General features: G+C 31.9%; 2 protein-coding genes across 2 annotated transcripts; both read left to right on the top strand.

Annotated features, from left to right (window-relative positions):
* The first annotated feature begins 34,033 nt into the window (after positions 1-34,033).
* Positions 34,034-36,803, top strand: LOC127705573 (transcription intermediary factor 1-alpha-like). Its single transcript, XM_052209901.1, has 3 exons — positions 34,034-34,641; positions 35,441-35,561; positions 36,792-36,803. Exons 1-3 carry the CDS (start codon positions 34,034-34,036, stop codon positions 36,801-36,803), a joined length of 741 nt encoding a protein of 246 aa, XP_052065861.1.
* Positions 36,804-61,347: 24,544 nt separating this feature from the next.
* On the top strand, positions 61,348-65,451 carry LOC127704999 (uncharacterized). The gene is made up of 2 exons (XM_052209245.1): positions 61,348-61,450; positions 63,713-65,451. The coding sequence occupies exon 2, from the start codon at positions 63,724-63,726 to the stop codon at positions 65,413-65,415; it is 1,692 nt and encodes a 563-aa protein (XP_052065205.1). The 5' UTR covers positions 61,348-61,450; positions 63,713-63,723; the 3' UTR covers positions 65,416-65,451.
* The last annotated feature ends 6,638 nt before the right edge of the window (positions 65,452-72,089 follow it).

Genomic DNA, 72,089 nt, shown 5'->3' with positions numbered 1-72,089 from the left:
TTTTCTATCGTGGATCAAGGGCTTTTGCTAAGGCTTTTGAAAAAAGGGTTAAGGGGTATACGTACTAAAGATAAACAATGTTACAGTATACAAAACACCACATAGAAAACGAAATAAAGTTAGATGTGGTGTGATTGCCAATTAGACAACTATTCACCAGAGTTTAAATACAATGGTTGTAAGCAATTATAGGCACATGAAACTAATAACTAAACAATTTTCGCAAAACAAATATTACACACATGAAACAATGACAACCATTGAATTACAGGCTCCAGACTTGGGACAGGCACATAAAGAATGTGCACGTGGCGGAGTTAAAAATTTCTGTAAGCGCTAAACCCTAACCCTACCATGGGTGAATAGTGTAACAGCTCAACACGAGAATGAACTGTAATAAACAGCTGCGCCATAAGCGCATGATACGCCAGTCGCTTTTTCAAAGAATGAAGTTCAATAACTTCTCAATGTTATATCAGAAATTTATGAAAAACTAAAGGGAGGTTATCTTAATAGTTATAAACCGGTCACCAAAGCACTTTGAAGATATTATCCGACACTGGAAAAATCACCCATTTATTATGAATAATATCCCATGATTCGGAAATGTAAAATCTAAAATTTATAAAAATTAAAAGGGAGCTTGTGTCAAGAGATATAAACAATTCACCAAAGTTTCATGAGAACTGCTGAAAGCATTTTTGAGTTTTTGTCCGAAAACAGGAAAATCCCCCTTTTGAAGGAATAAAACCCCATATCTCGGATACGTAAAATCTAAAATTATGAAAAAAAAGGGAGTTCACGTCAATAGATATAAACACTTCACCAAAGTTTCATGCAAATTGGTTAAAACATTTTTGAGTTATTTTCCGACATGTCGACGACGTACGGATAGACGGACAGACGGTCGGACGGACAGACGGTATACCATAATACGTCCCGTAAACAGTTATGTTATTTTGCGAGGTATATCAGAGAATGGAATTTATCAAAGTGAATATTAAAACGTGTTTTCATAAAAATGAGTGTCTGCTATATCAGGTGATGAATACGGTTTTTCATTTTCTTGACCGTCATTTTCATAAAGATTAGTTTCTGGATTATCAAGTGAGTAATTCAGCTTTATATTTTCTTCCCTGATATTTTCTCTATTATCCGGAAAGAAAATCAGTTTTACTTTTTCTTGGCCGTCATTTTTTTTCATAAAAATTTAAGTACCTATGCCTTATTTTTAGCAAGGATTTTTAGTATTCGTATTGTTATCTGATAAAGTCATGCTGATTGTAGTGTGCACAGTTTTCTCTGCTTTCAAAATGTTTCTGTTTGAACCCGTCCTGTTTTTTTTTACTACAGTTTGTCCTTACCGGTTTCTTGTTCGTTGTCATGGCTTTTGTGCGGCATCCGGAGTGACCAGATCCTTTATTTTGTATTTAACTGTTTTAAATTTTGCATTTTTTATATGTTGAGAATGAGCAAATCAGGTAACTGAAATGTATTGCATTGATTGACGAAGATCTGATTATAAACAGAAATATCCTTGCACTGATGAATATAGATATTACTACTGCTATGTATTGTTGACAATTCAAATACAATTCAAATTGTCAAGAAATTTTTTGAATAGACTATTTACCTGAGTACGGTAATACTTTTTTCTAGAGAAATCTAAACAAATGTGAACAAATAACATTACTTTTATATTAACTAGTTCAAAATTAATTAATTTTTAAAATAATCAATTTCAATGAATAGAATATTTAATACTTTTCTCCTAAAATGAGACCTATATGACGATGGTTAAATGCACCTTGTCTCTTTGTCCTTTCATCCGTCTGTTTCGTTCGTCCAAAACATATTTCTGTCATATTTTGCTTAACTTCTACCGAACAGAATGACTTCATATTTGCTGACCATTATGAATTCTTTCTGCATATTTGACAGGTATGATTTTAGACGTGAGAGACTCTTGTTGCCTGTTTTTCGATATTTCGAAATACGAATAGATATAGTATAAGCACGACAAAGCTTGCATTCTTATTTATTAATGCAATAGGAAAAATTTGAAAACTTCCTTTCATGCAAGCTTTCATAAATGTACAAAAACGAAATCTATCGTAAGGTCATTAACATTTATGTGAAGTAATCCCCGCCTTCTAAAGACAAAGTTTTTTTTATTTGAAACCTAAAGCGTTAAACGTTGGGTTTTCCCTGTTAATGACTTATCTGTTTTTTCCAATGTTGAAAAGATAATGCAACACATGGTTCATCATATACAGGAAGTTAAATCTTGTTTTGTTCAAGTACTTTACTTCCTCACTGTGATTATTTATTTATTGAAATGCAATTTCCATGTACCAAATTATTTTTCCTGTTTAATGTCAAATTTATAGGGTAATTTTAAATGTAAAAATGACGGAAAGTCACAATTGTCATTCAAATGATATTTTACACAATTTATTTGAAACTGGTATTGTTGTAAACATAATTTTCGTTATAAATAAGGGTTGCTAGTTCACAGTCTGGTATCTGTATCATTCCAGAATCGGACAGGGTTATTCCGTATTCGGTTTGATAACTCTCTCTCTCTTTTCTTGTCAATGCGAGTAGCAGATGTTATTTTTATTGAGAGCCAAATATTACAACAAAAACTATTTTATTTGTGTTTATTTGTGTCCTTAACATATAAAAGTCCCCCAAGGATACATAATGGTTGAGGACCCGGGCAATTTGGAAAATTTAGAAAATTTCTTTCTTTCGGGGGGGGGGGGGGATGTTGTATATATAATTTTCGTTATAAATAAGGGTTGCTAGTTCACAGTCTGGTATCTGTATCATTCCAGAATCGGAAAGGGTTATTCCGTATTCGGTTTGATAACTCTCTCTCTCTTTTCTTGTCAATGCGGGTAGCATATGTTATTTTTATTGAGAGCCAAATACTACAACAAAAACTATTTTATTTGTGTTTATTTGTGTCCTTAACATATAAAAGTCCCCCAAGGATACAGAAATAATAGATTAAGTCCTGCACGTGCGCATTTCTAATGCCCAAAATGTCGCCATGCTGAACGAGTTTATCAAAAACAATTCTGCCTCTAAAAGAATGATTACAACGCTATGCTATACGCACCAAAGAGTCAGAAATGTCTGCTTTATTTCCTTTCCTGAGGAGTCTGGGGTTGTGTAGTTGATGTGGTCTATTGTACTTTGTGGTATTTTCGCTATTCCTGTTATAACTTTTTTGTATCAAATTGGAAAGGAGTTAGAAAGTCATCCAGAAATATTTTTGTATCTTTAATTACATATATATATATATATATATTACTATACCTTTATGTGGCAAGATGATATTTTTTTCAAAATTTAATGATTATCTATCTATTAGGTATACAATTGAACAGTCTTACAATAATAATAATCCGCCGTTTCAGAATGTGAATGATTTAGGTACTCTAGATCTCATTGTTACTACATAAAAAAAAAAAAAAAAAAAAAAAAAATGAAAGAACGTTACGTCATTTGTTTAACATCTGTCTATTGCTTATCCTGTATGTGTTTTGTTAGTGCCTTTGATATGATTCCTTATTGAAATGTACCCTTCATCTTATCTTATTAATATAAAAAAAAGAAATAATAACTATCAATAAAACTTCAAATTAAGATGTGATTTTTATTGCTAATCATAACTTTTCCATATATACTTGTTTGCTCTGCATATATTCTTAATTAGCTGAAAAGAACTTGATATAGATACATGGTGACCTTCTGCTGTTGTCTGTTCTATGGTCGGGTTGTTGTCTCTTTGACACATTCCCCATTTCCATTCTCAATTTTATGTATGTGATAAACAGCAGTAGTATCAAATAAGTAACTCAACAACACTATATACCAGAAATGATATCTAGAGAGCATAAACATCTTAACTTTGAGTCCTAGGAACTGACATTGGTGTGGTGGATTCAAGACACACAAAAGACAGCAGATTACAATATGAAATGATACAATGAACAAAATCCTACTGTACACAGCTTGCATAATAAGCTATAAAAGTCACGAGATCACAAAATACGACGAAATAAAAAAGGAAAATAAACAACCAACATATTCAAGCTAATTATTTAAACAACAAATAGCTGTGGCAGGCAGGATCCAAAAACAACCAAATTGGAATACTAAAAAACTAAAAAAACTAACATAAAGATTGTGGCATGTTTAAATATGTTTGTGAAAACTAAATCCTTTTAACACAGAACATTATAACAAACTGTTAATATATGTTGGAAAAAGTTTGAAAATCCTCGTGATTCAATCTCATAATCAATCATATGCATTGTCTCATCTTGTCAGCCCTTAGCCCCCCCCCCCCCCCCCCCAAAAAAAAAAAAAAAAAAAACAAAAACAAAAAATAATTTGACGAAAGACACAAATAACCGATTTAAGAGTTTTCTCAGTTACTGAAAGCTTGTTCAAAAACCTATTGTCAAATAAGCCAATCCTCCTTTCATTTCTAGACGATATGTAATTGCAAACGTTCGACGTTCTTACATTAACAAACTAGTGTGTTTTATATAAAACATCAATGCTAATTCAGTGAATGCAAATACATGTAGTTATAAATTTTAGATCAATTACAACTCTCCGAGGAAAGTTTTAAATTGGCTTCGATTTAGAAAAAAGTATGTTTTCTAATATTTGTTGGTGCGTTGACTGCTTTCACATATTTTGCATTGTTTAGTTTAAAAAAAAGTTGTCTTTGGAGTGTTCTCTGCAAAATATGTGTTTTTATAATTTTGTGCACATGAATGAGCACCTAAGTCGATGTTGATATTCTGAGTATGACAAAATGTTTAACTTTTCAAAGCAAAACTGCATACAGATACGTTAGCAAAAGGGAGATAAGTCAAATGTAATTTTGACTAAAAATGACACTTTAACTAAAAAAAATCCACTTGAACTCCTTTTTGAAAAGAAATCACTAACATTCCATATTGTTTTATCTATATTCACATCATATCAATCAATAAAACGAAACATAACATAACATCACCATTTCGTCGACTTAGAAGTTGTCAGTGTATTATTTTGTTTTGAATTCTGTCTTTTTCTTATTACTTTCTCTCCTTTTCAGAAGTATTTCTTTTAAAAAAAAATTCTTTCGATTTTTTCTGGTAATTTTTATTCCGGGATAGAGTATCAGTTTTCGAGAAGAGCTACATACAGAGGCTGTGACGAGACAAATCTCAATTATGTCCAGAAAGTCCATTGACGTCACAATAGTGTCAAATTCACGTGAAAGGCTGTCGTCGGATACTTTTTAATAGTGTACTTTAGTAACCCAGCTTACATATCTTCCGAGAACAATCGTTGCAGTCTACACCAAATTATCCGCTGTATCAATCTTCGAGTGCTGTTATCTAAAGACCAAGTCAATAGACTTCTTGTATAAGCTGCACATGGTTCATGGTGGTGTTGTTGTAAGTCCATTATCAGATCTTCCATTTTGGTAGATAAAACAAGCGTTGTACGACAATAGCGGTATCGGTTTTGCTCCTTGTTAAAGGCCGTACGGTGACCTATAGTTATTTACCTCTATGTCAGTTGTTTTCCATTCGTTTGTAGTGTTTGAGCTTTTAATTTTGCCATTTGATAAGGGACTTTCCGATTTGAATTTTCCTTGGAACTCGTTTTTTTTTGGTTATTTTACTTTTTGGTCTCTTGTGGAGAGTTGTTTCATTCGCAATCAGACCACATCTTCTAATCTATGTATAGACCGGTTTTTGCATGATCTGTTGTCTAGTAATATTGAATTAGAGAAATATTTTATCATAATATACGATGCCACACAAGTAGATGTCGAAGCTGAAAAGACATTTACGTACTGGTTACAATTTGTGATTCTAGATAAAAGCACATCATCATACTCTGTATCTGATTCCGATTGGTCGTCGCTGTCACACTGTTCTAAGGCTGTTGACATTTATAAAGTTGTTTCGATTTGATTTACATCGGTACCGAAGCTTTCTGTTGAATTGAGGTTGTTCCTAATGTTTAATAGTTCTTTGTGGTATAGCATGATTTGTCTAAATTGTTCATCTTGGATGACGATAAAGCAGTGAACAGTTGTGCTTCTTGAGTTATGGTCCTCCCTCTTTTATGTATAACTATCGAACGAAAAATATGCATTAATGTACAATTCAAAATAGAATAGAAAAAAAAACAAAACAAAACAAAACAAAAACAAAAACAAAACCAACAAATAAGTTAAAATGAGTTTAATTTGATTCCGAAAAAAAAATAATTGCTACAATTTGGTCTAAATATATTTTTGTGATATCTTGTGTAAAGTCATTACATATTGAAATCGTAAATATATTTCAGAAAAGTTAATTTAGATCCTCTATCGAAGGAAATTGTATAAGTGTGCGTTGAGTATAACCATGCAACATGCAATTTTGAAGTAAACAAATAAATTTTACGATACCATGTTAATTTTCAAATGAATACAAATTATATAAAAAAAGGTAAAATTGAAATTCATAGTTCCATTGAACATTTCCTACAATTTCTTATCGTATTTAATCTTTTCCTTTCGTACATTTTTCAAGATAGAAATAATATGACAAGGGGATATTCTAAAAGGATAAGTTCAGCAAAAATAAACATCACATTGTCTAAATATCAATATGAAAATCTTGGAAATGAAAGGTATAAATGGAGTTAAATCAAGATGCAAAGGAAAATAAAGAAATAAATAAAAAAAAAATGAATACATAAATAAATAATTTATTGATAAATGAATGAATAAAGAAAGCAAGAAAGAATGAATGAAAGAAAGAAAAGAAAAAAGAAAGAAAGAAAGAAAAAAGAAAGAAATAAATAAAGAAATAAAGAAATAAAGAAATAAAGAAATGAAAAACATTTTTCGGAGCAACATGTTAAAATTTGCATCTTTTCAAGTGCACTATAGCATGTATAGAAAACGTTTTACTTCTCAGACAAATTTGGATCGATATGTTGATTCTGGTTTGTATGAAATATAATGGTTAATGTTCTCTATTTATATATATGGATGTTGCTGTAAATGAAACCGATTGACGTCTCGATGAGTTCGTTACTGTGTCCGTTGTTGTAAGACGAGTTAGTTAATCAGTCTGAAACTCAACACGAGGTTTAATTTATTAAAACTATGACATATGTTTTATATTAATAACATATGTTTGCGAAAGCGCATTGCTCGTAATATAACACGTTTTGTCTTTTGATATATGGATAAAATATTATTATGCATGCACTTTCCCCATTACGCAGATATTTATATCAAAAGACCAAAGAAGGCCTAGCTATCACACATTTGTTTTTCAATCATGAGTTTATAGTAAAAAAAGGAATTTGCATATTTGCATATTTTATACCAAAGCGACCGAAGGCGTCGAATGTAAGTGACATTTACACAATACATTTACGAGTGTGTAACTTTTTCCAGAAATGGAAATAAAAGAACAAAAAGTATCACTACAAGCTGATGTAAAATAAAACAGAAAGAAATAAAAAAAAAAACCAAACTCAATTCACAGTGATGCCATTGTCATGAAGTAGAAGTTCCTTCATAATATAAGTTCCAAGTGGAAGGAATATTTTGTAGTATTAATTCCACTGGAACAAATATTGCAGTATTTGTTTCCAATGGAAATAAAAGGTATATTATGGATATTCCAATGTGAACATACATTATGGCATTGTTTATAACAAAATTTTCAGCCAAACTTCTATAAGGCGGAACAAACATACGTTGATGCCTTGAAAATGAATCAAAAACTCACACATCATCGTATGTTCAAGCCAACTCCTAGAACCAACTCGAGCGTATTGTTTTGCTAGATGTCGATCACGCGTACAACTGTACATTTAAAACATAACTACAGAGTAATATAATTGTGAACAAACTGGATAGAGACTATCAAATATCTGCTACATGCAGCAATTACCATAAAGAAGATAAAAAAAAAAAAAAAAACAATAACAAAAGAAAGGAACTGACATGACTGGCGTGGTTACTCACACTTACATTATGGGCTTAAACTATTTTTTTTTAAATCTTAACATTCCTATTTTTATTTACAAGTAATAAAAACCAGGAATGAGTATTTATTGATGTATTGTATTACTTAAATCACCCTAAATTAGTTTTCGTCGGCAAAAATACTATTGTTTTGAAAAACAGTATATACACAAAAGTATATTAGTTAAGAACGAAATGTTCTATTATATGTATAAAAAAAAACACAACTCATATTTCTTATTCCATAAGAGAAGATATATAGTCTATATCGCAAGGAATGTAAATAAAAAATAATGGAAAATACCGTTTACCTATTTTTAACATGTTTATCTGTGTATTTTGTTCACACATTGTTGTCAATATGATAAAATTGTATGCGACTGTTATACAAGTGAGACGTTTAGTTAGCTATAAAACTAGGTTTAATTCACCATTTTCTATATAAGGAAAAGCCTGTACCAAGTCAGGAATATGACAGTTGTTTTCCTTTCGTTTGCTGTGTTTAAGCTTTTGATTTTGCAATTTAATAAGGGACTTTCCGATTTAAATATTACTTGGAGTTCGGTATTTTTGTTATGCATGTTATTTTACTTTTTGGCTATTGATTCACACATTTTTTTTGGTTTCGTTTTCAGTGGGCAAATGCCGTTGGTGTGTATTTAGGGGAGTTTAATCTCATGCTTACTACGAAACAAACACTAAATATTAAGAAATACTGCTGAATACAGTATTTAATATCTCCCTTCTAATGGAATTTAAACTATTAATCTGAACTCTTAAATACATTCATTTAGAGATTGAAGATTGTTTTTTTACCTTATAAAATAAATTCTGTGCAACATATACGAAATTTTGAATATATCAATTATTCAGCGGAAGTATATCTTATAACATTACATTATTTTAGATATGTATGGTGTCAGAAACAGCACTTGAGATTTCTATAGATATCAAGCAAGTACTTCAAATATCATTAAGCAACATAGTTAAATGAAAGTATGATTTTCAAAGGATTTTAACGTAAGATGAATAATACTGTATTTCTACATGGAGCGACAGATGAATAATAATGCGTTATACATGTTATATGTACATGCTCCGTGTTGAAGACCGTACTGTGACCTATAATGGTTTACTTTTATAAATTTTGACTTGGATGGAGAGTTGTCTCATTGGCACTCCTACCACATCTTCTTATATCTATGTATTATATTAATTATATACGTGTGTCCGTTCACCTATGTGAATTTTGACTTTCTTTTTTCTTATTCCGAATAACAACTATCCGTCGTATCTAAGGTTATGCCTATGATAAATTGTTCTTATACATGTTATAAGTAACTAGATTTCAACATTAACAATCCTGATAATTATTTTGCTCATCTTATTCTTTAATCACTTTTTAAATATCTTGCTCTAAACACTTGATATTTGTATTTATAAACGTGTTTATCGTCAAAACAAGTCACATGATAACACGATATCTTTAGCTGTAACCTTTATATACCTTACTTATGGGCGGATTACAAAACTATTTTTTTTTCACTCTATTGACAGAAAGTATAAAATATGACAGTTTTCAATATTCTTATTAGTAACTTAATTTCAAAATCAATAATCCTGATAATTCTTTTATTAATCGTATTCATACATCCTTTTTAAATATAGCGCCATTACCACTTAATATTTGTATCTATAAACTTGGCTATCGTCATAACTAGTCACATGATAACTTATAATTTTATCTGTAACCTTTATTAATCTACCTGGTGGGCGGATTACAAAACAAAAAAAAAAAGAAAAAAAAAAAAACACACTCATTTTACTGTATTGACGGAGTAAAATTTAAAGTAGGTATACTGTATAATAATATCCATTTCTATTGAAAGAAAACGGTGTAATATTATCAAGGTTATTTTGGTTATTTCTTTTGAAAAACAAGGTGTTTCAAATTCTAACACAAGGGAGGTACATTAATACTAATCTAAATTAAAGTCAAATCAATGTATTCATGCTTACTTTGGATTAAACGTTCGTTATAGTTTACATAATATTTGAACATCTTAGTAAAGCGTAGTCTTTTAGAAACTCGTATATATCGTATTTGTTTAATCATACAACATCGCAAACAAACCTACAGTTTTTCATCATATAAGACTTCATCGGAGATAAAATCACTGAGTGATTAAGTGTTTTTTAAGATAGAAATACATCAAGTGAACAATTAAAATTCGAGTTTGACTAATACATATAATACATGTAATAGTTCGATTTCATTTTCAAATTAATGTTTGAGTTAGAATTGATAGATTATAAGTTAAAATTCAAGTATATATTTCCATTTCGATATTACAAACAGATAAATTAGGTTGATATCAATTCAAAAGCAATTTAACAACAAAAATACCCAAAAGTCTTCTATGTTTCAACATACATTCTAGACTGGTACCTTTACAATGTGTGAAGCTCTAAATTTTCCGATTTGCAAAAAAAAAAAAAAATGGGAATTCATATAACAGAGACCAACAAAGTTCTGTAATCTACACCGAATTTTTGAAAAGGGCAAAAAAAATTAACTGATTAAAATACGAAAAAGACAACCCTTCAGCCTACCTCCTCCTCCAAATAAAAACAAAAACAACAATGACACAGTTCCTCTTATAGGACAGGCACACAGGTTGGGCATAGTAGTATTTTCCTGTTGTCCCAACACGTTCCCTTTTAAATACTTATCAGTGGATTAACAGAAGGTACATAAAAAGGCATTAAATAAACACCAGCATAGGAATAGAAATTTTTCAGGCTATACTTATGGTGTAAAAAATACTAATACACTGGTACAATACAGATATAATAACTAACCATTTCTAAACGATTGCTCGCAGTTGCTATAAGCAAGCTCTATTGTACAATATTTACTAATATTGGATAATGACATCCCACACTGTAATATCGGTGGCTTGACTTCAAAGTAGAATGTATACATTCATCATGTTCATGTCAAAAGAATTACAGGCATGCATGATCTTGTTCAAAGCCCGGTATAACTGTTAAACGTTTCAAGGCAGAAAACGAACAGATCATTTAGATATTGCCTTAAAATGTGAATTAAGTGATTAACATTTTTGTAATTGTCAGTAGTTTAAACAGAAAACCAGTTATCAGTCGTGTTTTGTTCTTCATGGATTATCTCAATGTTTTGAAGAGTCGCTATATTCTCCTGGTTTGTCAAACAGAATCGCCAGATATTATTTTGTCTGGTCCTGTTGAATCACCTTATCGGTGTTCCCACGGTTTGTATCACTATTCTCATGTCTTCTTAAAATTGCATTTCACGGCTTTGTGACGTCAGATACGTAACCCGGCCTCAATAACTTTGTAATGTAAAACGTGTTTTTATTTCAACTTTTCACCGTTGGTTAAGTTTCAGGGTTAAAACATTTACGAGACCGATAATTTGTTTTAATTTGGGGATGTCTTAGGGTTAGATGAGGGTCCAATGCCAACCCGATATCGTGTGATGCCTTATCACTTGACATACCTAATCAACGAATTTAATAGGAGCAACACGGTGGGGTTCGTGTTGTTTAGTCTTAAGTTTTCTATGTAGTTTTTTGTATACTGTTGCATGTCTTTTATTCTTTTTCGAGTTTTTATTCAGTAAAGGCGTTGTCAGTTTATTTTCGACTAATGAGTTTGAATGTCCCTTCGATATCTTTAGACAAACTTTATTTTAGTGTTATTTAAATTCCTAAGAGACGATTTTCAATATTGTTTGTGCAATAAACCTTTTAAAAGATAGCAGAACTTTGATACGATGTATTTATAGTTCTGTCGCCGATGTCATAACTTAAAACCATATTGCTCTAGTTGCATTTTACAGCTACTGCAGATACACATCAAGATGTGAATCCAATCGAAGAAAGAAAAAAACTAAAACTTTAAGGTAGTTGGAAAGACTTTTAAGGAGAAAAAAGAAAAGAAAGTAGAAATGTCTAAATCTGGAATTTATCACGAAAATGGATTTTTCAAAAAATGTGCTTATACTTCTTGTAAAGAGTGAAATCATGAACTTCAAAAATTAAAATTAATTAATTTGATGACATGTGCAAATAATTCAACAACAATAGTAGACCAATGTTTGAACAGAGTAATGCAGCAGAAACATAGCTATGTACATGTAATTTTGTGAAAATGAAATTGTAAAATTTATTTAGTTGCATGTCCCTTTATCTAGATCTATTGGTCCCATTTGACATTAAACATAAAAATGTTATTAATAGATTAAAAAAGTTCTGTCCTTTCGTTTATTAGTGCGAATCTTGCTTTTCAGTTTGTCTTCAGAAAATTATTTAGGTTTCGAATTTGTAGTTACGCCTCTGATAAATATTGTCCTTTCATGTATGAATGTAATTAACTTTCACTGTAGATTTTTTGTTCAAACAAAGGACAGGTGGTTGAGATATGAATATTGTAAATTTTCGCTATTTAGATTACTCATAAAATATCAACATTACTAATCCTGATATTTCGTTCATTCATCTTATTCATAAAACACCTTTTTTAAACTACCGCCATTGCCACTTGATGACAATAATGTGTATTTATAAACGGGTTAATCGTCATAACAAGTCACATGATAGATATACCTGTTACAGATTATTACCTTCCTGTTGGACGGATTGTAAAACAGAACAAATATACACTCAAATTAATCTTTTCACGGATTGATTTTTAAAGTATGTATGATGTCCAATGATATGTAAACTTATCGAAAGACAATGGTCTTATCTTCTTAAGATACTGCTGATGCGTTTGTTAAAACAAGTAATTCAAAGTTGTAATGCAAGGGAGATAATATTGATCTAAATAAGAAACATCTAAATGTAATAATGTTTACTTTGTATTAAATGTCTGGCATGGCTTATTTAATATTGGATTTGTACATATAAGTATTTTAGGAACTCGTATATATCGTGTGTTGTAATCCTAAAACAACCATATTACAATGCTAATAAATATTGCGCAATGTTGAGATGTATGATCTTTCGAAGATTTCTGAACACACAAACGTCCTGTGGATACTATTAAATTAACGGTATCATTCAAGAACGGATGGTTTACAGTTCAGCGCACGACAAAAATTAAAACGAGTCTTTTGGGAACTCGTATATATCGTGTGTTGTAATCCTAAAACAACAATATTCCAAAGCTAATAAATATTGCGCAATGTTGAGATGTATGATCCTTCGAAGAATTCGGAGCACACAAACGTGTATTGTAGATTCTATGAAATTAACGATATAATTCATGAACAGATGATTTATAGTTCAGCTCACTACAAAATTAACGTACAAACAAGGAGGTTTTTATCAATTATTTCCGCGGTAAGCTGATTATCAAATGCTATCAAAGAGACTTGTTTAACTTATGCTCCTTCATTTAAGTTTCATCATAACAAATTGTGGAAAAGACTATTTTTACACCTCGAAAATTAAAATGTGCTGTTGAGAAAATGATAAAGGCTAGTATCCCCTATATTATAATACAGTTAAAACCATAATGCCTTCCGGAAAGGTAAAACTCCTTTGGATTTTGATGGGCAAAATTTTACATTCTGCGGAAAGTATAGAAATAAACTTGGTTTGGAAAAATAGATGTCCCCTCTCAGGTAACAATTGTATCGTATTGTTCTGATACATATGGGCTAAATGGAGGAGAATATTATTTACACAATAACAGGTTTTTAAACAATGTAACTGGGTGAACATATAATTTACGTGTTTGTTTATTCTTCTATCGTCTGCAGTAATAGAAAAAATATTATGTCCATCAAAGGGGGAAAAAAAAACAACAAACAAATAATCTAGTTGACGATAGGCCTTACAACTATTCCAATTGCTCTCTATAAGAGTAATGTTCGAGGTGTAAACACAGCCACAATCAATGTGTTATGATTATTCCTTAAATCAACACAAATATTTGATTGACAATCTAATTTACAAAAAGAATGAGTATAGGGAGTTAAAGATCAAATTAAGCAATGGTTCAAAATGCATGTCAACTTTGCATATCATGGTACTTTTCTCCCTAGAATTAAGTTAAAAAAACGTTCATGTAAGTCAAATAAAAATAACGTCCAGTAAGCTATTTAAAGATAATGTTCATATAAGTTAAATAAAAAAAAACGTCCTTGTAAGTGAGAAAAAGATAAAGTTCATGTAAGTTGATTGAATGCAACGTTCATGTAATTTGAACTAAAATGACGTCCATGTAAGTTAGATAAAAATAACCTTCATGTAAGTTTAGAAAAAATCCTTGTAAGTTAAATAAAAATAACTTACCTGTAAGTTAGAAAAAAAAAACCCGTCTTTGTAAGCTAGATAGAAATAACTTTTATGTAAGTTAAATACAAATAATGTTCGTGTAAGTTAGAAAAAACAATAACATTAATTTTTATGATGAAAAAATTAAATTATGTCCATGTAAGTTTAATAAAAAGAACGTTCATGTGAGTTACAAAAAAATGGTTAATGTAAGTTATATAAAGATAACGTTATGTAAGTTAAATTAGAAAAATGTCTTCGTTAGTTAGATAAAGATAACGTTCATGTAAGATAAATAAAAATAACGTTCATGTAAGTTAGATTAAAGTAACGTTTATGAAAATTTTATAAAATTAACGTTCATGAAAGTTAAAAAAACTAACGTTCAAATAAGTTAATTGAATTGAAATAATGTCAATTTATGTTTAATAAATAACGGTAATCTGAGTTAAATAAAAATAACGTTTATGCAAGTTAAATTAGAATAATGTCCATGTAAGTTAAATAAAAATAAGGTTCATCTAAGTTAGATTAAAATAACTCTTAGGTAAGTTAAATTAAAATAATATAAGAATAACTTTAAAAGTATATCCATAACGACAGAAAATGTTTTAGTTTTAGCCCAGTAGTCAGCACTTCGGTGTTGACATGAATATCAATTATATGGTAATTTTTATAAATCTACTGTTTGCAAAAGTATGAATTATTCGAAATACTAAGGATTTTCTTATCCCAGGCAAAGATTACCTTAGCCGTATTTGGCACAACTTTTTGGAATTTTGGGTCCTCAATGCTCTTCAACTTTGTACTTGTTTGGCTTCTAACTATTTTGATCTGAGCGTCACTGATGAGTCTTATGTAGACGAAACGCGCGTCTGGCGTATCAAATTATAAGCCTGGTACCTTTGATAACCAAATAAACGATTCTTGCAAAACTACATTAACTTATTCCGGAGAAATAAAATCTGTTTACTTATTAGGAATTACTCTACAAATGCAAAAAGTGTAACTTGTACATGTTGTAGGTAAAAAAAAGCAGAAATATGCAACTAAAAAAAAACTGATAATATTCCATTTTGACCGTTTAAAATCGTCTTGTGAATCCTAAAGTGTTATATGTCCACTTTTGATAAAAATTGAGATAACTATATATTGGATGTCCAAGTGGTATGGTCTATCTCCCTATATCACTATAATACGATATTTTCTACACTCTACGAGTTTTTGTAAGAACTATACTGTTCTCCACATTCCCAATGGATTATAATAGCTCATTCATCCAGTTTGTACAGTGGAAATGTTCTTATATTGTTGTATCTCTATTATTTTTCATGCATTATTGCTGTAAAATAATTGTTTTCAAAATTATCTTAGTAGTACTATGCTCAAACTGTTTGTCTGGTTTGAACTCAACCTTTAAGCAATTCTTAGCAAATCAAGAAGTCCAGAACTAGGGATATTACACAGTTAAAGTAATCATGGTCTATCTCCAATAGAAGTGTATGGATACATTTCTAAAACAGTATTGTTTATCTCAAGGAAAGAAAACCATAGCGAACAAAGAGTTACTCTTTACTCTTCATGTACGTGAATACGATTCCTATATATGTTTTTATGATTCAGTCAAATATTAACTATACTTCGATTTTAAACTTAAAGTTACATTTTTAGCAAATTACCAAATAGGAAATACAGAACAGAAAGTAGAATAATGTCATGCCGTTTGTCGAAAAATGTTCATATAAAATTCTGGCATTGTCCTAAATGTACATGCTATAGAAACTGCATATTTAAGGGTTTGTCTTGTCCTCTCGTACAACACAAAGGGATCAAACGAAAGAACGACCATAAGAAGGTATATTTTAAGGCAATCCAAAAAGGTATGTTTTAGAACAACAAAAAAGCTTAAAATATGCATCATCTGACTTTAACATTTGTTATAAACCATGCACAAATATTTTTGTCTGCACTCATTTGCTAGAAATTGCATCACTATTTACTGAGTACACTAAAAAGGGATATTCTTTTCTAATTCGTTTAGTTATAAGCACCCACACACCTCAAGTATCAGGTGAAATAAAAATGTTATTGTGGTTGCATTTGAATACCCGGATGCCAAAACTAGATGAATTGTTAAATTTATGTGTAAAAGTTACATCTCGTGCAGTATAATTGGTACCGAGATGACTACCACTGGATCAATACCGGTGCTGGTAGAATTTAAGCCCCCTAGACAATCATTCGCCTAATAGCCAGTACATTGGTACAAGAATGAAACCATCTTAATTTAAGAAATATATCTCCCTTATGTAAAGCTCTGATTCCTTGTCCGTCATTGACTATACTTCATTTTTTTTTTGTGTTTTTGAACAGCTCTTCAAAGTTTGTACAAGTTGTGATTTTTCAAATATGTTGGTCACGAGCATCACTTATCTGGTGGGAATATACTTATTTAAAAGAAAAGAGAATAAGGATAACATGACTTAGCTCTGCCCACCTCCTCATTAGTTAATATAGGAGAATAAATGAGTATTTCATTGCAGAAGCAAACATGATGTTATAGAAAACCAACAATATATATATAAAAGTCTAAATTGAAAACAACGTTCAAACCTATGATTGCGTTGGATAAAAACCGCAATTTTTATACGTGTGCATGTAAAACAAATTTCTTGGTAGAGGGGTCTAAATACAGCACAAACAACTATTTCCAAAAGACAAAAAAAAAAGTGAAAAAGTCTATTTTAACAAAACGCATTTGACTAACAGGTCGAACAACTGATGTTCTTAAACCCTGCTGACTGCCATTGGCGATTGCCAAATAAATTGATCACCAGATCTAACAAAATGGATCTTAATATTAATTAAATACCAAACAGAAAATATATATATATAAAAGAGTTTAAATTGAAACAACGTTCAAACCTATGATTGCGTTGGATAAAAACCGCAATTTTTATACGTGTGCATGTAAAACAAATTTCTTGGTAGAGGGGTCTAAATACAGCACAAACAACAATTTCCAAAAGACCAAAAAAAGTGAAAAAGTCTATTATAACAAAACGCATTTGACTAACAGGTCGAACAACTGATGTTCTTAAACCCTGCTGACTGCCATTGGCGATTGCCAAATAAATTGATCACCAGATCTAACGAAATGGATCTTAATATTAATTTAATACCAAACAGAAAACAATAAACTTGTGGAAAAGATGGTATACCACAAATATTAGGTGCAAAAATTTGTACAGCATATCCGGATTTCGACAATTAATGTCTCTTCAGTGATGTTAGGGATCGAAACGGTATTTGGAAGGCCATATAATTTACCTCAATTTAGGATAGACTCTTGAATTTTAAAGAGTCGAAATAGGATGAACGGATCATATAAACCCGAAGGAAAATATAATACAAGCCCAAACGAAAAAATATATAAAAGTCTAAATTGAAAACAACGTTCAAACCTATGATTGCGTTGGATAAAAACCACAATTTTTATACGTGTGCATGTAAAACAAATTTCGTGGTAGAGGGGTCTAAATACAGCACAAACAACAATTTCCAAAAGACAAAAAAAAAAGTGAAAAAGTCTATTTTAACAAAACGCATTTGACTAACAGGTCGAACAACTGATGTTCTTAAACCCTGCTGACTGCCATTGGCGATTGCCAAATAAATTGATCACCAGATCTAACAAAATGGATCTTAATATTAATTAAATACCAAACAGTAAATATATATATATAAAAAAGTTTAAATTGAAACAACGTTCAAACCTATGATTGCGTTGGATAAAAACCGCAATTTTTATACGTGTGCATGTAAAACAAATTTCTTGGTAGAGGGGTCTAAATACAGCACAAACAACAATTTCCAAAAGACCAAAAAAAGTGAAAAAGTCTATTGTAACAAAACGCATTTGACTAACAGGTCGAACAACTGATGTTCTTAAACCCTGCTGACTGCCATTGGCGATTGCCAAATAAATTGATCACCAGATCTAACGAAATGGATCTTAATATTAATTTAATACCAAACAGAAAACAATAAACTTGTGGAAAAGATGGTATACCACAAATATTAGGTGCAAAAATTTGTACACCATATCCGGATTTCGACAATTAATGTCTCTTCAGTGATGTTAGGGATCGAAACGGTATTTGGAAGGCCATATTATTTACCTCAATTTAGGATAGACTCTTGAATTTTAAAGAGTCGAAATAGGATGAACGGATCATATAAACCCGAAGGAAAATATAATACAAGCCCAAACGAAAAAATATATAAAAGTCTAAATTGAAAACAACGTTCAAACCTGTGATTGCGTTGGATAAAAACCACAATTTTTATACGTGTGCATGTAAAACAAATTTCTTGGTAGAGGGGTCTAAATACAGCACAAACAACAATTTCCAAAAGACCAAAAAAAGTGAAAAAGTCTATTGTAACAAAACGCATTTGACTAACAGGTCGAACAACTGATGTTCTTAAACCCTGCTGACTGCCATTGGCGATTGCCAAATAAATTGATCACCAGATCTAACGAAATGGATCTTAATATTAATTTAATACCAAACAGAAAACAATAAACTTGTGGAAAAGATGGTATACCACAAATATTAGGTGCAAAAATTTGTACAGCATATCCGGATTTCGACAATTGATGTCTCTTCAGTGATGTTAGGGATCGAAACGGTATTTGGAAGGCCATATAATTTACCTCAATTTAGGATAGACTCTTGAATTTTAAAGAGTCGAAATAGGATGAACGGATCATATAAACCCGAAGGAAAATATAATACAAGCCCAAACGAAAAAATATATAAAGTCTAAATTGAAAACAACGTTCAAACCTATGATTGCGTTGGATAAAAACCACAATTTTTATACGTGTGCATGTAAAACCAATTTCTTGGTAGAGGGGTCTAAATACAGCACAAACAACAATTTCCAAAAGACCAAAAAAAGTAAAAAAGTCTATTGTAACAAAACGCATTTGACTAACAGGTCGAACAACTGATGTTCTTAAACCCTGCTGACTGCCATTGGCGATTGCCAAATAAATTGATCACCAGATCTAACGAAATGGATCTTAATATTAATTTAATACCAAACAGAAAACAATAAACTTGTGGAAAAGATTGTATACCACAAACATTAGGTGCAAAAATTTGTATACCATAACCGGATTTCGACAATTAATGTCTCTTTAGTGATGTTAGGGATCGAAACGGTATTTGGAAGGCCATATAACTTACCTCAAATTAGGATAGACTCTTGAATTTTAAAGAGTCGAAATAGGATGAACGGATCATATAAACCCGAAGGAAAATATAATACTAGCCCAAACGAAAAAATATATAAAAGTCTAAATTGAAAACAACGTTCAAACCTATGATTGCGTTGGATAAAAACCGCAATGTTTATACGTGTGCATGCAAAACAAATTTCATGGTAGAGGGGTCTAAATACAGCACAAACAACATTTTCCAAAAGACCAAATATATATACATATATAGTGAAAATAATGACAACATAGAACAGTCATAGCAAGCACAAAAATATTACTATTATGCAATTATAATTTAAGATCTAAGTTTCCATGCTGTATTTAAAACAATTACACAATTTATTTGTTGAATTATTTGAGCTAGCATGCAAAAGAAATAGAAGCTTTCTATTATTTGGCCATGCACAATAAAATGTAGGTAAACACTAACCTCAAAGCTCTAAATGCAGGATAAACTAATATGAAATGACACTCACACGACATTTTCTATACAATTCATATAACAACATGTACAAGAACGAATTTCTCTTCCCCTTACCAGTAAATGAATATTTGTGTTAAACGGTCATTTTAATCTTAAAATCTTCCAAAAATCTGAACAATAAATTATTCAGTCATGTTCAACCATTCAGTTAGTTTTCAGACGTGTCCACTGTGGTAGATTCTGTACTGTTTAGACATGTCAGACAATTTGCTTTTTGTCAATTCAGTATTGTTCAGTAGAAGGAGTCCAGACAATTCAGTATGATGTTCATATTCACTGGTAAAGAACAAATACTGAACAGTCTTATCATGCACTTAAAATGACAGAGCTAAATTTACTAAAGTGGAGAAGTCGGAAAAATGACTGAAAGACTGAAAATAACTTACATTTGTGTTATTCAGTTCAAAATAAATTGCTGTTTCAGAACAAAATTGGTTTACTAGTGGTTGAAGAAAAAAGAGTAGATATGGTGATTAGATTGTGTAAAAGGTTTATGAAAATGTAGAATTGACGCACTGTCGGGAAGAAATCACAAAATCGAAGTATACATGTAAAACGAAAGAAAAAAAAAACGGACATCAAGAAGTCTTAGTACAGTTTCCAATACGAATCATCCATACGTTGGGCTTTTGTATTTTAATTTCCCTACACAATAAAGTGATAAAAAGTTAGCATGCTTTAAAAGTGTTCTGAAACGTGTTGCAGCTTTCATCGCAGTAATGTCCCTTTAATGTAAAAATAAATTGATACACTGAACTTCACATTATTTTTTTCAATCGTTAAACTGCACGTACACGACGTTTTATGATATTTTTGTCTGATAAATGGCGAATGTGTTTGTTTCTGGTTGAACTCTTTAAAGTTTTTTTTAAGATACAAAATTGTACAGTGAAACCAAATTAGACACACTATCACATAACTAAATGAATTATCAATTGAATAAAACTGTAGTTCGTATTTCAATTAGGTTAAATAGTGACCGTACGCAGGTTTTTATGTCATGCCTTTAAGCACATGTCATTGAATCTTGAAACCGGGTTACTTCTTCAAAAGAAAAACATATCCCCATATTGTAATGTAATAAGAAATAAATACAAAGTAAAAGGATTTTTTTTTCTATTGCCGATGAGTTTTCCACATCAGAAGCTTTAAATGAGATTGAACAGTCGTTATCAGACATGGCAGAAAATATACAAAGAATTTGACATAATCGAGAGAACAACATTAAGACGCTATACGAGAAAAAGCGTTATATTGAACAAGAAATCACAGAAACCCGGGCTACCATCAACAATCATTTGGACAAACTACAAAATGCCGTAATGAAAAGGTTAAATGCAGCTCAGGAAAAGGAAAAAGAGCAAATTAGCCTGTTGCTTACCTCATTAGATGAAAGGAAAGTAGAAATATCTGAATACCAGAGAAAAATAGTTAAAATCAAACAACATGCTACATATCTTCAAACATATTTTTTTCTATGAAGCATTTAGAAAAGGAAATTTCCCACAAAAATAAATTCTTGCATTCAATGGTCCACACAGACAACTTAAAAGAAGGTAAATTGTCGTATTATGCCAATACTGTCATACAAACATTCGTCAAAGATATCCAGAAATTTGAAGACGTAATAATTGAGAAGAAACCATGTGATGTTATCCTAGCAAGGAGTAAAGACAAACAAGCCCAAGTGTTGGTGCCGCATATCTCAAACAGGTCAGTTGAAAATATCAATCTAAAGCTACATCAAACTGTAAATACCAAGATAGCTTATACCAGGGGTTGTTGCATGTTACCAGATGGAAGAATGGCGTTTACGTACTATGGTTTAAACATTGTCAAAGTATTCAAGAATGGCGGTTCAAAAGATTTTGAAGTTAAAACACCATCATATGCTTTTGACGTAGTCTACATCGGTGAGGACAACACACTGATTGTAACATCCGGAGTGTCAGAGAGGCAATGCATTACAATAATCGACATACAAAACCAAAGAATAAAGAAGGAAATACCACTTGATAGTTATTGTTATGGAATAGCAGTGAAGAACACACAATTCATTTGTTCTGCAGCTGGAAAACGAATACAATTGATCGATCCGTACAACTAAAAAAATTATGTAGTTCGAAAACAAATTCCCTCATATTGTTACGTTGCACGTTTTGGTGACAAAAGGAGTAGGTCCGGTAAGGGCCGATTTTGGCCTCAAAATTCAGGTTCATCTGATGAGAGATTTTGGACAATTTTTAAACAATTAAGTGTCTACTTCAGTCGATTCAATTAGTTTATGTGAAAGATTTGAACTGATTTAGTCATTAAAGACGCTCAAATTCAAGCTTAAATATGAAAAATCTATCAAATATGCCATAATATATCACTTTTCAGATGTTTTTTGTCAAAAATGAAAGTGGCCGCATCCGTGTTCATTCTCAACCTTTATATATGTTATGTATTATCATCAAATACAACTTATATTTAAATATTAAGAATGAACACAAATACGGCCACTTCCATTTCAGACGGAAACCGTCTAAAAATTAACCAAAAACCTAAAATTTCGAAGATTTCAGTAATTTAGAATGACTTAATGATGCTAGTACCCGATACATGGGCATTGTATTGTCAAAAACAGCCCAGATTTATGTAACAGAAGTATTCTTCTTTCCAATAAATAGCTAAAAAGTTACATTTAAACAATTTTGTAAAACTGCTATATTTTGGGGCCAAAAAGAGGTCTTACTGGGCCTACTCCTTTACAATACAAATAACGAAACCGATTCCGTGATATGTTATGTGCTACAAGGTTCAGTACAATGGACATTTATGAATAAAAGCGTCTTAAGGAATCCATGTGATATCTCAGTAGACAATGATGGAAACGTGTACGTAGTAGGAAATACATCTACCAATGTTGTAGTTATATCTGCTGATGGACAACAACACAAAGAAATACTCACAGCCAGTGATGGTCTTTCCAGCCCATACTCTCTTGATTATTGTAAAAGTACAAACCAGTTACTAGTTGCAAATTATAGTACGAATGCAATGATTTTTACTTTGGTTTAAATTTATAAAATCTCACATCGGATAAAACAAAGACTATCCTTATATGTTTTTAGTTATTTCATTGAAATGGTTAAAGTTAGATTTACATCTATAATTTGATACATTAAAACATATGTCACATTAACAAATTATCCAGTGATCAGTGAAGGATTGTATTTTAATATTCGAATTGGAAAGCATGTTATCCTTACCTAATTGTTTTCTGTCCTAACATTATGATTCATTAACACATAAATACATTTGGAAACTACCAAGATACCAGGTAGTTATGTTACTATTTGAAATGATAAACTGTGAACATAAATGTTAGGACACTTATTGTTATCTCTCTGTGGCATGTGGAACCTAATGAATTAATCTTCGATATCTACTCAAATTGTTTGCTTGTATGGCTAAATTAAGTTTGATATCACCTTAACATGAAATGTCATTGATATTTTCATATTTCTCTTGATTCACTGTTAATTTTAAATGCATAATTATTCAAAACACTAATTTGGAATTTCGGAGTTTTCGTATTTTAATGTTCATTAACTCGTTGTATGATTTGACCTTCTTATTGTTTTTATTTGAGTGCCACTGATTATTTTTTTGTAGTTGAAATAATCATCTGTCATACCAATTAACACGCTTGATGTCTATGATGAAATTTTGTATCTTCCGGAAACATAACATTCACACTGGAAAATGAACTAGGGTATTTAACGGGCGGGGAGGGGTGAAGAAGAAAATTTGAATCTAGTTTTCTTACATAGCTCGGGAGAAGGGAGTTCTTTATTTATATTGTTTTTGTTGCTAGTTGATTAACATCTCATAAAAAAAGTACACAAAATGTCAAGAGACTACTGCATAAAATATTCTTTATTGCTAATAAAATTATGAATGGAAATGGGATATATGTCAAAAAGACAATAACCCGACCAAAGCAGATGACAGTTCAAAATTGTTATTAGAAAAGGAATGGCAAAATGTAGCTCCTAAAACAGATGACATAGAAGAAAAAAGTGTTAAACAGAATCAATCCTGTCTTTTGTTGTTCTTAAGTAAAAACAAACTAAGAAGAACAAGTAGAGGGAATCACAAACAAAAATCTTTGAAATGGAGAGTCTATCGAAAACAATAGCTGAGGCGACGCAACTTTTTACATTTACTCTTTCAGAGATTCTGAGCATAAAATCGGTTTTTGATTAGATTTTTGTTGATTAGTCTTTGTATTTATCTGTTCTGTTTTGTAGAACAGTGGCGACGTGTACCAAAGGAACAATAAAACCAATAAGTCGAAAATAAACAACGCCATTGCTCAAAAGAAAAAGACAAACAGACAAACAACTGTACACAAAACAAAAATGGAAAAACCAAACACCGAGAATGACGAACCCACAACAAACTGGGGTTTATTTCAGATGCTCCGGAAATGCTCCACATGCTCTACGTGTGGCAACCGTCGTTTTGCTCATTTCTGTACAAAGTTAAACCCAGTGATTAGTCTAATTTGATATGTCACTTAAAAAAGGGGGACGACACTAGTTAGGGTATTTTGAACACATCCATTGTCATCTATAAATCGATTATTTCATATCAGTCAACAAACTCGTAGTGTCACTAAAATTTATGAAGGAACGATTTCAACTAAACCGCTTGGAATTCTTGGTTTGTAGCTTCCTCATGATCAGTAAAGCACTTAATTGACACTTTCAAGGAAATCAGGATAGGAAATACAATCACTGGAATACCGTATCAACTGGGAGATATGAATTCGGTATGCATGTGCTGCTGGAATGATGTTATATAGATATGAAAAGTTCACAGGGAAGCTGAATTTATCTCTGTCGTCCTAAAGTTTTGTTTTTAACTGACCATCATTGTCAATTTCCAGATGTAAGTCCATGATATGATGCAGAATTAACTGTATCTATTGTATACGTTATCTGCTGCTCTGTGGGATAGATGCGTTCAAAAGAGGCGCTTAAGATTCAAGAGGGAAAGTCAAATTCAAATGTCGAAAATAAACAGACAACGTCATGACTATAAATACCAACAGACAAACAATAGCACAAAAAACACTACATTAAATTACTAAATAAAATACCGAGCAACACGAATCCTACCAAAAACTGTGGCGTTCTCATGTGCTCTGGAATTTATGCAGATCCTGCTCTACATGTGACAACTGTCTTGTTGCTCATATTATCACAGACCCGGTAATAAGTCTTATTTGATAAGTAATATTCGAGAAAAGGGTACTTGGTACGACATAAGCATGATAAGGAACATATCTGTTATCATCTGTGAAACTGATGTACCTTAACGATCAACCAACTTGTGATGCCGTCCATAAATCTATCGAAGAAATGAAATCAATTTCACAACTAAACAGCAACATTTATTTAATCAACCATCGATATATAAGTTATTGCAAAGGAATCAAAATTGTCAATTGTAGGAATTCTTTCAATAGTCAATGGAGAAGTAATTGATTTTGCATTGTAAAAGGTAAACACTCTATGATATTTGTAAAATTAATAAATGGACGGCTGTTTTTCAATTAACATAAATCACACGCATACATAAATTTTGCAAGTTCACAAAATGAAGGTTCGTAAAAAATATGTGACAATACTATCCAAGTAGTTATTGCGCTTGATAATTAACGTCACATTATCTAATGATCATCAGCTGTACAATTACTCAAGCTGAACACGAAAATATCATTATTAATTGTATGCGTCCGAAGCGCTTTTCTGACATTACCTTCATTAGGAACGTTCAAAGTCAAAAAATTTGAAAGCTAAATGTGACTGAAAGTATTGTTGTAAATAGATCCTATGATTGGGGTTTATAAAATAATTTAATGCACCAGGAATACTCATCAGTGACTTTCGAATAAGAAAATAATCATAACTTAGTTTTGGTATTTTTTAATCTCAAATCAACTGAACAAAATGCAGTTTTAGTTGTAAATGCCTTATATATAACTTTTTAAACCATATTTTTGAATGTTATGTTAGGGAGAATGGTGTTGTTGTCACATGGTAAATGTAAATTGACCGTTGACAGTTGTTATCCATTCGTTTGATTTGTTTGAGCTTTTGATTTTGTCATTTGATTAGGGACTTTCCGTTTTGAATTTTCCTCGGAGTTCAGTATTTTTGTGATTTTACTTTTGACCAGTTCAAACATCTTAGAAATAAGATCAATTGAATACAGTTGAACATAAGCTCTTTTTCAGAAAATCCATATGTGATATGGCACAAGTAATGAACAAAACGTACCAACGTTCAGTCTTAGTATTCATGTTCTAATTTTAAAGATTTTGTGAAACGTACCTCAACATTTAGAATAACAAGGAATACGATTTGACTTAAGACCAAATATCTAATAATTTATGATAGCATCTCGCATACATGGTAAAGAACAGATTTGAAAATAGGTGGTACATAATGTCATGGTACTTCATCTCGGCCATTACATTTTACTCAATAATCTCAGTGCACATTTGAGTTCGAAATACCAATTCAGTATTGTGATTAGATGAATTCTAAATCTGAGTACAATATATTTGGATTCGTATGAATCAATTCCTTGTGTGACCCTTATATAAATTTGTTTCCTTTGCCAAAAATTCTGAATTAGAAAACAGTTTGGTTATTTGAAAATGAACTATTATCCCATCAATTAATTGTCTTTGAAATGTGAATCCAGTTAAAGCCTAATCAGCAAAAGTTTACAAATCAATAATCTTTTTGAATACATATGGAATATTGGAATAATAGCACGAGTCACTAGAAACACAAGAGACCACACGCTGACCAGATTATATCTCACGTTAGATACATTCATTTGCATACTGTATGGCCTTCCTAGCTTAGTAAATAGGATGATCTGGATTTCTCACGGTTTTTCTTCTGTCATTGCACTTCCACGGCTAAGGTAAGCACTACCGACCTGTTAAGAATGATCGCTGAACTAAGCTTGCGTAGAATCTGTTTTAAATAGTAAGCTAGAATGCAGTCAGAATTTGTATAACTAGTTTTTTGTCAGACACACAAGTAAGCTTGACAGAATGTACGCACGCATAAGACTTAATTTTATTATAGTGAACAATAAAGTTTAAGAACCTTTGGAAACAGTTTAACCATACCACATTTAAACTGAAAAACGTACACATGTGAAGATATAGTTTTAGAAAACAAGTGACTGAGAATTTATAATTATTTATCAAAAATTCATATCAATGAATTAGTATGTAATTGTTTTTAAAATACACTTATTTCATGTTTTAATCCGCCACAAATGGTGTGTCAAAAGGCAAGAGCTTGTGGTTCAGGGTTTGTCGTTGGTTATAAATTATGTCAATGCCGAAAACCTAATACTGAATTGATAAAAACCGTCGCTGTCTAGATTCTACGACTGGTAATAACAGCTCTGTGTAGGAAATGAGATTAACACTTTATAATTCTAAATGTAAGATATGCTTTTAATGATTTATCTTCATGAGTAACTTGCAAATCATAATTTCAAGGTGGAGATACATACATACATATTAGAGAGTCATACACCAAATAGCCAATTTTCAAAGCGGTATTTCCAGTTTTATTTGTTAAGTATGTGATTATATAGATGAAACCCAAAACATTAACCTAACTTAGCTGGAAAAAAAAATGAAATAAAATTCTTCTGATCCTATTGTCTCGACTGCGAGTTTTGCTGTCAATGTATACGGAAATTATGATTGCAAACAAACAAAAGTTTCAAAACGTTCATGTCTGTCATATTTGTTTTTCTTAAATGGTTATGTTATACATTAGGTTCTTAGTTTGCTAGTTTTCTCAATTGAATTTGTGTCATATTTTTCATGTCAGTAACTTTTAAAGTCGACAATATGGAATGAGGTTTTCTCATTGTTAAAGGCCGTATGGTTGCCTATAATTGCTTTCAACCACTTCAGTTGAACTGTGACGGATAATTGTCACTTTGGCAATCGTACAACATCTGTTTATTTTTATATTGGCCCATACCGACTTCAAACTCATGTTTTTCATTTTTGGATGAATTTTTCTAATTGTCGCACATCGTTTTCAATTGCTTTACATTGTTGTTGAGAACCAAAGATAATAGCATCATGTAATCATGTGTAGACCACTAAAATGCCTTTTTCATTCTTTGTGAGTATTCACTTGAGGTAGTATAGTGTTGCAGTCAAATTGGTAGATCGATTTTCGTTGAACTGCTCTGCCATACTTCAATCTCCCAAAGCCATGTCCAGCATTGAAGAGCCACCTTACTAGAGGGTTTATAAGGAATATAACATATAACTTTACAATAGTTTTCGTCAAGTTTAATATCCATTCATGGTTAACAGAACTGTTAAAATAGTTGCGTCTGCAAAAACGTTTCATCCTTGCCTGTCACGACATTTACTTTTTCAACTGAAACTGACATTTTTTGGAGAAATCAATTTTCTTCTGAATGAATTTCTGAAGCTTTGAAAATTATTTGGCCTATATTGTGTCCATGCCATCGATTAGAGGTAAACCAATTTATCCAAGATAATGAATTTGTAAACGTAGACTATACGCATGAGAGCATTAGTAACGTCCTGAAAAAGTCATCGGCATTTTTGTTGTCTTATTTCAGCATTTTTATGTATATTATGATTCATCTCTGAAACGGGAGAATTTTAGAAATAGTCGAGAGAGTAGACAACAAAAATATATAGTATCACGAAAATTTCTGCTGAACAAAATATTCGAAATTTACCGATAATTTTGTTTTTATAGTTCAGCGGACAATTCTTAGTTAAGTATTTGCAGGATTTGATATGCAATGTTGTTGAAACATGAAATAAAAGTAAACTAAAAACATTGCCGATTAAACGATTTTCATTACTCCCTTCTAATGCAAGTTTTACTATACGTTTTATATCTTTGGTCATTCATAAATTAAAACATACGTTTGTTCTTATGGGGAAAAATATTCGAAGTTAAATATAGGCAGTGGCTATTCCTCCGGCTAGCCGGAACAATAGCAAAAATGTCTATTTTTCCGGCCATCCAGAAGAATAGCTTTTCTCTGCTATTAAGCTATTATTCCGGCCATACATAAAAATGAAAAATGAATATGTTTTTGGCTAAGTGGTATTGTAGTATCCAATTGAGAATGTAGTGGCAAAAATTCCCTCACATACATACACTTATAATTCGAACTATTCATTTATTACACGTTCTCCGAGCGGACGTTACTTATTTTGGTTATTATAAACGCAAGATAAACGCTCTTGAAATAGAAGTAAAGCAACAAAAATCAAATAATAAAAACAGAATTATTATGGGAATAAATTCCTTAAGTACCAATTTTGATGACTCTCTCTTTTTTAGTTGTTCTACCTATGAATTTCCTGTTAGGTATAGAGTCAGGCCATTGATTATTGGCTTCAATAGACATCTATGATTCCAAGAGAAGATCCTCAATTTATCGTTTCCTTGAAGTTTGGTTCAAATCATGTTGTCAAATGATTTTGCACCATTTTTTATTTAAAATGGTCGATGATTTTTAATTCATAGGAAATAAGAGATAATGGCAGGCACGTGTAACCTGCCCCCAAAGGTTGTGTTTACGATAGAAAAAAAAAATAGAAAAAGTTTTTTATTAGATTAAACAGAATAAAAAAAAGGGGTTACCCAACCCTGGTATCCTATTCTCAGTCCAGGCATATCAGTGCATGTTCATAGATTTCCGTTGAAGTATAACTTAGAAATAATCCATCCAATCATATTTGATTCAGTCATTCTTAAGTGAACAGTTAAATGCGTTTTGCCGCCATGGGATAAATGGGGTAAATCAGCAATATTAGTTTGATTTCAGGCTTTATTTCTCTCAGTATACATGCATACGCTATTGTTCTGGAGTCACTCCTATAGAAATTTGTTTTAAAGCAATCACATTCTCTCTTGGTTTCTTTAGGATATCTTTAAATATAAATCACGAACTCCAATTCTCAAAACGTCCATTGCATACGCGCGTTTGTTTTCCGACACCTCATCCGGGACACTTTTCGCGCCACATGACACTTCTATTGATATTGAAGATTTGCGCATACGCAAACGGATGGCCGGACAAATAGAGATTTTTAACTATTTTTCCGGCTAGCCGGAACATTAGACTCTCCGAAAAATATACTACCGACAATGTAATCATGAGTTCTTTGTAGAGTATGAAACAAAGCACTATAATATCCATTTGGGGACATATTTCATGCAAAACTATGATCCTGTACGTTAGATAAAATTTTTAAATATGGAAGTTATTTCGATGTGCATTTCATGGATGAAACAAATATACTGATTTTTGAGTTCGAATCATTGAAACATGCACGTCCTGTCTACGTGATTATGCTTGTGAAGCGGCAATAGCTACATGTAGACATCAGTATATCAATATAATGTAAGGCAATAGAAACATGTTCGTTCAGATCATCAGAAAGAATGTCAAGCGAAAAAAAGAAAGAAAAAAATGAAAAATGTATGAATATCAATTCTTCTTATGAAATTTGAAAAGTAAGTTAACATTTTTTGCGAGGCTTAAACTCATACGAACTGTTATAATGAATATTTCTACGCAATATAATAAAAAAGAGAGGCGAAAAGTACCAGAGGGACACTCAGACGCAAACGTTGAAAATAAACTGAAAACGCCATGGCCTAAATAGAAAAAGACAAACAGACAAACAATAGTACACAAAACAAAACATACTAGACAACTAAAGACTGAGCAACACGAATCCAAACTAAAAATGGGAGTGATCTTAGGTGCTCCGGGTAAGCAAACCTTGCTCCCCATGTGGAACATGTCGTGTTTCTCATGATTGTACAAAAACGGTAATAAGTCTAATTCGGTAGGTCACATTCGTCACAATGGGATGGGATTGTTTTTTTTTAGCATATCCGCTATGATCTGTGAGACGGATATTCCATAACGGTCGAGCAACTCGTTATTGTTGTGTCTGTAGTAACATTAACGACTGGACGATTACTTTATCATTTGTAACTCTTGGTTTAATAGCTTATTTGTGACCAGCCACCCTCTATCTTTGGAATACCAGCTCGGGAATATAATATCAATTTGGGGATATATACTTCATATGCAGCCGCTGCTGGAATGTTGCTACATACATGTAGCAGTGGAAAGTTCGCAATTGGTAAGCTGAGATCATCTCTTTTGTCGTTAATTTTGATTGTCAAGCTATATAAGTTATCATAAGAGGTTTCAAATCATATTTTAAAAAAAAATTCTTTATAAATAACTAGTATGAAAATGTAATCATAATTATTTTACAACGTAATTGTAAAATAAGGCATAGTTCCAGAGTGGTTTAAAACTTGTTTAAGACGTTTTGACCTGAATTGTGCAGAGGATATATTTTTCAGAGTGGTCTTAAATTTGTTTAAGACGTTTTGATATGAAATATGCATAGGTTATTCTTTGAAATGAATTACAGAATAATCGTTACATGATCAACTTTTTTTTTGTCTTTCTATATCGACCGAGGGTTAAATAAGAGTGCTGTTAAAAACATAAGATTATGCGTCCGTTTGCAACATTAACATGTGAGTATATTACTTCTAATTTAATCTTAAACATATATGTTTATTGTATTATGTTGGTAAGCCCTGCCCATACAAGAATGACTGTCATTTTCCTTTTTTTTTTCTCGATTTTTGGTTAAAAAAACAGACATGTTATTGAGATAAAAATGCTGACACGTTTTGCTATTCTTATTAGTTAAATCTTCAACGCTAATTATCCTGATTAATCTATCATTCACCTTATTTATGTTATTCATCCAACACTTTTTAAATCTACTGCCATTATCACTTGATTTATATTTAAAGTAGCATGTTTGTCGTCACAACAAGTAACACGATACATTTACCTGTTAAAGTTGTTAACCTGCCTGTTTGACGGATTTTAAAACAGAACAGATATACACTCATTTAATTTCACGACTGATGAATTTAAAAGTAGGTATGCTGTTTAATGATATGTATAATTATGAGATGAAAACGATAAAATATTATTTATTATATTGTTGATGCTTTTTGTTAAAACAAGTCATTTCAAGTTCTTACTCAAGGGAGATAATACCAACACAGATAATCAAAGGACAAATGTCCACAGTTTTCCTTATTCTTAGAAGTAGTTTTATTTATACATGGATAATTCTATCACTCACCTTATTTGTAAATTACTTTTCAAACAGTTTAAGGTAATACTATTTACTTCGTATTAAACGTCTTGCTAGGTTTATCTAATTGTTGTACATATAAGTAAAACGAGTATTTGATGGGCTCGTGTTTATAGTACGCTTTATTCCCAAAACATTTCCTGAAGTACTTAAATTGTCATACGACCGCATATGTCTGCAGCTGCGTCTAAAGACATTTTAGTTCGCAGACAATAACCAAAGTGTAAGTGCATGAATCTCTATTAAATGTTAGTACAAGGTTCCATACCAGTAAACGATTGTCGATTATTGTATTTGCGGGCTATTGTCGAAGTGGTTTTGTAATTAGGGGCCAAAAAAAAAAGTTTTCATAGAAAAGAAATTATTTCGCAGACAATTACTTTAGAATAAGCGTATGGAAATGTATTAAACTTTAGAACTAGGTTCCTAACCACAAAAAGAGGGTTGAATTAGTTTTGGGGTTAATGTCATTGCTGTTTTGTAACTAGGGGTCAGAAAGGGTAAAACAACAATCATTTGTCTTTTTTTACGACAATGTCACGAGTACAGGTGTATTCATCCCTGTTAAAATGTAGCACAAGGTTCCACAGTATAATAGGAAGGTTGGGATTACTTTGGGGTCATTGTCAAAGCTTATTAGAATTAGGGGCGTAAAGGGTCGAATTAAAACAATTGTTTGTCTGGTTCACATTGGTTAAAAGGAACCACCATTTATTCTTTTGTAATACTTTGTATAATGTTTTGTATTTCTTGAGCAATTTCAATGCGGTTTAGTTCAGAGTCTGGAATTCTTTAATTTTTTTTGTCATTATGTCATGACCTGTTATGCCATGAAGCACGTTTCATTGAATCTGTAAACCTGGTTGCCTTTTCAAAAGAAAAACGTATCGTTCTAAATAAAATATCCCCATAAAGAAATATAATAATAAATAAGAACAGAGTAAAAGGATGTGTGTTTTCTATTGCCGCCGACCTTTCAACAAGAATACAATTTTTTGCCTATACATGTTTGTCAGAGAGTGTAATATTTAATACAGTCATTCATACGAGTCATAACAGACTTCGTTTTTTGATTAAGTTAAGCCATTCCAATTGATATTTTATAGTGTGTCTTTCTATGTTGTGATGTTACACTATTGTTTCAGATAAGGAAGGAAGTTTGGTAACATTAAAACGTTTAATCCGGGTGCAATTATTTGCACCTGTCCTAAGTCAGGAATCTGATGTTCAGTAGTTTTCGTTTTTTATTGTGGTTCATAGGTGTTTCTCGTTTCTCGTTTTTTATACAGATTAGACCGTTGGTTTTCCCATTTTTATGGTTTTACACTAGTGATTATTTGGGGCCCTTTATAGCTTGCTGTTCGATAAGAGTCAATGGTACGTGTTGAAGAACTTACCTTGACCTATAATGGTTTACTTTTATAAGTTGTGTCTTGGATGGAGAGTTGTCTCATTGTCACTCATACCACGTCTTCCTATATCTATATTCAGCAGGTAAACGTAATAAATATTATGCACTTTAATAACAATTTTTATCCAATTGTTTTTTCTTTTTTAAGTACTACCTGCAATGGCAACATCAATACCTTCCTGTGGTCCATGTGATATCCAGCATATCACCAAACCATCCTTAGTCTGGTGCACAGAATGTGAAGAAGGATTATGCCCACAATGCATAAAACATCATACTGCTTCTAAAGCATCGCGAAACCATAGAACCCGACCGATAACCGAACATCAGGAATTACCAAGTGATGTTAAAAAAATCACAGAAAACTGTGATAAACATAATGAGAAGTACACAATTTACTGTAAGAAGCATGAATGTCTCTGTTGTGGTAGTTGTGTCGTAATAGATCACACCAATTGCCGAGAATTTTCCAGATTAACAGACATCATCGACAAAACCAAAACATCAGAGGCTTTAAATGAGATTGAACAGTTGTTATCAGAAATGGCAGAAAATATTCAGAGAATTCGTCAGAATCGAGAAAACAACATGAAGACGTTATCCGAGAAAGAGCAGGATATTGACAGGAAGTCATGGAAACCCGGTCTAAAATCAACATTGAATACAGCTGAAGAAAAAGAAACAGACCAAATAAGCCAAATGCTTGCCTTATTAGATGGAGAGAGAGCCGAAATTTATGAACACCAGAATACAGTAATAAAAATCAAGCAACATGCAACAGATCTTCAGACATTTTTCTCTATAAAGCAATTTGAAAACGAAATTTCCTGCAAGAACAAATTCCTACAATCATTGGTTGACACAGATAGCTTGCAAGACAGTGAATTGTCGTATCATGCCCATAATGTCATACACAATTTCGTCACAGATATCAAGAAATTTTGATACGTAATGATTGAGAAAAAACCCAGTAATGTGATACTGTCGAGGAAAAAAGAAAAACAAGCCCAAATGTTGGTATCACACGTCTCAAATAGGTATGTTCAAAATATCAATCTAAAGCTACATACAACTATAAAAACCATGGAACAATATATTAAGGGTTGTTGTACAGACGAAAGAATGGCGTTCACGTACTATCATGTAAACATTATGAAAGTATTCAACCTTAACGGCTCAAAACATTTTGAAGTTCAAACACCAACATTTGCATTTGACATGGCGCACATTATTGAGTACAACACACTGGCTGTAAAATCCGGTGATTCACCAAGGCAAGGCATCACAATCATCGATATACAAAACAAAAATATAAAGAAGGAAACAGCACTTGATAGTTATTGTTATGGCATAGCAGTGAAGGATACACAATTAGTTTTTTCTGCATCTGGAAAAGGAATACAATTGATAGATCCGTACAACAACTCAACAGATGAAATAGTCTGCAAAAAATTACCAAGATTTTGTTACGTTGATTATTTGGGTGACAAAATGTACCATACGAATAACAAAACCGATTCCGTGATATGTTATGAGCTACAAAGTACAGTAAAATGGACATTTAAGAAAAAAAAGCGTCATAGAGAAACCATGTGGTATCTCTGTCGATAATGATGGTAACGTGTACGTTGCGAGAAACGAATCTAACATTGTGGTAGTTATATCTGCTGATGGACAACAACACAAAGTAATACTAACTGTCAGCGATGGTATTTCCAACCCGTCTTCTCTTGATTATTGTAAAATTACTAATATGTTACTCGTTGCAAATGATAGATATAGAGCAATGATTTTTACTTTGGTTTAAATAAATAAAATCTCACATAGGATAAAACAAAGACTAACCTTATATGGTTATAGTTATTTTATTGATTTTGTTAAAGTTAGATTTAAAAGAAATATGTTATCTATAATTTGATACATTAACACATATATTACATTACCAAATTATCCAGTGATCAGGAAAGGATTGTATTTTTATATTCGATTTGGAAAGCATGTTATCCTTACTTAATTGGTTTCAATCCTAACATTATGATTCATTAGCACATAAATACATTTGGGAACTACCAAGATACCAGGAAGTTATGTTACGGTTTGAAATGACAAACTGTGAACACAAATGAAAGGACACATATTGTTATCTCTCCGTGGCATGTGAGACTTAATGAATTAATCTTCGATTGTTGTATTCAAATTATTTGCTTGTATGGTTTAATTAAGATTTATATCACCTTAACATGAAATGTCATTGATATTTTCATATTTCTGTTGATTCACTTTTAATTTGAAATGCTGAATTATTCAAAACACTAATTTTTAATTTTTGTATTTTAATGTTCATTAACTCGTTGTATGATTTGACCTTCTAATTGTTTTGATTTGTGTGCCACTATTTATTCGTTTTTATTTGAAATGATCATCTGCAATACCAATTAAGACGATTGGTGTCTATGAAGAAATTTTGTATCTAACATTCACACTGGAAAATGAACATGGGTATTTAACGGGCGGGTTAGATCAAGAAGAAAACTGAAAGCTAGTTTTTCTTACATAGCTCGGGAGAAGGGAGTTCTTTATTTACATTGTTTTTGTTGCTAGGCGAGCAACATCTCATAAAAAAGTACACAAAATGTCAAGATACTACTGCATCAAATATTCGTCATTTGCTAATAAAATTGAGAATGGAAATTTGCAATATGTCAAAGAGACAACAACCCGACCAAAACAGATAACATTTCAGCAAAGTTCAAAATTGTCATAAAAAAATGAGAAGCAAAATGTAGCTACTAAAACCAGATAACATAGAAGAAAAAAGTATGAAACAGAATCAATCCTGTCTTTTGTTGTTCTAAAGTAAAAACAAACTAATATGAACAAGTAGGGGGAATCACAAACAAAAATCTTTGAATTACAGAGTCTACCATAAACAATAGCTGAAGCGACGCAACTTCTTACATATAATCTTTCAGAGATTCTGAGCACAAAATCGGTTTTTAATTAGATTTTTGTTAATTAGTCTTTGCATTTATCTGTTCTGTTTTATAGAAGAGAAGCGAAGTGTACCAAAGGGACAATAAAACCCATAAGTCGAAAATAAACTCACAACGCCATTGCTCAAAAGAAAATGTCAAACAAACAACTGTACACAAAACACAAAATGGAAAACCAACCATCGAGCATGACGAACCCCACCAAAAACTGGGGTTTATCGCAGATGCTGCAGAAATGCTCCACATGCTCGACATGTGGCAACCGTCGTGTTGCTTATTTTTTGTACAAAGTTAAACCAAGTGATTAGTCCAATCTGATATGTAAAAAGGAGGACGGCACTATTAGGGTATTAGGGTATTTGGAACACATCCATTGTCATCTATAAAACTGAAATTTTATATAAGTCAACACAATTGTGGTAGTGTCAGTAAAATTTACGAAGGAACGATTCCAACTGAACTCTAGGTTAGTAATGTACTATAAAGGAAATCATGATAGGAAATATAATAACTGGAATATTGTATCAACTGGGAGATATATATTTGGTATGCAGGTGCTATTGGAATGTTGTTATACAGAAATGAAAAGTTCACAAGGAAGCTGAATGTATCTCTGGTGTCCTACTGTTTTAGTTTCAACTGACCATCGTGGTCAATTTCCAGATGTAAGTCCATGATATGATGCAGACTTTACTGTATCTATTGTATACGTTATCTGTTGATCGATGGGATAGATGCGTTCAAAAGAGGCGAGAAAGAATAAAAAGGGACAATCAAATTTAAATGTGAAAAACAAACAGACAATGTCATGACTTAAAATACCAACAGACAAACAGCAGCACACAAAATACTACATAGACAATTAAATACCGAGTAACACGAACCCTACCAAAAACTGGGGTCATCACAGGTGCTCTGGAGATTTATGCAGATCCTACTCTACATGTGACAACTGTCGTGTTGCTCATATTATTACAGTGCCGGTAATAAGTCTAATTCGATAAGTAATACTCGGGAATAGGGTACTTGGTACGACATAAGGAACATATCTCATTTATTTATAAATCATATCAATGAATAAGTCAATGTACGCGCAGTATGTTTTTTTTCAAATACATCTATTGCATGTTTTAACCTGCCACATTCTTTATGTGCCAGTCCCAAGTGAAGAGCCTGTGTTTCATTGGTTGTCGTCTGTCGAAAATTATGGCAAAGCTGAAACACTAAATACTGATCTGATAAAAACCGTCGCTGTCTAGAGCCTACTACTAGCAATAACAACTCTGAGTAGGAAATGATAAGAACACTTTATAATTAAAAATGTAAGATATGCATTTATAGTTTATTTTCATGAGGAACTTGCAAATCAGTTTTAAGGTGGATATTTATACATACATATCACATAATGTATTAATGAGGCAGAAACCAAAAAGGCCATTTTAAAAGCAGTAACGTTGGTTAAGTTTGTGATTTTATAGATGAAACCCCAAAACATAAACTTATATATGATAGAAAAGATGAAATGAAATTCCCCTGCTGAATCCTTTGTCTCGACTGCGAGTGTTGCTGTCATAGTATAAGAGAAATTATAATTGCAAAAAAAACTAAGTTCATTTAAAAGTAACATACAGACACACTTTTTTCAAAACATATACATTTTTCGTAGGCTATTAACTGGTCTTTAAAAGTATATCTGTAAGTTTCAAAAAGTTCATCTCTGTCATATTTGGTTTTCTATATTTGTTTTGTTATTAGTTAGGCTGTTACTTTTCTCAATTGCATTTGTTTCATTTTTTTCATATCAGTACCTTTTATAATTGCTAACATCTACTTCAGTTGAACTTTGGCGGATATTTGTCACTTTGGCAATAACACAACATCTTCATATTTTTATGTTAGATCATATCGCCTTCAAACTAATGTTTTTCTTTTCTGAATTAATTTTGCTAATTTGTCGCATATTGTTTTCAATTGCTTCACTTTGTTGATGAGAACCAAAGATAATAGAATCTTGTTATCATGTGCAGACCACTAAAGTTCCTCTCTCTTTCTTTGGTAGTATTCATTTGAGGTAGGATAGTGTTGCAGTCAAATTGGTAGATCGATTTTCGTTGAACTGCTCTGCCAGTTTCTGTCTCCCTAAACCATGTTCAGCATTGAAGAGCCACATTACTAGATGGTTTATAAGGAATGTAACCTATGATTTTACAATAGTTTTCTCTAAGTTTAATATCTATACATGGTTAACAGAACTGTTAAAATATTTGCGTTTGCAAAACGGTTTCATCCTTGGCTGTCACGACATTTACTTTTTTTTAACTGGAACTGACATTTTTTGGAGATATCAATTTATTCTAAATAACTCAATGAAGCTTTAAAAAATATTTGGCCTATATTTTGTCCATGCTATCGATTAGAGGTAAACCATTTTATTCGAGATAATGAATTTGTACACGTAGACAATACGAAAGAGAGCATTGATGTCCTGAAAAAAGTCATTGGCATTTTCTTGTCTTATTTCAGCATTTTTATACATATTATGATTCACTCTGAAACGAGTGAATCTTTGAAATAGTCGAGAGGGTAGACAACATAAATATATAGTATCACGAAAATTTCTGCTGAACAAAATGTTCTATAATTACCGATAATTTTGGTTTTATAGTTCAGCGGACAATTCTTACTGTAGTTTTGCAGGATTTAATATGCAATGTCATAGTAGCATGAAATAAAAGAAAACTAAAAACATTGCCGGTTGAACGATTTTCATTTTCTAATGCAAATTTAACTATACGTTTTATATATCTTTGGACATTGATGATTTAAAACGTATGTTTGTTCTTATGGGGGAAAATATTCGAAGCTAAAACATACTACCGACAATATAATCACGAGTTGTTGGTAGAGTGTGAAATACACTGTAGTAGAATATCCTTTTGGGGACATATTTCATGCGAAATCATCATTTGTACGTTAGTTACAATTTTTTAGATATGGAAGCTATTTCGATGTACATTTCATGGATAAAACAAATATACTGATTTTTTAGTTCAAATCATTGAAACATGCACGTCCTGTCTACGTGACTATGCTTGTGAAGCGGCAACAGTTTTCTGTAGACATCTTTATATCAATATAAAGAAAGAAAATAATAACATGTTCGTTCAGATCACCAGAAAGGATGTCATGCGAAAAAAAAAATAAAGAAAAAAAAATATATGAATATAATCTCATGTCAATTCCTCTTATGAAATTTGAAAAGAAAGATAACACTTATTGCGAGGCTTGAACACATACGAACTGTTTCTACACAATATAATTAAAAAACAGAGAGGCGAAAGGTACCAGAGGGACACTCAAACGCAAACGTCGAAAATAAACTGAAATCGACATGGCCTAAATAGAAAAAGACCAACAGACAAACAATAGTACACAAAACAAAACATAAACAACTAAAGACGGAGCAACACGAATTCAAAGTAAAAATGGTGTAGATCTTAGATGCTCCGGGTAAGCAGACCCTGTTCCCCATGTGGCACATGTCGTGTTTCTCATGATAGTACAAAAAAACGATAATAAGTCTAATTCGATAGGTCATTTTCATGAAAATGAAACGGGATTGTAGTTACGACATTATGAGCATATCCGCTATGATCTGTGAAACGGATATTCCATAACATTCGACCAAATCGAGATTGTTTTGTCTGTAACATTTAACGACTTCATCATTTGTAACTCTTTGTTTAATAGCTTATTTGTGAGGTGAGCAGCCACCCTCTATCTTGGGATTTTAAGCTCGGGAATATTGTATCAATTTGGGGATATATTCTCCGTATGCAGACGCTACTGGAATGTTCCTACATACATGTAGCAATGGAAAGTTCGCAATTGGGAAGATGAGATCATCTCTTGTGTCGTCAATTTTCGTTTTCAAGTTAAATAAGTTTTCATAAGAGATTGCAAATCATATTACGTTATGGTATTTTAAAATAGGAATGCCAATTTTTTTCTAATTTTGATGAATAACTGGTATGAAAATGTAATCACAATTATTTTACAACATAATTGTACAATAAGGCATAGTTCCAGAGTGGTCTTAAACTTGTTTAAGGTGTTCTGATATGAAATGTACAGTGGATATATTTTAAAGAGTGGTCTTAAACTTGTTTAAGACCACTCTGTAAAATATGTTTTAAACTTGTTTTAGACATTTTAATATGAAATATGCATAGGATATTCTTTGAAATGATTACCGAATAATCGTTACATGATCAATCTTTTTTTCTTTTGCTATCGACCGAGGGTAAAATAATTGTGCGGTTAAATTAATTAGATACATTTAAACAGTTTAAGGTAACAATGCTTACTTTGCATCAAACATCTAGCACGATTTACGTAATATTTGTACATATACAAATACGTTAAACGAGTCTTTGATGAGCTCGTGTATATCATGTCCTTTATTCCCAAAAAATGCCTGATATCATTTAGTCTGTATACGACCACACATTTATTTTGGTGTTTTCTACGTCAGCGTCTCAAGAAATTTTGGTTCGCAATGGCATAGATCTCTATCACATTTTAGCACAAGGTTCCATACCAGTTATTGTTTTTTGTGACTATTGTCTTAGCATTTTTGTAATTAGGGGCCAAACACGGTCAATTTTACTAGTTCATAGAAACTGAATTGGGTCACAGACAATTACTTCAGTATGTTTGTATGGATCTGTATAAAACTTTTGCACAAGGTTCCATACCTCAATAGGAGGGTTGAAATTGGTTTTAGGGCTATTGTCACACCTATTTTGTAATTTATGGCCAGAAAGAGACAAAAACAATTATTTGTTTGGTTTTAAGACAATAACTATTGATAACTTGATCAAACGTAAAATAAGGCATAGTTCCAGAGTAGTCTAAAAATTGTAAAACACATGAAATGTGCAGAGATATATTTTCCACAGTGGTCTTAAACTTGTTTATAACTTTTTGATATGAAATGTACATAGTATAATCTTTGACATGAATTACCAAATACAATGTACTCGCTTCATAATCAATTTTCTTTCTATATCGACCAGGGGTTAAATAAGAGTGCGGTTAAATAAATTAGATTATGTGTTCGTTTGCGACATTAACATGAGTGATTATCACTTCTAGTTTTATGTTTCAAATCTATGTTAATTGAATTCTTATGTTAAGCCTCTGATAAATCGTGCCTACTCAAGTATGAATGTCATTTCCTTTTATTTTCGATTTTCGATTAAAGAAACAGACAGATGATTGATGTTAGAATGCAGACAAGTTTTGCTATTCTTATTTGTTATAAAGGTAACGTTTATTATCCTGATAACTATGTCATTCATCTTATTTATGTTATTTATCAAAAACTTTTTAAATATACCGCCATTATCACATTGTATCACTTAATCTATATTTAATGAAGCACGTTCGTTGTCAAAACAAGTCACATGATTTATTTACCTGTTACAGTTATTAACCTTCCTGTTTGACGGATTATAAAACAGAACAGATATACACTCATTTAATTTCACGACTGATGAATTTAAAAGTAGGTATGCTGTCTAGTGATCTGTATAATTCTCAAATGAAAATGGTCAAATATTATTATCATATTGTTGATGCGTTATGTTAAAACAAGTCGTTTCAAGTTTTTATTCAGGGTAGATAATATTAACACAGATAATTGAAGTACAAATGTCGACAGTTTTTCCATATTCTTTTTATTTCAAAATGGATAATTCAATCACTCATCTTATTTATTAATTACTTTTCAAACAGGTTAAGGTAACAATTTTTAATATGTATTTAACGTCTCCCTTACTTTATCTAATGTTTGTACATGAAGAAAACCAGACTTTGATAAGCTCGTGATTATCGTGTGTTATATTCCAAAAATATTGCCTAGAGTCCTTCAGTTTCTTTCCCGCATCTGCGCGTGAAGACAGTTTGCTTCGCACACAATAACTTGAGCATAAATGCAAGGATCTTTATGAAAGTTTAGCACAAGTTGTCATACCAGTAAACAATGGTTGGGGTTGTTTTTGCTGGCTATTGTCTAAGCGGTTTTGTAATTAAAGGCCAAAAAGGTAAATTTTACTAGTTCGTAGAAAATAAATTGGTTCGCAGACAATTTAATTTAGTAGAAGCGTATGGATCTGTATGAAACTTTAGAACAAGGTTCCTTAACACAAAAGGAGGTTGAAATCAGTTTTGTGCGTTAATGTCATTGCTGTTTAAAACTAAGGTCCAAAAGTGTCGAAAAACAATTTTTTTGTCTGTTTTTAAGACGATGACTTTAGTGCAAGTGAATATTTCTGTTTAATTCGAGAACAAAGTTCAACAGCACAATAGAAAGATTTAAATTCATTTGGGGTTATTGTCACAGCTTATTAGGAATAAGGGGCCAAACAGGGCCGAATTTAAACAGTTATTTGTCTGGTTCACAGACAATATATTAAGTATAAGTACATGGATCTTTGTTAAATTTTAGCACAATGTTCCATACCTCAAAAAGAAGGTTGGGCTTGACTTTGGTGGTTTTTTTTGTAGCTGTTTAGTAATTATGAGCCAAATGGGCCAAACGGGTCCAAAATTATAATTTGTTTATTTTCTTCAAAAACATAATCTGTGTGATCAATCTACAAGAATGGTTAAAATTTTGACTTTTGGTCCATTTTTCAAACTGAAGGTTCAAAAGTATCCAAAATAAAAGTAAAGTTTGAATTTAATAAAACATGAACTTTTGTGTTTTTTTAATATGCTAAATCTACGACAATTCGTTTTTCGTATATATTAAACCGTTGGTTTTCCTGTTTGAATGGTTTAACACTAGTCATTTTGGGGCCCTTTATACAATGCTATTTGGAATGAGCCAATGCTCCTGTTGAAGGCCGCACTTTGAAATATATTGGTTTACTTTTTACTAAGTATGACTTGTATAGAGAGTTGTGTCATTGACGCCGATACCACATCTTCTTATATCTATATAACTATTTGTTTGTTTTTATGCACAGTTTTCAAGTTGGTTGGTTTTGGTGTCAAAAATAAAACATATATGGGGTTCTTTGATATGCTGAATTTAAGTGTGTATTTAAATTTTAGTTTATCAACTTGGTTCACATTGAGGTTCAAAAGGTCCAACATAAAACGTTTTTAAATGTTCGGGGTCATTTGATATGCTGATTCCAACCAAATATTTATAATTTGGATATGGGACCATTATTGGTAAATGTCTAGCCGAATCTAAGCATGAAATTAGATTTTCATTTTGAAGTGTTCTTTCAAATAAGTCCACATTAAGGCCCAAAGGATCCAAAATAAGACATTGTTTGATTTAAAGAGAAATGAATTCTTTGGGTTCTTTGACATGCTGAATCTGTGTATCTTATTTTTTTTATTTTATTCTGGGATCGGTTTTCAAATTGGTGCACATGGTAGTTGATTATTTGATTTCGGGCTAAGTTTTTAGTTGATCTAATTAGAAATAGGAAGATGTGATATGAGCGTCAATGATACAACCTTCCATCCAAGTCACAATGTGTAAAAACTTAACAATTATAGGTCAAAGTACGGCCTTCATTACGGGGTCTTTGCTCAAACCGAACAGCAAGCTATAATGGACCGTTACATTACTTGTGTAAAACAATTCAAATAGGGAACCCAACGGTCTAATATATATTAAAAAAAATGGAGAAACAAAAAACACTTATGAACCACATCAACAAACAACAACAACATATCTACAGGCTATATTTGTTTAGGTATTTTCGTCATATAGCTCTTCAACTGTTTCGGTACTTATACATCCTCGGATTTCAAATGTTTGGCTTTGAGCGTTCCTGATGAAGGTAAATCCAGAAAAGCGTTTCGAACGCATGAAATTATTAAACGTGTTGTTTTCAATTTTTTTCCTGACTTAGGAGAGGTGAAAACAAATGCAGCGGCTTAACTCAATCATAAGGACATATTAACAAAAACAAGCAAACATACACTGAACGAAAAAATTTGATATATGACACAATATAAATACAATGATACGAAAATAATTTTTACAAAATAAATGAATTTGTTGTTAACAGTACAAGATGAAAATCGGGATCCAAAAATTAAACTTTGTTTGATTTCAACAAAAATTGAATATATATAGTTATTTGATTTTTTAGTTTTTCTACCACATTCATTCTGTGTCAGAAACCAATGCTATGTTAAACATATCATCACAATTCAAATTTAGAGCTGTATCAAGCTTAAATGTAGTGTCCATACTTGCCCGAACTGTTTAGTGGAGCATTTAATCTATCGTGTAACCATCATCTGATATATAAAAATAATTTTTTAAACATTATAATAATGTGTTTTTAAAATAACCTTTAATGTTGTTAGACACACAATATGACTGAACCACATGTCTTTAAATAGTTTTTATACTTCAGATAGATATGGCGATGGATGTTTATCGATCTCTTTAAAATTAAATTAGTTGGTGGTCATGTCCCTAACCGTTTAGGCATGAGGGCAAATAAGGGGGCAAAACACAATTTCTTTCTACTACTTTGTATGCATTGCTTATTTGTTGACCAATTTCAATAGGGTTAAATTAAAAATCTTGAATTTATAAGGTTCTTTGATCAGTTGAATCTAACACTGTACTTCGATTTTTTATTTTGAACCCCATTTTTTAAATTACTCCACATTGAGTTTCAAAGGGTCCAACATTTAATTTGCTGGATTTCATCAAATATTGATTCTCATGGTTTTTTTGTATGCAGAATCTTATTATGTAATTCGATTTTGGTAATTGGACCATTATTAAAAAAATCATCTGATACGATGACATGATAATTATCTCCCTAATGTTGGGTTTTAATAACGTTACTTTGCGTTATAAATCATAACGTCCATGTTAAATAAAAATATCGTCCAAGTAAGTTACACAAAAACAACGTCCATGTAAATTAAACTGCAATAGCGTCCAGTTAGTTAAACAAATCAAAACCATCATATGAGTTAAATAAAAAGTAATGTCCATGTTAGTTAAATAAGAATAACGACCCTGTAAAATAAATAAAATATAACGTGCAAGCAAGTTACACATGTTACATGAAAATAACGTTTATATATATTAAACCAAAACAAAAGGTTGATTTAAGTTGAACAAAAAATAAAACGTCCATAAATGTTAAATGAAAACAACGTCCATGTTAAGTAAATAAATATAACGGTTATGTAGGTTAAATGAAAATAACATCCATGTGAGTTAAAAAAAAAACCACAACTTTCATGTAAATTAAACAGAAATAACGTCCTTATTAGTTGACTAGAAATAATGTCATTATTAGTTGAACAGAAATAACGTTCATGTTAGTTAAATGAAAATAACGTCCATTTAAGTTAAAAAGAAATAACGTCCATATATATTAAGTAGAAAAAATGAACATATAAGTTAAAAAAAATAATGTGCATAAAGGTTTTACTGATAAAAATTCCATTTAAATTGAACTAAAAAAAAAGTTCATGCAAGTTAAAAAGAATTTACGAACTGAGGTGAAAAAAGCACAAAATCGTTGGATATATGTAACACGTACATAAACGAACATAATTAATTCATAGTAAGATTTCAAACAAGAAACTCCCTACACAATCATGTGATACAATTGTTGCATGTTTTAAAAGTGTTATGAAACGTGCATTATTTTTGAACGATACATATTTGTCAAAGAGTATTTTTCTTTACTACAATCATTCATTCAAGATCAGAAGAAACTTTAGCAAAATAATATATTAGATAGTGAAGCAACCTTTAGACCTTTAAATTTTTTTTCAAGTACTACCTGCCATGTCAACATCAATACCTTCCTGCGGTCCATGTGATATTCAGCATATTACTAAACCATCCATAGTTTGGTGTACAGAATGTGACGAAGGACTATGCTCCCAATGTCATAAACATCATACTGCTTCTAAAGCATCGCGAAACCATAACACCTTGCCGATAATCGAATATCACCAATTACCGAGTGAGGTTCAACAAATCAACCACAATTGTGACAAACATAATGAGAAGTACACAATTTACTGTAAAAAGCATGAATGTGCCTGTTGTGGCAGTTGTGTCGTCATAGATCACATCGATTGCCGGGAATTTTCCAGACTTACAGACATCATTGACAATTCAAAAACATCAGAAGCTTTAAATGAGATTGAACAGTCGTTATCAGACCTGGCAGAAAAAATTCAAAGAATTCGACAGAATCGAGGGAACAACTTGATGACTTTATCCGACCAAAAAAGTCATATTGAACAAGAAAGTAAGAAAAACCCGGGCTAAAATAAACAGCCATTTGGACAAAATACAAAATGCCATAATAGAAACATTAAAGCTGGAGAAAAGGAAAGGCGAGAAATTAGCCTGTCACTTACTTTATTAGATGGAAAGGGAGCAGAAGTATCTGAATACCAGAGAAAAATAAAAAAGATCAAGCAACATGCTACAGATCTTCAAACATTTTTTTATATAAAGCAATTAGAAAAAGAAGTTTCCTGCAAAAATAAATTTCTGCAATCAATGGTCGACAAAGAAAACTTAAAAGACTGTGAATTGTTATATCATGCAAATGATGTCATACAAAATTGCGATACAGATATCCAGAAATTTGGAGTTGTAAGAGCTTGTGATGTTATCCTCGCAAGGAGAAAAGACAAACAGGCCCAAATGTTGAAGCCACGCATCTCAAGTAGGACAGTTGAACATATCAATCTAAAGCTGCATAAAACTATAAAAGGCATTGGATATAATATATGGGGTTGTTGCATGTTACCACGTGAGAGAATTGTGTTTACGCACTATGGTTTAAAACTTCTTAATGTATTTAATACTTACGGGTCAAACGATTTTAAAGTGAACATACCATCATTTGCTTTTGACGTTGCATACATCAGCGAAGATGACACACTGGATGTAACATCAGGAGTATCAGGAAGTCGCTGCATTACAATCGTCGACATACATCACAAGAAAATAAGAAAAACGATAAATGTTGATTCTGATTATTACGGCATAGTAGTGAATGATAAGAAATTCATTTGTTTGGAATCTGAAAAAGAAATAAAATTATCTAACCCACACGACACCTCAACAAGTGAAATAGTCCGAGACAATTTACCAACTTGCTGTTATGTTGCTCATTTTGGTGACACTATTTACTATACAAATTCCCAAACAAATGTCGTGACGTCCTGTAGTCTGTACGGTACAATACAGTGGAAATTTGGGAATGAAAGCGTCCTGAGAAGTCTACGTGGTATATGTGCGGACAATGATGGTAACGCGTACGTAGTAGGGAAAGCATCTAATAATGTAGTAGTTATATCTGCTGATGGACAACAACACAAAGAAATACTTACAGCCAGTGATGGTCTTTCCTGTCCTTTTTCATTTGATTATGATAAAAGTAAAAATCAGCTACTAGTTGCAAATGAAAGAAATATTGCAGTGGTATTTACTTTGATTTGAATGAAGAAAATGTTACATACTTCTTTATATCTATTCGATTGAAGTTCAGTAGCAAAAACAAAAAAAATGTTATCTATTAACTGATCCGTTGAAAATAAAATGCATCTACAAATTTCAGAAACAACCTTATGTTACTGTTTTGAATTAATAATAGATGTGAGTGAAAGAAAAAGGTTTTATTTTGTCAACATCTCATGTTATGAACATAATAAATGTATCATTTCTTGATTTGTTTCTACAATTTGTGCTTGCATAGTTGAATTAATTTTAATATAACATGTGTAATGTACTGACATCCGTTTTATCTTAGGCAAACAAAAGCTAAAGAAGATAACAAATGGGGGATCAACTATTTTATTTTAAGTGGCATTAAAAAAGAAACTCCAATTTTTTAATTTGTTAGCGCAAGATGTGTGAATATTACAATGTTATTATCATTGCCAAAAAAACGTCCTCAAAATATTTGTTCAACCTCACTTCTTTTCCGAATTATATTAAATTGTGAAAGAGGAATATAAATGAATCTAAAACTCTATTCATTTGCAATTGATATACACATGAAACGCCTTGAAAGAAACAGAGAAGAGAAAGATAGCAAAGGGAAATTCAAGACCATAGGTCGAAAACAAACGACTATTGCCGTGGTAAAAACTTAAAGGGACCAAAAGACAATTAACAGTACACACAACACGACATAGAAATCTGAAGACTGAACAACACAATCCCACCAAAAACCGGGTGTGATATCATGTGCTCCGGAAGGATAAGCAGATGCTGCTCAAAGTTTGATTCCCTGTCATGTCGTTATAATAAAATACGTTAATAATTTATATGAAGTACAGTAATTAGATAACAAGCAACTGCTGATTAGAAATTGACTCTTGTTTTACCTTCATCAAATGGATAAACCATAGGTCATGTAAATTTTCAAACCATCAAACTTAACTGAATGTGAATATTGTAAAAAAAAACATATGAAGGGTAAGCAGATCCTACTCTACATTTGACACCCGTCATGTTGTTCGTGTATTTTACAACCCATTGATAAATCTACATTCAAGAAAAAATGACAGGGTTATGGTTATGAAAACTAGAACATATTCATTGTCGTCTGTAAAACAAATATTTCATAACGCCTCCAAACTGTCAACCAACTCGTGATGTAGTCTTTTAGACTTAGGGGGTTGATTTCAACTTCACCTGTTGGAACTCTTGGTTTAAAAGCTTTCTTGCCTCAAAAAAAATTCATAAAGGAAAACAATACATACATTGTTTCGTAATAATCAATAATGTGACTTAGATTTCGCAGATAAAATCTTTGTTACATTTGTTGGTTATAATCAATTGCAATCAGCAAGCTTAATTTGATAAAAATATGGCATTCTCTAGATGTTTTTTTGTTGTTGTTGAAGGGTTATTGTTTCATGAACTGTCTTTTATGTTTACCAAAAAAAGTAAAATAACAAAAATACCAAACGCCGAGGAAAATTCAAAACGGAAAGTCCGTAATCGAATGGCAAAATCATAAGCTAAAAAACATCAAACAAATGGATAACATCTGTCATATTCCTGACTTGATACAGGCATTTTCTTATGCAGAAAACGGTGTATTTAACCTGGTTTTGTAGCTAGCTAAACCTCTCACTTGTATGATAGTCGCATACAATTCTATCATATTCACAACGATGTGTGAACAAAACAAACAGATATAATATGCAAAAGTCAAAAACGGGTATAGCAGTCAACATTGTGTTAAAACCTTAATCACTTTAAAAACAAACAAATATGCAACAAAGAAACACAATGCTTCATAACTAATTATAAAAACTCTATTTCGTCTACAAGTTACACTTCTAGCATTCCAAACGATATTCTTAATGAGAAATGATTTTTTTATTCATCATTTAAAAATTGATTTGGTCTTCCAGCGGTTTTGATACAAGCACTACTGGTGAGTCGTATGTAGACGTAATGCGCATCTGTACACAATTATTAAAAGGGTCTTTTCTATGAGTTTTGATATTACTATGCCAGTACCTGAATCTGACACGATTTATACGATACATTAACTATTTTATCTTACATGCAATTCATGGTACCCACTATCAGGAAGAGGAGTGTGGTGTTATTAAACGCTTAACAATCTCTGATGAAAACGTTTCGTTCTGTACGTATGTAGGTGTGCATTTTGAAACATTTTTTTAACTGACTTTTCTTTCATTTTTTTGTAGTTTGAAGTCAATCAAATAATGTTTTCGATTTAAAAGAAAAAGCATTAGGACTGCAATATCCTTCTGAAAACATTAGTGAAACATCTTTTTCTCGGCATAATTCAATCGGATAAAACAACGACGAAAATTTAAGGAAGAATGTTTAAATAAACTAGTTTTATTCGTAATGAATTAGCCTGGTCTCAACGAAAAATGTTAGAACTTGCATTACAACAAATGATGTATTTCATTGAAAATAAATTTAAACAAATTCAAACAATTTTATATATATTGAAATAACCAACTTATGTCACAACGAAAATACAGAATATAAAACAGAATACAAAATATCGCTAGCGGCATTTTGGTCCGAATTAAAGCAGTCTTTAGCAGAGTAATTTATGACAAGTGATGCAACTTCAAAATACTTATACTTAAATATCGCTTTCTGTTTGAAGTCTTATTAAGCATATCAATGATAATGCCTTCCTATGGTGCATGTGATCGCCAAATTATTACCAAACTACCATTAGACTGTGACATCTAAGCCATTGTAAAACCGTAACATCCTGGCGAAAACCAAGTGTCAGTAGTTAACAAGTGATGTTCAACAAATCATCCAAATTGTGACAAACTTAAATATAAGTGCACATTTAAAAAAAAAAAAACACGCATTTTGCTGCTTTGGTAGTTGTGTCGTAGAGGATCACATCGATTGCAGAGACTTTTCCAAATTAACCTACATCATCGACAAAACAAACACGTCGAAGCTTTAAATGAGGTTTAACAGTCGTTTTCAGAACTGGCAGAAAAATTCAAGGTTTCGAACGAAACGAGATAATAACATAAAGATGTTACTCGAGAAAAAAAAATGTCATACTGAACAAGACATCAAAGTAACCAGTACTAAAAAACAAGATGCCATAATGAAAGCATCAATAACAGTTGGAAAAAAAACACGGCGGGACATAAGCTTGTTGCTTACCTTACAAGTTGGAAAGGGAGCAGAAATATTTATTTACCAGAAACAGAGGGTAAAAAATCAAATAAAATCTTCAGACATTTTCTTCTATGAAACAATTAGGAGACGAAGTTTCCTACAAAAAAAGATTAGTACAAACTCGTTACTAGTTGATTATTCTAGGAAAAATGATTTGTGTTGTCATTAAAGAAAATGTCACATTGGGTACCTACATATTTAGAAAAAAGAATTATTCAAATGTAGTTGTAAGATTTCTTACAGTATAAAGGAAGCAGTTTGTCTTTATTATTACTTATCTATTTGATTTTTCTCTCTCGTAATTTGATCGATTTAAACAATTACATGTATTTACTCAAAAGAGGATTATAGAGCTATATTCTTTACTGTTTGATAGAAAAGTTGTAAAAAGATAAAAGAATACACGCATAGTGTTTAACTTTCTTTCGCGTGTACGACATCTTATACAATAAATTGTGTCCTTTCTTTTTATTGTTTGTACATTGTTTGCTGATATGTTTAAATTGTTTGAATATAGTAATGCAATATAATGTTAAACATGTTTTATGAGATCGCAACCCTCCCTTAAATCTCAATGTAGAAAAAACAAACACACAGCAATACGCACAGTGAAACTCATATTAAAAGAAGTCCGAGTCCCATGTCGGAATGGGGAACATAAGAAGCTGTACACAATGACAATGAAACATAAATTAACAAAGAACTACTAGCAGTTACTGACATGTCAGCTCCAGATCTCAATTAAACTGATCGAAAGATAAAGACTGCATCATACATGTACGAAAAGCAAGCACAATCTCTCCCGATAGGGGGTTAATTATCATACCATTATAAAAAATATGAGAATTACATATCCCGTATCATGCCAACAATTTGTTTTAGAATAAATGTGTTTATATTTGATGTTTAATCTATTGACAGAAAGTATCAAAATATGACAGTTTTCAACATTAAAAATCCGGATGATTCGTCCGTTCGTCTCATTCATCAATTACTTTTTAGATATCTCCCCTAATCACTTGATATTTATATTTATAGACGTGACTCTCGTCAGTACAAGTCACATGATATCATGATAACTTTATCTTTAACCTTTAAATACTTTACTGGTGGGCGGATTACAAAACGAACAAAAAATATCAACTTATTTTACTTAACTGACAGAGTACCATTTAAGGTAGGTTTACTGTAAAATAATGATGTTTAATTAATTTTGGAGTCATATTTGGTAGATTTTAGGAACTAATCTGTATTAACTCAAACATCGTGTTAAATACGTTTTCTGCAAATTGTTTTGTGTCGTAAATTTGATGTTGCGAGGTCTCTAAATAAGAGTTATATTTTCGACACTCCGATGAACATTATGTAGTGCTAGGATGTATGATCCTCCAAAGATTTTAAAATATACGGAAACTGATATTGGAAACAATTTAATAAACGTGATCAGTTCAATAATGTAGAATATTTATGACCTACCTAACATTTCAGGTAACAACGAAACAAAATAGTTTAAAATTATCATTATTAATTTGATTTAAATATTGCTCAAAAAGTTACTTTGTGACATATTTTGGTAGCAAATAAATACCGATCACTTATCTTAAGCTGAAGAAATAATGGCGATCGCTAGATACATTTTGTGTCACTGGGTGCTGTCTTATATGTCTCCTCTCTCTGAGGTATACCAACATTTCCTTTCTAATTTCAATCTGCTAAGTTCAATCATTTTCAGGACCATTACGATTTTATCCAATAAAAACTTATTTATTTAATTATTCTTCATTTAATGGTTGTTCTAACCGACATAGTTGCACCATTTCCACGATTTGTGTATATGATGGTACTCCAAGAGACCTAGTGCATCTATCATTTTTTTCTATATAGAATATATATATATATAGAATATATATCCATACACGTGTTTGACAGTCCAATCTATAAATAAAACGAGAAAAGGCAAAATGGCGAATGCCTCAAAAACACGTCAACTTCGAAGAACGAATTGAAAAACGAATTGAAAAACGAATACTTCAACCAAGTTTTAGATAACACGGTATTGATCTCGCTATTATTGAGTTTATAAACAACGACGAAGAAAAACAATAATGCAATGACTTTTCGACATTTCTGGTGTAGAGCCATAAAATATTCGATTCTGGATAAGAAGTCATCTTTAAAATGTTAAAATGTCAGAAGTCTAGACAAAAAAAGTAAATTCATATATAACCGTCGACAGAAAATGACGAGACTTCATCAATATTCTAAAATAACAAATGAATATGTTTCAGATAATAATATTCGCGTGAATAACTAAACCTGATTGATAAAAATCAAGTACTTTCAGAGAATTGTCATTTTTTTTCCGTACAATTATTGTGTTATCGTCAAAATGCATATAGATAAATAAGACCAAAGTATGTAGAACATATTTCTTTTTTAGATTGACAGTACTCCAAAAAATTTATTTTTGACGAACCATGTTTTGAAATCTTTTCTTTGATAGAGATATTTTATTGAGGCTTAGAGAAGTTTGTAGCAGAGCAATGTTACAAATAGTAATGGATCTTTAAAATGTGTATTTTTTTCTTTTCTTTTTAAATCATTACTTACCATGGCAACATCATTGCCTTCCTGTGGTGCATGTGAACTACAGAATATTTGCAAACAATCCATAATCTGGTGCCCAGAATGTGATGAAGGACTTTGTCCAGAATGCCAAAAATATCATAGTATTTCTAAAGCATCGCGAAGCCATAACATCCTGCCGATAACCGACTATCAGGAATTACCAACTGATGTTAAAACAATTACCCCAAACTGTGATAAACATGATGAGAAGTGCACCATTTACTGTAAAACACATGAATGCCCCTGCTGTGGTAGTTGTATCGTAGAAGATCACATCAATTGCCAAGACTTGTCCAGATTAACAGACATGATTGACAAAGTTAAAACGTCAGAGGCTTTAACTGAGATTGAACATTTGTTATCAGACTTGGCAGTAAATATTCAAAGATTATAAAAAACCGTGAGCACAACATGAAGACGTTATCAGAGAAAAAGGATTATATTAAACAAGAAATCATGGAAACCCGGATTACTATCAACAACCATTTGGACAAAATACAAGATGCCGTTATGAAACCATTGGATAAAGCTGAAAAAAGGGGAGTAAAAATAATTCGCCTGTCACTTGCGTTATTATGCCTTTTTGTGCTTCTTCGTTACATTTGTTTATTTTTATAGTGATTAAGATGATAACACAATGTTAACTGCTGTAACCCTATTTTTTACATTTTTACCTATTGTGTCTGTTTGTTTTGTGCACGCATCGTTTTCAATATAATGGAATTTGATGCGACTGTCATACAGGTGAGAGGTTTAGCTAGCTATAAAACCAGGTTCAATCCACAATTTTCTACATAAGAAAATGCCTGTACCATGTCAGGAATATGACAGTTGTTATCTATTCGTTTGATGTGTTTGAACTTTTGATTTTGCCATTTGATTGAAGACTTTCCTTTTTGAATTTTCCTCGGAGCTCAGTATTTTTGTGATTTTACTTTTTTTTTATGGAAAGGGAGCAGAAATATCGGAATACCAGAGAAAAATCGTTAAACTAAAAAATCATGCTACAGAACTCCCGACATTTTTTGCTATAAAGCAATTAGAAGACGTAGTGTCCCAAATGAATACATATCTGCAATCAATGGTCGACACAGACAAGTTTAAAGAACGTGAATTGTCGTATCAACCTCATGCTCTTATGAAAACGTTCGTGGCAGATATTAAGAAATTTGGAGATATGATAATTGAGACAAAACCATGTTATGCTGTCCTGAGAAGGAGGAAAGATAAACAAGCCCAACTGTTGTTGCCACACGTCTCAAATAGGTCGATTGAAAAATATTAATTTTAAGTTGCATAAAACTTTAAACACCATGTGAGCTAATATCTTGGGTTGTTGTATGCTATCAGATTAATAATGGCATTTTCGTATTATGGTAACAGCTTTCTCAAAGTATTCAACACTGATGTGTCAATAGATTTTGAGGTGCAAACACCAACATTCGCTTTTGACGTAGCGTACATTTTTGAAAACAACACACTAGCTGTAACATCGGGAGGTTCATCAAACAAATGCATTGCAATCATCGACATACAAAATAAACAAATCAAGAGTATAATAGAAGTCAATTTGTTTTACTACGGCATAGCAATGGGAGGTAAATCCTTCATTTGTTCTGCATCTAACAAAGAAATTACACTGTTCAATCCACAAAATAGCTCAACAAGTGATATATATATATATATATATATATATAGTCAGCGATGAATTACCCGATCTTTGCTACGTTGCATATTTTGATCACCAAGTTTACCATACAAATTATAGAACAACCTCCGTTACATGTTTTGATCTACAAGGTGTAGTACAATGGACATTTAAGAATGAAAAAGTCCTAAGGGGTCCGAGTGGTATATCTGTAGGCAATGATGGTAACGTGTACGTAGTAGGAAATACATCTACCAATGTAGTCGTTATATCTGATGATGGGCAACAACATAAAGGAATACTTACAGCCAGTGATGGTCTTTACGACCCAAATTCTCTTGATTTTAATAGAAGTACAAACCAGTTATTAGTTGCTAATATCGGTGAAAAGGCAATGAATTTTGATGTCGTTAAATAAAGAAAATGTCACATTGGTTACCGACGTGTTTAAAAAAAGAATTATTCCAATGTAGTTGTAAATTTTATTATAGTATAAAAAGAAGCAGTGTGTCTGTATTGTTAGCTATCTACTTGTTGTTGTTTTCTCTCTCGTACTTTGATCGATTCAAACACAATTACATGTAATCACTATAAAGAGGCTACTTTAGCTATCTTTTTACTGTGTGAAAGCAAAGCTATAAAAACATAAAAAAAAAATGAACGCATAGTGTTTTAATCTTTTGCATGTACAACATCTTATTTAATATTTTTCCTTTTTATTGTTTGTATATTATTTTATAGTATGTTTGAACCTATTTTAATATAGTTATGCGATATATCCGTTTCATCTCATGCAAATAGAACACCATAACAAGAGAAACCAGAGGGCAGCAACTATTTTATTTTGTGGGGGCTAAGAAGGAAACTCTCTTTCTGTATTTTTTATATTTCTAAATATATGAAGGGTTTCTTGAATTATACTTTTTTTTAATTTGTAGTTATAGCAAATCACACATCGGTTAGATTTTTTTGCCAGAGCAATATTCATTCGTCTTTTTTCCACACAGTTTAAGCACTATTTTCGCTCGCGTGTGAAATACATGAAAATATTATTTTTTCTTGATTTATATAATGTTGTTGCAAAAAATAAATATGTAAATTACTACAATGATACATATGGTATAAGTCAAGAAGACAGCAGCATGATAACACGGACACAATACATAGGTATAGAGGTCAACACTATGTATCTAACTTTCAAACATGGTCGATTCAACATATACATGTATAGATCTAAATCGACCTGTGTTAAGAAGGTAATAAATTGCTACAATATATTTATATAATAAAATATCAGCCATAGACACAGTTTCCATCTAATAACAAGACTAATCAGATTTGACCGAAAGCTTCAACCGACTTTTTTTTTCTTTACGTGGCACCGAGAAATTAAACACAATAGTTCTAGTCCTAGTTTTAGGAGACTGCAATCCGGCCTTTTTCATTCCTTTATTCTGAGGAGCGCTTGATTTGTATATTACATTGCTACGTTGATGCTTGTCAAGTACTATCTTACAAAAAAACTGTAACACATACTGCTATATCATATACTGTGACACTCTGTAACGGTTTTGTCAATCCAGCGCTTCGTTTTCAAATCATACGTGATCGTTATTCACATACAAATGGTAAACAAAATGGGATTTTATTCCATTATATTTTTATTATGTTTCCCACAAATTATAACTTACCACTACGCTTGTCGTTCTGGTAAAGTTCTGAGTATAATTTGTGTATGTTTGGGTGTTCTTGCTTCCGGTTAATTCCGACCAGCGCTTCTTAAACATTTTTTTCAGTGTTATGTTTATTTATAACTAAGCTCGTCGTACTGAGATGATTGCAAAAGTTATATGAGCAAAAAATTTCAATTTACTCTTAAAAGACTGATACTACAGGGTATCTATTTATGCAAACGAACTTGAAAAAGTTATAACAATAACTTATTAATTGGAAACATATTGGCATTCCTCAGTAAGTTGTTATAATATCAAAATTAAACCATTGGTTATGAAAAATGTTATACTTCCTGAATCAAATGTTACATTTTACGATGAAATATTTGCGGTTGTTGATAGATATCAGCGTTAACAAAAATGTGTAAACAACTAAGGCAAACTTTCAACTGAACATTGTTTAATAAAATGGATAGCCAATTTCAATTGTTAAATTTTGTAAGAACAATTTTTGATGCATGAATCGTAAGCAGTGTATGTTTTGATTTTATATTTTTAAAATACGGAAAAAATGTTGCTTAAAAAATAGTTACAGTAGTTAGACTGGCATAATGAAGTTTAGAAGCTGCATACTCAACAATTGACTTCTTAATATAAAGACGAAACACGCAAACTCCGGAAATTTGCTCTCTTCTTTCAACTGTATTATTACTTATTTTTATTCCAATACCATTATTGAATCTCTACCATCTATAGCCTGTATGATCTGATCTCAGCGACCCCGACTCTTTCCAAACTTATTATTTGTTCTTTATGTTTTGATTTCATCACATATATGTCCTGTATACCTTAAATCAGAAAATGATAAGAAGTGAAAGAAGATACATAGCGGCTCTCAAAATTTATGAGACCTATTTTAACCGACCAAGTAATTTCAAAGAAAAAAAAACAACAAAACACAAAGAACAATGATAAAATATTACAAAGAAAACTGGATGCATAAAAGGATGTATAAAACTGATGGGTCCAATTAAAACCCGTCTATTTTTTTACATCATGAAAATGAGGCTAGCGGCCAGACGGGGGTGGGGGCAGGTTGACATGCTATGGAGAGTGCTAAATAAGGATACCCATTTTGAGTATCAAATTCCTCTGAGAATGTTTAACTTCCCAATTTGCACGAAATACATGCATTTATAATGTGCACCTCCTTTTTTAGATATATCTCGGATTTTTTTTGCAGATCATCAGTAGATTGAAATTGATTATTTTTCGGCAAATGAGAACAAATTACCAAGGGCTCCATTGAATCCTAGTTGGGCCTTGCAAATGATCGAATGATATAATTAAATGCTAAATACCTATTTAGGAATATATATACAATGTTTGTGTCTCTTCACTACATCTAATATGGTAAACATAAATAATTGATAATTTGATATCTGCTTGCATCAAAAGTTTTCGTATAAACTAGTCTATTTCAAGTACCTACTATACCAATATGTCTATTGTCATGTTCACGTGTTCTCCGTTTCCATACCCTATTATATTTATTTGAAACTTATTGCAATGTAGTTTCACATTAGATCTGTGAATGTCTGCTCCAGTTCTTCCAAAGACATCTTCGCTAGCCAAGGGTTACGATTCAGACCCTCCTCTCAACCCTTGTCAGATTAGGCCAACATTTGTGATAACAATGTTGCGCCATCTATGAGTTGATATTAGTCACGACCATTCCGAATACATTACTCTTGACCAATGACAGCACTTGAACTCTCTTCAGTGTGAAGGTGTAAAAATCGTAGCGTCTAGAGTTTACAAACTTCATGAAGCAGGAACCGAAAAATACATTGACATTCCAACATTTGCGCAAGAAACTTACTCTGGAACTTAAATTAGTTGATTAAGAACATTTAAGTTGTCTCTAAATATCGTCGTATGTGTTGGATGGTAAAGACTTGTTGCACAATCAGCACGTGACCATTGTTTATCTACATATTGTACATTTAGACGTGATCATGTTAAATTCCCTTTTTGATTGGATGCAGACAGTTACGACTGCGACCAAAGGAAAGCATTATCTCATGGATCCGAAATTCTCTGTTAATCCGCCAAAGATAGAGAAGAGGGGACTAGATCGTAACCCTTGACTAGCTAAGATGTTACAAAGACTAACAATGTTTTTTATTTGATATCAGAAAATGCGAGGTCCGGTGATGGTCTGATGCAAGGCATCATTTTTGTCCACATAAACATACCCTTTTCCAATTGGCAAACAACTTTCCCGACTTTTATTCCGGACGGCATCTGCATTAAATTACCTACATATTGTATCGCTTGATCATTTTTTTCTTGTCCTAAATATGCATGAATTATTTGACACTGAACGTGAATCAATCAACTATTAATCGATCGTATAATCACAGTTATTGGATCAAAAAATGATTTAAAACATGTTCGATATTCCAAATTAAAAAACAAAGAACAGATATGTAAATATTACTATGATAGCTGGTCAACATCACGTATTGAATTGAAAATTTACCGGTTTAAATCGATAACCAAATATTTTGACACATTCCCCGCATTTAAGGAATAATATCTCTGTGTACTCTGTCTACTACATTCATAAACAAAACACAAAAATGGGTTAACAATGTCTTAAACTTTTAAAGAATCAACAGTGTATTTCGGCAATGATTACTTTAGTAAATGTTGTCTTGCTAATCCTTTATGCTGTGTACAATGCCTATCTATAACACAATTTCGCAAATAAAAAAAAAGAATAGATAACAAATGCCTTTCGAGGGCAATAACTCATATAAGGGATTGACAGTTATTTCGGCTACATTGATTTATTTGTAGATTTAGTCTTGCTTAACTTTTTGGATGTGTACAGTTTTATCTGTCTGCTCCAGTTTATGCAAATATCGTCACAATCATGTAGCAACGCCAGTTGAATGCATTTTCAATGTGTTCAAATGTATTCTACGTCACAATCATGTGTTATGCTAGAAAGACACTGTTGTCTTATATAACTTATTGCCCTTGAAAGGCACTTGTTATCTCTTATTTTCAAATTGATTAAATAAAGATACACCACTGAATATTCAGCATAAGTTCTTTACCGAGTATGAAGCAAAAACGAAATGTCCCGTTTGCAACACATTCGACTGGTACGTTTCAAACACATCTGCTTACCTTTCTGGAGACCCTGCGATCACCCAGGATATCTTGGTAGTTTGCGAGTTGCTCAGTCTTCATTTTTCTATGTTGTGTTTTGTATACGGTAAACTCTTGTTTACTTTTTGGTCTTTTAATTAATTTTTTGTCATTCCGTTGGCAGTTTATTTTTGACTTTTTGAATGTTCCTATGGTATCTTTCGCCTCTCTTTAGTAAGGTTTTGTAATGAAACAAGAAAAAAACAAAGGAAACGAACTGAAGGAATTTGATATATAAGTTAGGTTTATGAACTTTCAAAGGTATATTTATCTTTCTTTCAAAGCTCGAACTTTTTTTTAAATGAATATTTCTGCGCTCTGAAATACATTATGTGGAGTGTGTACATAAAATATTTTTTTCAGTGGCGATATACCATAAATTATTACATTATGTTATATTTATATTATATTACACAGGAATGCCGTCGGAACCTGCAGTTCAGTTTTCTATAATAACATGAACCAAATGCAAGTTAAATTCATTCATCAATTACTTTTTAAATATACCACCATTATCACTTCATATTGGTAATTTTATACTTTTAAATCGTCACAACAAGTCACCTGATATATTTATCAATACACTTATTTACCTTCCTGTTGGGCGGATTATAAAAAGCAAAATAATACAGTCACATAGTTTACCATTATTAGTGGGTGATATTTAAGGTAAGTACGTTATATTTATATTCATCAACGGATATCGGTCATCTATTATTTAGATTTCATTGTTAATTTTATTTGTTAAAACAAGTTGTTCATGTTGTTACACGTTCTTATGCAAGGGAGGTAATCATCATCTAATTACAAGCAATACAATGTAATGATATGATTTGCAGATAAGTCGTCTTGTATAGTAGATGCAATGTTACACATATAAGTATAGATAAGTCGTAAAGGACTTGATTTACATCGTGTGCTCCAATCCTAATAAAAGTAGCACCATAACCTACAGTACTTAATCGTGTAACAGTGCTGCCTCCGGGATAAAATAACTGACAAATTCATCGAGTGAACAGTTCGTATTCCAGTTCGGAGCACTGTTTAAGTTAGTTTTCAGAATTATGCAATTAGTATTAATGTTCGAGTCAGTATTGGACGACCTCAAGTCAAACTCAAGTATTATTTTATATTCTCATTAATAAACAGAGATATTGAGTATATATAAATGCAGTAGCAACCCAACAAGAAAATAATAAAAAAAATATTAAAAAAACATCTTAAAGTCAAAATAAAGGCTTCAAAACAGATTGGTAACTCTATAATTTGTCAAGCTCTTAATCGCCCCGAATCAGATAAATTGGGAATATATTTATCAGAGACCGTCAATAATGTGCATTCGACACCAGATACCTAAAATACCTATACGTTTTAAATGATAAAAATAAACCCCTCCTAAAAAAACCCAACATAAACAGCGTACTTCGGATGCGTACATTAAATGGATTAGTCAAACTTATCTTTTTCCGATACCCAAACCAGCTCCCTTTTTAAAACTTACACAAATATGCATAACAGACACATAGAAAATATGAAGTGGAAATGTTCGATATGGAAAAACAGATATTAAAGTACAAACAAAGACATAGTAGCTACCAATATTAAAGAATACTCACAATTACTGGAAACAAACTCACTGTACGCAATGATACTCGATAATATCTCCTTACACTTGAATATCGATTATTGCACTTGGCTGTATATTGTTTAGGACAATTACATATACAATGAATGACTGCATGATATTTTTTCATGTACCCAACATACAGAAGATTCAATCTGAAAAATATTCAGAACAATTTTTGCCTCAAACTGTAAATTTGGTAAATGATGTTAATCAAAAAAAATATTATACATATTGAACATTTGTAATCGTCAGTGGTTATATCACAATATAACAAATTAAAGATACACATACAGTTATACATTTTTTAGATTTATTTAGATTTTGTGCAAAAACGCAACGTTGTAACAGATTGTAATCGAAAAATCAACCGGGATTTTTTTTAAAGGTGCTAAATTGCTATATCATTTGTTGAAATTAAAGATTTCTCATAAAGGTTGATTTTAAAAAATTTCTATTCTGCAAAAAAAAAAAAAGATTTACAATTGAAGGTTTCATTTCTGTAAATATAGACAATGCAATTTCCCAAATGAACTCCCTTTGCGGCTAAAACTGTGCCACTTTTACTATGAAGTTTTGTAAAAAAATATATCCTAGAATGGAAAGTTGATATGCACTACTATTTTATTCAAAGGTTAAAATATAGGGCTGTGCGGCATATTTTCAACATTTATATGCCCCGAACTTGTTAGAGTTTAAACTTATACTAAAATTCTAATCTACCCCTACCTCCCCTTTGTGCCTACTTAATAATTCAATTTTCACCGCAACAATATGTTTTTATACTGGTAACAGTCCAACGTTATGTTATGAGATGAAATAAAGAGATCATACATGGGAACCAGTACGTAAACAAATCCAATTATCTATGAATATTATATATCTCCCAAAAAGAGACGTGGTTTGATAAACAGCTGTATTCACAAAGTGCAACCTAAATAAAAAAAAGACGATCTTCGATCCCGATTCAGGTTTGCCGTTTTCAAAAGGCTCCAATATCATTATGGAGGTGATTAACTAAAATTCAGACTGGATAACAAAAAGAAAAACTACTTGTTAATTTTTTGAAAAAAAAATAAATGTTTCATGTCATTTTCCTAAATGTGTACAAATTAAAAAAGTAAAAGGAACATATTTTCTGTTGGAGATGAAATTGCACCAAGACATATATTTTTTAATTAGACATGCCTTGTCAGTTAGATATTCTTCATTGTTAAAAGCATTGTATTCAGGTTTAGAGGAGCCTTAAGCAGAATAATGTTATTAGTAGTGAGGCAACTTCATCATACTTATGTCTTTTTTTTAAGTACCATTTCCCATGGCAACATCAAAACCGTCCTGTGGTGCTTGTGATCGCCAGAATATTACCAAATCACCAATAGTATGGTGTACAGATTGTGACGAAGGACTTTGCTCGGAATGTCAAAAACACCATCGTGTTTCGAAGCCATCTCAAAACCATAATACCCTGCCGATAACCGAGTTTCATGAATTACCAAAAGATGTTCAACAGATCACCCAAAACTGTGACAAACATAATGAGAAGTACACAATTTACTGTAAAAAGCATAAATGTCCCTGCTGTGGTAATTGTGTCGTAGAAGATCACATCGATTGCCGAGACTTTTCCAGACTAACAGACATTATCGACAAAACAAAAACGTCAGAGGCTTTAATTGAGATTGAACAGTCGTTAGCAGATCTGGCAGAAAATATACAAAGAATTCGACACAATCGAGAGAACAACTTGAAAACGTTATCCGAGAAAAAGAGTTATATTGAAAAAGAAATCAAAGAGACACGGGTCACCATCAACAATCATCTGGACAAAATGCAAGATGCTGTACTGAAAACGTTAAATACATCTGAAGAAAAGGAAAGACGTGAAATTAGCCTGTCACTTACCCTATTAGATGGGAAGGGAGCAGAAATATCTGAATACCAGAAAAAAATAGTCAAGATCAAACAACATGCAACAGATCTACAGACATTTTTGTCATTGAAGCAATTAGAAAACAAAGTTTCTTGCGAAAACGAATTCCTGCAATCATTGGTCGACACAGACAGCTTAAAAGAAAGTGTATTATCGTATAATGTCCATAATTTCATACACAAATTCCTTACGGATATCAGGAAATTTGGAGACATAACGATTGAGAAGAAATCCTGTGATGTTATTCTTACAAGGAGAAAAGATAAACAAGCCCAAATGTTGGTACCGCACGTCTCAAATAGGTCAGTTAAGCATATCAATCTAAAGCTATATAAAACTGTTAATACCATAAATTATAATGCCAGTGGTTGTTGCATGTTACCAGATGGCAATATGGCGTTTACATACTATGGTTCAAGCAAACTCAACATATTCAGCACTGACGGCTCACACGATTTTTGCATGTGGTTGCGAACAAATGCATTTGACATAGCGTACATTAGTGAAGACAACACATTGGCTGTAACATCAGGAGAGTCGAAGAGAAAATGCCTCACAATCATCGACATTCAAAACAAACTACTTAAGGAGGACATAGCAGTTACTAATTATTGTTATGGCATAGCAGTGAAGGACACACAATTAATTTGTTCTGCATCTGGAAAAGGAATACAATTGATCGATCCGTACAACAACTCAACAAGAGAAATAGTCCGCGACACACTACCCAAATTCTGTTACGTTACACGTTTTGGTGACAAAATTTACCATACAAATAGCACAACAAACTCCATAACTTGTTATGATCTACACGGTTCAGTACAATGGACATTTAAAAACGTAAGCGTCCTGAATGGTGCACGTGGTATCACAGTAGATAATGTAGGTAACGTGTACGTAGCAGGGACTACATCTAACAATGTGGTAGTTATATCTGCTGATGGACAACAACACAAAGAAATACTTACAGCCAGTGATGGTCTTTCAGGTCCCAATGCTCTTGATTATTGTAAAAGTACAGATATGTTACTAGTTGCAAATTGTAGAAATAGTGCAATGCTTTTTGCTTTTGTTTGAATAAAGAAAAGCTCACATGGGATAAAACTAAGAAAACCAACATGTATTATTTAGTTATTCCATTGAAGTTGTGAAAGTTCATTTTCAAAGAAATATGTTATCCATAGAATGATACATTAAAGCATATGGAACATTTACAAACTATCCATTGATCAGGGGCGGAATCTTGTTTAACTGTTGGAATTGGTAAGCATGTTATCCCTACCTAATTGTTTTCCATCCTAACATTATGATTAACTAACACATCAACACATTTGGAAACTACCAATATAGTAGACTGTTGTGTCACTGACAAACTATAAACATCAAAGATATTTATGAACATAAGTACAAATAGCATTGGGAAAATATGTTTATATACTAGTATTACAGTGACTTTTAAAAATCAAAGAAATCCTGTTCCGGTTTTATTTACATCCATATTTGGTTGTAAATCCAATCTATAAAACGTGGATAACGGGAGTAAAGAACAGAAATTAGCGATGTTACAAAGTTTGCCATTTTTTGAAAGTACGTAACTAAATAAGTTCAATAAGTAAATAATATACTCACAGAATGGTACAAAATCCGTGTAATATGCGAATAAAATTACATGGTTCAAAATAACAAATACATTACATAGTTAAATATCATTCTAATATGACGTGCTTCTTTCGCTTTGTAAACAACACCGTAATAAAATTCTCGGTATATCTATACAAAGCGCAGACTCCGAGATGTACATAATAATGGCTGTTCAAATAAACCTCCCACGTAAATCCACATGTATCGTAACCTATGTACAAACGCTATGTCGATTTCGCTGTGTTAAAAATTACAAATAAAAAACCCTGTAGAACCTTTATTCTTATTCTGAGGCATAAGAGATTGGAAAAATGTACAAAATCAAAATAAATCAAAACTCAGCGAAATTCCATGAATGTTTATGGCGCATTAACGTCATTTCAAAACATGACGTCATACGAATGAAAACGTCAAAGCTGAAGGGTTTTGGAACTCTTTCATATGTATAAATGTAATATAAAAAAAGAAGATGTGGTATGATTGCCAATGAGACAACTCGCCACTAGAGACCAAAATGACACAAAAGTTTACATTTATAGGTCATTGTACGCCTTCAACAATGAGCAAAACCCATACAGCATAGTCAGCTATAAAGGCCCCGAAATGATTGCAAAATAGACAACTATCTATCATAGTTCAAAATTTGTTGATATAAGCAATTATAGGTCACTGTACGGCATAAAACAAAGTGAAAAACCAATACCGTTCGTTAGCTACAAAAATCCACCAACATGCAAAATGTGAAACAATCTAAACGAGAAAAATTAACAGCCTAATGTATAAAATTAAAAAAATATGACGGACATGAACCAACAACAGCCACTAAGATACAGCCTCTTGACATAGGATAGGCATATATACAGCCCTTGGATGGTGTAAACTTAAAAAAAAAAAACACGTGTATGGTGCAATGGTAGCAGGTGTATAATGCTATGGTGTATGGTGTAAGGGGAATGGTGTAATGTGCGATCGGGAGTGGTGTACGACATTTAAAACTATTCAAAATATTGATAAGAACTGATTTTTGATTTTATACATTAATTTACAATATTGTGATCAAATTTCGTTTTTTAAGATCAATAAATATGTTTGTAGTCGCACGCTTTCTTTGAAATTAAATTGTATTATGGTGTAATGTGTAAGGTGTATGGTTAAAAAGTGTTACGTGTATGGTGTAATGTCACAGAGTGTATTGTGTAATGGTGTATGGTGAATGGTGTAATGGTGTATGGTGTTAGTGGGAAGTTTACACCATCCAAGAGCTGAATAATGTAGCAGGATTAGACATCTTTGTGACATCTCAACCCTCCCCAAACCTTTGATGTTGGTTTAACAGCACAACATTAGAACAAACTTTAAAAATCAGTTGCAAAGTGCTCAACTCAATAGATAGGTACGAAGCACCAAAAGCGATTAACATAAAAACAACTGACACAAAGCACTGATGAAGAGTAATTTCGGTTACTTACTGAGAGCTAGTTCAAAGACCCTTACAACAAACACATAAATCATTTTCTTCTAGACTAAAAGAGAGATGAACGAAACCAAAGGGACAATCAAACTCATAAGTTCAAAATAAACTGACAATGCCATGGCTAAAAAAAGAAAAATACCAACTGACAAACAGACAAACAGCAGTACACAAAAAACTAAAGACAGCAACACAAACCCAATTAAAAACTAGAGGTGATCTCAGGTGCTCCGGAAGGGTTATCCGATCTTGCTCTACACGTGAAACCCGTACCCGTTCTCTTCGGACGCATGAAATTATTAAACGTGGTGTTTTCAATTTCTTTCCTGCAGTGCATGCAATATCCAGCATATTACTAGTATATCCGTAGTTTGGTGCACAAAATGTGATGAAGGACTTTGTCTAGAATGCAAAAAATATCATATTATTTTAAAGGCATCTCGATACCATAACACCGTGCCGATAACTGTGTATCAGGAAAGCGATGTGCAGGAAATCAATCTAACATGTGACATACATATTGAGAAGTTTACAATTTACTGTAAAAAACACAAATGCTTCTGGTGCAGTAGTTGTATTGTAGAAACTCACATCGAATGCCAAAAGACTGGCTGATATCCTTCAAAACACCAAATCTTCAAATGCTTTCAATGAGATCGAACATTTATTAGCAGATAATATTCAACGAATTCGAGATAGCCGACAGAACAACCATCGGAAACTATCAGAAAAGAAAAGTCAGATTGAGAAAGAAATAAAACAAACCAGGGATGCAATCAATAACCATTTAGAATAATACAAGATGACATAATAAAAAAGTTGAAAGCAGCTGAAGAGGAAGAAAGCAAGCAAATTGGCAGGTTGTTGACATTATTAACGGACAAAGAAAAGGAGATGTCTGAATACCAGAGAAAGCTGAAAAATATTCAGCAACATGCCCCAAAACTAGAGGTATTTATTTATATTAAGCAGTTAGAAAACGAAGTCTCTAACAAAGGAGATTTCCTTTTATGCAATAATCGACTCAGTAAGTTTTAAAGATTGAGACTTGTCATACCATGCTCATACCTCCTTGCAAAACATTAATACGAATATCAAGAATTACCGAGAAGTAATAATTAAAAAGATACCATGTAATGTTGTCCTGAAAATGCAGAAAAACAAAACAGCCGAAAGGACGGTGCTACACAGGTTATGCAGGTCAGTCGAAATATTTATCTTAAGCTGCAGACAACTATAATCATTAATGTGGAAAACACCTCCGATTGTTGCATGTTGCCAGATAGCAGAATGGAGTTTTCCGATTATAACACTCACACTGTCAGAGTATTCAACAATGATGAATCAAAGGATTTTGAGAATACAATATTTGGATCATTTGACATAGCGTACATCAATGATGACAACACACTGACTTGAACATCAGGATATAGAAAATATAACATTACAATAATTGACTTAAAAGCAAAAGAGTCGAGAAACAAATACCAGTTGATAATTGTTTATTCGGTATAGAAGTGAAGCATACCAAATTGATTTGTTCTGGCAGTAGTGGAATTCTATTGATTGATCCGTACAAATATTCGACAAGTTATATAGTCCAGGACACAAGTATACCTAGTGGCTCTTATGTTGCAACGTTCGGTGAAAAGAATTTCCATACAAATCACATAACTAATTCCGTTACATGTTATGATTCACAAGATACAATGCAATGGACATTTAAAAATGAAAACGTACTCAAGTACATATCAGTAGACAATGATGGGAAAGTGCTCGTAGTCAACTGTCAAGCTGACGGACAACAACACAATGAAATAATCGAAGCCAGTGATCTTGTTTAACTTTATCCATGTTATCTGTATTATAATAGAAGTACAAACTTGTTGGAAATGTTGAAAAGGGAGCGAGACTTTTCATTATTATATGAAATTTCATTCACTCGATAACCGACTTATCTATTCCTCTGAAAACGAAATAATTCTTTTTAAACTAGCAAGATTTAAATAGAAACATGAGTTTGTTTAATCTGTTATATTTAGCGTATGATCAATGAGAATAAAATGGTCTTGTAACAAAATAAATAATCCTGTTAACAATGTGGCTATATGACTTAAAGTTTTAAGCCATGAAAACAATCGAATAAGCATAATAAAATTGAGAAGGGAAATTGGGAATATGTCAAAGAGACAACAACCCGACCAAAGAGCAGAAAACAGCAGAAAGCTACCAATGGGTCTTCAACACAGCGAGAAAATTCCGCACCCGTAGGCGGGCTTCAGCTGTCCCCTAAATAAAAATGTGTATTAGTTCAGTGAAAATGGCCGTCATACTAAACTTCAAAACATATAAATGAACTAAAATTAAAAAAAAAAACATACAAGACTAACTATGCCAGAGGCTCCTGACTTAGGACAAGCGCAAAAATGCAGCGGGGTTAAAAATGTTTCGTGAGATCTCAACCCTCCCCTATACCTCTAGTCAATGTAAAATAAACAAACACACAGCAAAAAGCAAAGTAAAACTCAGTTTAAAAAAAGTCCGAGTCCGATTTCAGAATAGGTAACAAAAGAAACTAATCAAAATGACAATGATACATATATAATCAAAGGACTACTAGCAGTTACTGACATGCCAGCTCCAGACTTCAATTAAACTGATTGAAAGATTATGTCTTCATCATATGAAAATCAAGCACAATCCCTACCGTTAGGGGTTTAGTATTATAACATCATAACATATATGAGAAGAACACAACCCGTATCATGCCAACAACTGGTTTTTGAACAAATGTGTTTATTTCCGATGCAAAGACCATATGAGTGAATCAATATTAATACCAAAATATGCCATCTTCAATGACTTGACAACAGTGTCGTAACTTTATCCCTTCTGAATAAGTCTGTTTAAACGTTTGGTTAGCTTTTGAGGTGAATGCCGACATTTTTGTGCTTTGTAAGGAATTTTACCTTAAAAGATTGGATATGAAATACTTGAATGTATAAGATGTCTGCATGTTGATTTATATTTACGAATAATGTCCTTGTACTGATTATAAAATGTAGTAAATGTTTTGACTAGTTTGTGATATCGAAACCCTGATGTAATAATTCTTCAGTAATACAGACATGACAGAGATTTTATTCGTTAAAATAAAATGCACGAGCGAATCAAACAAGTTGAGATATATAAACTCCATAAGATGGTTACAAGGGAACATCACAATCTATAAACGGATAATTAACAATAGGAAATGAAAAATCATCTTTTTTATCATAAATTTTGGTATTACTCTTCCGGTTAAAGATATAGATATCAAGATCCAGGAAAGGGCATTGTTCATTGTTAGTGTTAGCTTTATTTAAAGTAAGTTCAGCAAGATAAATCGTTTAAGTGTACATACTGAAGTCGTCATTATTGAGAGCCAACATATCATCCAAATATCTAAAAGTGTTATTATATTTTTGTATCAGATGTTGTTTCGATGGGTCTTTGCTGATTTTGGTCATAAATTGTAACTCATAACAATACAGAAACAGGTTAGCAATAAGTGGTGCACAGTTAGTCCCCATTGGAATTCCGATAACTTGACGATATATGAAATCTCCTTAGCAAACAAAAATGTTATGTAATTATGTGTGTGAATTTTTTCTTAATAAGATTATGAGGTAAAGTGGTATATAGGGTAGAAAAATCAAAACTTTGAACAGATTCGAAATCACCAATATAAGCATGCAATTTATCAAGTACTTCCAAAGAATTTTTGATTTTGACACAGCAAAAGTAATTTATTCCACTATTTTCAAAGGCCTTTTTTTAACAATTTATTACCAGGTTTTTTATTGTACTAAGTGTACTTGTAAGTAAAATAGACAGTTTAATAGTGAAACAATGGCTTGAATACGCAATAAATCTGTATTTGTTAGGTATTTTGTGCAGCTTCTGTATGTATTGTTTTCACATTTTTCCTCGTGAATTGTTGAATGTTTTACTCCTTTCTCATGAATTGTTGATTGTTATTAATTTTTCTCATGTATTGTTGAATGTTTTACTCTTTTGTCATGTATTGTTGAAAGATTTTACCTTTGTCAGGTTTTTTCTCATGTATTGTTTAATTTTTTGTTACTCTTTTTCTCATGTAATGTGAAGTGTTTTTTTTTTTTCAATTTTCCTCATTTTTCTAACATGGGATGTTTGTACTGTTTTTTGTGCATTGGTTAATTGTTAAACTCTTTTTCTTATGTATTGTTGGATGTTTTTACTCTTTTTCTCGTGTGTTGTGGGATAGTTATACTCTGTTTCTCGTATATTTTGGATGGTTTTGCTCTTATTCATATGTATTGTTGGATGTTTTACTCTTTCTGTCTTTAATGTGGAATGTTGTTTTTTTCTATTTTCCCCATGTATTGCTGGGTGTTTTTACTCCTTTTTGTGTACTGTTGGATAATTTTACTCTTTTTCTCATGTATTGTTGGCCATTTTAACTAATTTTTTCATATATTGTGGGATGTTTTGACTCTTTTTTCTGATGTATTTTGGGATGGCTTTACCCTTATTCCTGTTTGTTTTCGGATAGTTTTACTCCTTTTTCTCATGTATTTTTAGGTGGTTTTACTCTTTTTCTCATGTATTGTGGAAT

Source organism: Mytilus californianus, unplaced genomic scaffold (genome assembly GCF_021869535.1).
Source record: "Mytilus californianus isolate M0D057914Y unplaced genomic scaffold, xbMytCali1.0.p SCAF_6, whole genome shotgun sequence".
Classification (NCBI taxonomy): domain Eukaryota; kingdom Metazoa; phylum Mollusca; class Bivalvia; order Mytilida; family Mytilidae; genus Mytilus; species Mytilus californianus.
The sequence above is the reverse complement of the archived record's forward strand: the minus strand, read 5'-3'. Positions and strand labels throughout refer to the sequence as shown.

What these genes read in the sequence shown, in the direction of transcription:
- LOC127705573 (XM_052209901.1), top strand. Translation starts at nt 34,034, where the DNA reads ATGGCAACATCAATACCTTCCTGTGGTCCATGTGATATCCAGCATATC. An exon ending in AATACAGTAATAAAAATCAA is followed by an intron (nt 34,642 to 35,440) that starts GCAACATGCAAC and finishes TGGACATTTAAG; the next exon opens with AAAAAAAAGCGTCATAGAGA.
- LOC127704999 (XM_052209245.1), top strand. Translation starts at nt 63,724, where the DNA reads ATGGCAACATCAAAACCGTCCTGTGGTGCTTGTGATCGCCAGAATATT.